Raw genomic sequence first — 72,089 nt, 5'->3', positions numbered from 1 at the left:
GTGCAGCTATAAACTCCTTCAGCGTATATGTTGCTTTAATTGTGAATTGGATTTCAACTCAATTATTTTGAGCCACTACAATTTATACTTTCAAACCATCTCATTATTCACAATCCATTAATGTGTACATTACAATTAAATTCAGTGGAATTACCTTATATCCCTTACAGTGGAATCACCTACATCACACTCACTCCATCAAGTCTATTTAGCTGCCGATTTATAACGCAGCACATCGTTGTGTGTGAATGCGGCCAATAATCCCATTAATCAATCAACACTTGTGGTGGGCCACATTGGTCCCCTCAGCTGCCCGTTGGTATCGGCACACCTCTCCAGCACGGGCTAGCTACACTAGCGGATTTATTGGTCCATATCATCACTGATTCCATTATCTCATCGGGAGCTTTTGTTCTCAGTTTAGTGCAGTGACACGTGCCACCTAGTGCTCAATAGCGGTAGTGCAATCACTTGATATTCCATTAGTGGCATCTCTCATATAATATCTATTTCCTACTCAGGCCAAGGTATGTGAGTTTGGGGGTCACTCACACATACCGTTTGCACCAATGGACTTTTAACATTTAATTTAATGCATACCTAATAAAGCTACTTATTTTATTTACTATTTAGTTTAGACCACATCTTTCTCTTTCCCTTCCCTTTAATACTTGTGTATGCAAATTACAGTTACCTATATATCTGTTCCCCATTCATAACCCACACCTTTCTCTCAAGAAGACTCGACTCCGAGGGTTTGGATAAAGTGTCCACAGCAGCCATTTTATTAATAAATAAATATAAAAGTTAGTTAACTCAATTAACCATAATTAAATAATATCCATATTATTTATTAACAAAAACAATAATAAATCAATAATGCACGAACCATAAATTATAACCCAAACACGTCAGACACCACTGACAAACAAACATTAACACATAGACTAGGAGAAGTCCTTGGAGCTATTGTGATACCCAGGAAAATTGCTGTTTATTTACGGTCATTCTACTGTTGCTTTAGTATGCAGGTTTTAATGTGCTTTATTCTGTAATCATGGTTGGTACTGAATTCACTTCCCTATATGACTCAGCAGAAACATAAATGGGCTGTTTCACCTTAAGATGCATTCTCCAGAAAGAGGGGAGGGGTGTAGCTAGCTGGGACACAGGAACGAACCTCACAGATTGCAGCAGTGTGCAGCAGAGGAGTGCAGCAGTGTGGAGCAGAGGAGTGCAGCAGTGTGGAGCAGAGGACTGCAGCAGTGTGGAGCAGAGGAGTGCAGCCGTGTGGAGCAGAGGAGTGCAGCAGTGTGGAGCAGGAGTGCGGCCGTGTGGAGCAGAGGAGTGCAGCCGTGTGGAGCAGAGGAGTGCAGCAGTGTGGAGCAGAGGAGTGCAGCAGTGTGGAGCAGAGGAGTGCAGAAGTGAGGAGAAGTGTGCAGCAGCGTGCAGGCAGAGGAGAGCAGACAAGTCGGTGTCTGAAGTTGCATTCAGTGAGATGCTGCAGCAGCCATGTGGAACTGAGAGGAATTCTGTGAGAGGATCAGCAGCAGCCATGTGTAAGTGAAAGGAGTGCAGGTCAGTGTGTGTTGCATGTGGTACAGAAGCCAGACAAGGAGCTTGGACACTACTGAGAGTGCCTAGAGCAAAGCAAGGAGCTTGCACACAGCCTAGAATCCCCAAGGGACACCAGTCCTCTGTGATAGTGCAACTGGATTGGGACAGTCAGCAGCGCACCTTCCAGCACAGTATAGGTTAGAAAGAAGAGCAGAACTCAGAGCACACTTGGAGGAATTACAGAGTCAGGGAGGTAAAGCAGGTACCACCATTTGCAATACCCTGTGATATGTTTATACTACTTAAAGACATTGCCTCTGTAACAATAGTAACCACCAAGCATATTGTGCCCAGTAAAACTACTGTGAAAGTTTATTGAACCCTGTCTCTTGGAACATCCTTATTTCGGGGTACACCACATAACATCCCAGGGGACAGAGAACAGTGTATCCCACAAGCACCACTTATTTCACTGGTTCTGCGGCCCGAGGAGCAGGAGAGAGAAAGTGCGCCACCGTGACCAAAATGCGTGAATACCAACTTCAGCTCAGAGAGCCCCGCCCACCGCCACTCGCCGCCCGCGTTACCACACATAGTGATGTATTCTGCAGATTATTACACCACTGACCTCTCTGGAGAGCTGCAGAACATTGCTCTGTCCTCTCTACCTCCTGACAGATACATAGTTATGTATTCTGCAGATTATTACACCACTGACCTCTCTGGAGATTTGCAGAACATTGCTCCCCTACCTCCTGACAGATACATAGTGATATATTCTGCAGATTATTACACCACTGACCTCTCTGGAGATCTGCAGAACATTGCTCTATCCTCTCTACCTCCTGACAGATACATAGTGCTATATTCTGCAGATTATTACACCACTGACCCCTCCGGAGATCTGCAGAACATTGCTCCTCTACCTCCTGACAGATACATAGTGATATATTCTGCAGATTACACCACTGACCTCTCTGGAGATCTGCAGAACATTCCTCTCTCCTCTCTACCTCCTGCCAGATATATAGTGATATATTCTTCAGATTATTACACCACTGACCTCTCTGGAGATCTGCAGAACATCGCTCCTCTACCTCCTGACAGATATATAGTGATATATTCTGCAGATTATTACACCAATGACCTCTCTGGAGATCTGCAGAACATTGCTCCTCTACCTCCTGACAGATACACAGTGATATATTCTGCAGATTATTACACCACTGACCTCTCTAGAGATCTGCAGAACATTGCTCCTCTACCTCCTGACAGATACATAGTGATATATTCTGCAGATTACACCACTGACCTCTCTGGAGATCTGCAGAACATTGCTCCTCTACCTCCTGACAGATACATAGTGCTATATTCTGCAGATTATTACACCACTGACCTCTCTGGAGAGCTGCAGAACATTGCTCCTCTACCTCCTGACAGATACATAGTGCTATATTCTGAAGATTATTACACCACTGACCTCTCTAGAGATCTGCAGAACATTGCTCCCCTACCTCCTGACAGATACATAGTGATATATTCTGCAGATTATTACACCACTGACCTCTCTAGAGATCTGAAGAACATTGCTCCTCTACCTCCTGACAGATATATAGTGATATATTCTGCAGATTATTACACCACTGACCTCTCTGGAGATCTGCAGAACATTGCTCCTCTACCTCCTGACAGATACATAGTGCTATATTCTGCAGATTATTACACCACTGACCTCTCTAGAGATCTGCAGAACATTGCTCCCCTACCTCCTGACAGATAAATAGTGATATATTCTGAAGATTATTACACCACTGACCTCTCTGGAGATCTGCAGAACATTATTCCTCTACCGCCTGACAGATAAATAGTGATATATTCTGAAGATTATTACACCACTGACCTCTCTGGAGATCTGCAGAACATTGCTCTGTCCTCTCTACCTGTTGATAGATACATAGTGATATATTCTGCAGATTATTACACCACTGACCTCTCTAGAGATCTGCAGAACATTGCACCTCTACCTCCTGACAGATACATAGTGATATATTCTGCAGATTACACCACTGACCTCTCTGGAGATCTGCAGAACATTGCTCTCTCCTCTCTACCTCCTGACAGATACATAGTGATATATTCTGCAGATTATTACACCACTGACCTCTCTGGAGATCTGCAGAACATTGCTCCTCTACCTCCTGACAGATACACAGTGATATATTCTGCAGATTATTACACCACTGACCTCTCTAGAGATCTGCAGAACATTGCTCCTCTACCTCCTAACAGATACATAGTGATATATTCTGCAGATTATTACACCACTGACCTCTCTAGAGATCTGCAGAACATTGCTCTGTCCTCTCTACCTCCTGACAGATACATAGTGATATATTCTGCAGATTATTACACCACTGACCTCTCTGGAGATCTGCAGAACATTGCTCTGTCCTCTCTACCTCCTGACAGATACATAGTGATATATTCTGCAGATTATTACACCACTGACCTCTCTGGAGAGCTGCAGAACATTGCGCTGTCCTCTCTACCTCCTGACAGATACATAGTGATATATTCTGCAGATTATTACACCACTGACCTCTCTGGAGATCTGCAGAACATTGCTATGTCCTCTCTACCTCCTGACAGATACATAGTGATATATTCTGCAGATTATTACACCAATGACCTCTCTGGAGATCTGCAGAACATTGCTCCCCTACCTCCTGACAGATACATAGTGATATATTCTGCAGATTATTACACCACTGACCTCTCTAGCGATCTGCAGAACATTGCTCTGTCCTCTCTACCTCCTGACAGATACATAGTGATATATTCTGCAGATTATTACACCACTGACCTCTCTGGAGATCTGCAGAACATTGCTCCACTACCTCCTGACAGATACATAGTGATATATTCTGCAGATTATTACACCACTGACCTCTCTGGAGATCTGCAGAACATTGCTCTGTCCTCTCTACCTCCTGACAGATACATAGTGATATATTCTGCAGATTATTACACCACTGACCTCTCTGGAGAGCTGCAGAACATTGCGCTGTCCTCTCTACCTCCTGACAGATACATAGTGATATATTCTGCAGATTATTACACCACTGACCTCTCTGGAGATCTGCAGAACATTGCTATGTCCTCTCTACCTCCTGACAGATACATAGTGATATATTCTGCAGATTATTACACCAATGACCTCTCTGGAGATCTGCAGAACATTGCTCCTCTACAACCTGACAGATACATTGTGATATATTCTGCAGATTATTACACCACTGACCTCTCTGGAGATCTGCAGAACATTGCTCTGTCCTCTCTACCTCCTGACAGATACATAGTGATATATTCTGCAGATTATTACACCACTGACCTCTCTGGAGATCTGCAGAACATTGCTCTGTCCTCTCTACCTCCTGACAGATACATAGTGATATATTCTGCAGATTATTACACCACTGACCTCTCTGGAGAGCTGCAGAACATTGCGCTGTCCTCTCTACCTCCTGACAGATACATAGTGATATATTCTGCAGATTATTACACCACTGACCTCTCTGGAGATCTGCAGAACATTGCTATGTCCTCTCTACCTCCTGACAGATACATAGTGATATATTCTGCAGATTATTACACCAATGACCTCTCTGGAGATCTGCAGAACATTGCTCCCCTACCTCCTGACAGATACATAGTGATATATTCTGCAGATTATTACACCACTGACCTCTCTAGCGATCTGCAGAACATTGCTCTGTCCTCTCTACCTCCTGACAGATACATAGTGATATATTCTGCAGATTATTACACCACTGACCTCTCTGGAGATCTGCAGAACATTGCTCCACTACCTCCTGACAGATACATAGTGATATATTCTGCAGATTATTACACCACTGACCTCTCTGGAGATCTGCAGAACATTGCTCTGTCCTCTCTACCTCCTGACAGATACATAGTGATATATTCTGCAGATTATTACACCACTGACCTCTCTGGAGAGCTGCAGAACATTGCGCTGTCCTCTCTACCTCCTGACAGATACATAGTGATATATTCTGCAGATTATTACACCACTGACCTCTCTGGAGATCTGCAGAACATTGCTATGTCCTCTCTACCTCCTGACAGATACATAGTGATATATTCTGCAGATTATTACACCAATGACCTCTCTGGAGATCTGCAGAACATTGCTCCTCTACAACCTGACAGATACATTGTGATATATTCTGCAGATTATTACACCACTGACCTCTCTGGAGATCTGCAGAACATTGCTCTGTCCTCTCTACCTCCTGACAGATACATAGTGATATATTCTGCAGATTATTACACCACTGACATCTCTGGAGATCTGCAGAACATTGCTCCTCTACCTCCTGACAGATACATAGTGATATATTCTGCAGATTATTAAACCACTGACATCTCTGGAGATCTGCAGAACATTGCTCCCCTACCTACTGACAGATACATAGTGATATATTCTGCAGATTATGACACCACTGACCTCTCTAGAGATCTGCAGAACATTGCTCCTCTACCTCCTGACAGATACACAGTGATATATTCTGCAGATTATTATACCACTGACCTCTCTAGAGATCTGCAGAACATCGCTCCTCTACCTCCTGACAGATACACAGTGATATATTCTGCAGATTATTACACCACTGACCTCTCTAGAGATCTGCAGAACATTGCTCCTCTACCTCCTGACAGATACATAGTGATATATTCTGCGTATTATTACACCACTGACCTCTCTAGAGATCTGCAGAACATTGCTCCTCTACCTCCTGACAGATACATAGTGATATATTCTGCGGATTATTACACCACTGACCTCTCTAGAGATCTGCAGAACATTGCTCTGTACTCTCTACCTGTTAATAGATACATAGTGATATATTCTGCAGATTATTACACAACTGACTTCTCTAGGGATCTGCAGAACATTGCTCCTCTACCTCCTGACAGATACACAGTGATATATTCTGCAGATTATTACACCACTGACCTCTCTAGAGATCTGCAGAACATTGCTCCTCTACCTCCTGACAGATAAATAGTGATATATTCTGCAGATTATTACACCACTGACCTCTCTGGAGATCTGCAGAACATTGTTCTGTCCTCTCTACCTGTTAATAGATACACAGTGATATATTCTGCAGATTATTACACAACTGACTTCTCTAGGGATCTGCAGAACATTGCTCCTCTACCTCCTGACAGATACACAGTGATATATTCTGCAGATTATTACACCACTGACCTCTCTAGAGATCTGCAGAACATTGCTCTGTCCTCTCTACCTGTTAATAGATACATAGTGATATATTCTGCAGATTATTACACAACTGACTTCTCTAGGGATCTGCAGAACATTGCTCCTCTACCTCCTGACAGATACACAGTGATATATTCTGCAGATTATTACACCAATGACCTTTCTGGAGATCTGCAGAATGTTGCTCTGTCCTCTCTACCTGCTGATAGATACTTATTGATATATTCTGCAGATTATTACACCTATGACTTTTCCACACCCTTATGATCCCTGTAGATAAAAGGCTCCCTGGATAAATTCCCCAATATATATGTAACACCTTCAGAGAAAACATTGTGTATAGAGGATGCTGCAGTTAATGTCAAGCAGGGACTCACATCAACAGACATTAGCACCTCTTCTTCTGAAGTGCAGTGGACTACATGTCCCAGCAACACTTGCTTATCTATACCCCTGCAGCCTAGGAGAGGAGCAGGAGAGGGGAGCACTGATTGGCTGAGCAGGGTCTTGTGGGACAAGGCTGGGCAGGGAGGAGAGACAGTGGCCATTTTTGGGAGAGACACATAGTCAGGAGATAGGGAGACTGTGAGTGCATTGCAGAGAGTAGAGAGTCCTGCACTGGGGCACACAGCTCAGAGACCCAGAGACAGTCCTGACAGCCCAGCAGCTCACTGTATGAGAGGAAGAAATGCTGCAGCAGCATCCCCTCTGCAAAACAGCCTGATTCCAGGGAGGTTCCCTGCTCTGCAGCACTGGAGGATTTTGCCTGCCACTCCATTGTCTTCCACGCGTCTGAACGCTGCGGCCCCGAGCTGGATCCCGGGGAAATATCATCTTTGCTGCAAGAAGTAGTGAGTACACATTGCTGGAACTTATTGTGCTGATATTGAGGACTTAGTGAGAGAACTGTTCTTGAGAGGAATTCCAGTAATTAAGTGCACCAACGGTTACAGAAAAGCGCGCCAACGTCCGCGGCAACAGGGCCCCAACGTTTGGACTGTGTTCATTGCATTACTGCAGCCATTAGTAACATTATAATGTGACAGTAACAGTAAGTGCGTGCCGGCTATTGCCAGCAGTATAAGTGCGTGCCGGCTATCACCAGCAGTATAAGCGCGTGCCGGCTATCACCAGCAGTATAATCGCGTGCCGGCTATCACCAGCGGTATAAGCGCGTGCCGGCTATCACCAGCAGTATAAGCGCGTGTCGGCTATCGCCAGCGGTATAAGCGTGTGACGGCTATCACCAGCAGTATAAGCGAATGCCGGCTATCACCAGCAGTATAAGCGCGTGCCGGCTATCACCAGCAGCATAAGCGCGTGCCGGCTATCACCAGCAGTATAAGCGCGTGCCGGCTATCACCAGCAGTATAAGCGCGTGCCGGCTATCACCAGCAGTATAAGCGCGTGCCCAAGGGCGTAGCTAAAGGCTCATGGGCCCCGATGCAAAAATTCTTACTGGGCCCCCCCCCCCCCGCAAACTTCTCATGGCCGACGGTCCGCAACTTTCAGCTGCATCGCTGGGTCTCCTAAGTGACCCAACAATGCAGCACTAGCAGCCGGGGGCGTCACTAAGGCTGGGTTCACACACCCTATTTACGGACGTAATTCGGGCGTTTTAGCATTGAATTACCTCCGAAAATGCGGCTCAAAAGCGTTGGCAAACATCTGCCCATTCATTTGAATGGGTCTTACGATGTTCTGTGCAGACGGTCATTTTTTTTTACGCGCCGCTGTCAAAAGGCGGCGCGTAAAAAAGACGCCCGCGTCAAAGACTTGCCTGTCACTTCTTCATATGTAAATGGATCCGTTTTCCATGGACTCCATAGAAAAACAGCTCCAATTACGTCCGTAATGGACGCAGCGAAAGACGCCTGCACATGCCATTACGGCTGAAATTATGGTGCTGTTTTCTCCTGAAAACAGCACCGTAATTTCAGCCGTAACAGATGCTGCCGTGTGAACATACCCTCAGGGCTTAAAATGTCAGGGAAATGGCCCCAATACATATGTGTCCGCCGAAAAAAAAGTGTGTATATGAGACAGCATAGCATATCTATAGCACTACGACCCTATAAACTATGGATAGGATTAGATACAGTGGCTCAGCAGACAGTATCACAAATAATAGGATTAGATACAGTGGCTCAGACGGCAGTATCACACATGATAGGATTAGATACAGTGGCTCAGAAGGCAGTATCACACATGATAGGATTAGATACAGTGGCCCAGCAGACAGTATCACACATGATAGGATTAGATACAGTGGCTCAGCAGACAGTACCACACATGATAGGATTAGATACAGTGGCTCAGAAGGCAGTATCACACATGATCGGATTAGATATAGGGCCCAGCAGACAGTATCACACAAGATACGATTAGATACAGGGCCCAGCAGACAGTATCACACATGATTGGATTAGATACACAGCTCAGCAGACAGTATCACACATGATTGGATTAGATACAGGGCCCAGCTCGCTGACATTGTGTTTCCAGCGCTGGACCCAGGATAGGTAAGAATAATAATTTTGCTTTATGTGTTACTGATTATTTTTGTGTGTTTGTGTTTTTTTTACAGGTTCGGTTGTTGGACTTCGGATTCGAGGACTTCAATGACGGCGTTTTTTTTATTATCAATAAAATGGTTAATGAGGGTTGTTTTTTTATTTCAATAAAATATTTTTTCTATGTGCTTGTATCTTTTTAAACTTTATTATCACCACCTTAGTAATGGCCGCTGGCTGATTGACAACCTCCATTACTAAGGCGAGGCTTAATGTTAGCAGGTGCAGAGGCTACACTAACCCTCATTATTACCCCGGTACCCACCACCACCAGGAGTACTGGGAAGAGCCGGGTACGAACCAGTACCCGACCATCTGTAGTGACGGGCAGGCACCGGGGTGGCCGCAGGTTGGTAGTATTAGGCTGGGGTAGGCCAAAAACAGTGGCCCTTCCCACCCTTGTAATGCTGCCTGCTGCTGCTGTGTTGTATCTGGCTGGTTATGAAAATTGGGGGGGACCCCACATCGTTCTTTCCAATTATTTTTTATTTTTATTTTTTTTAAATGACGTGGGGTCCCCCCCATTTTTCATAACCAGCCAGATACAATAAAGCAGCAGCAGCCTAGCATCACCAGGGTAGGAAGGGCCACTGTTTTTGGCCTTTCCCCTCCTGATACTACCAGCCTGCGGCCGCCCCAGTGGCCGACCATCACTACAGATGGTCAGGTACTGGATCGTACCCGGCTCTTCCCAGCACCCCTGGTGGTGGTGGGTACCGGGGTAATAAAGGGGGTTAGTGTTAGCCTCTGCATCGGCTAACACTAAGCCGCGCTTTAGCAATGGATGCTGTCAATCAGCCGGCGGCCATTACTAAGGCGGTAGTATAGTTTAAAAAAAAACACAAAGACAGAAAAAATATTTTATTGAAATAAAAAAAAAAACCCACACAGCCCTCATTAACCATTTTATTGATAATAAAAAAAAAAGCTGTCATCGAAGTAGTCCTGGAATCCGACGTAGTCCAACGACCGAACCTGTAAGAAAACACACAAGAAAAACGATTAGTAACACGTGTTAGGCTTAGATACAGGGCCCATGTGTGATACTGTCTGTGGGACCCTGTATCTAAGCCTACCACAACGTAGGCTTAGATACAGGGTCCAGCAGACAGTAATCTTATACAGTATAAGATTACTGTGTGCTGGGGCCCTGTATCTAAACCTACAGTGTGGTAGGCTTAGATACAGGGCCCATAAGACAGGATCACACATGGGCCATGTATCTAAGCCTACCATGTGATTGGCTTATATACAGGGCAAATCAGACAGGATCACACATGGGCCATGTATCTAAGCCTACCATGTGATTGGCTTAGATACAGGGCCCAGCAGACAGGATCACACAATCTGTGATCCTGTCTCATGGGCCCCCTAAGCCTGCTACATCGTAGGCTTAGGGGTTGTGCAGTCCCTAAACATTGATGGCCTATCCTCAGGATAGGCCATCAATAGCTGATGTGTCTCCCGGGACCCGCCAATCAGCTGTTTTGAAGGGGCCGCAGCACTCGTACGAGAGCTGCTTCCCCTTCATTTCACTACTCGCCCACACTGTGAATCGCCAACACGGATTCACAGTGTGACCGGAATGAAGTGACAGGAATGAAGGGGAGCAGCTCTCGTACGAGTGCTGCGGCCCCTTCAAAACAGCTGATTGGCGGGTCCCGGGAGTCGGACCCCGCCAGTCAAGGCTAACCTTACCTTCCTCTTCGGCCGCGGCGGGAGTTCTGTCGTCTCAATGCTGTGCTCTGCGCACAGCGCTTGACGTCAGGACCTCCGCTGCGATCCGGAACCAGGAAGGTAAGTAAAGTATGTTACTATAGTAACGGGGGCCCGCGGCCCGAGTTACTATAGTAACTTTTTATTGATGTGGTGCGGGGGGCCATGGGCCCCCCTGGCTTCGGGGCCCGGTCGCAATTGCGACTCCAATAGCTACTCCAGTTGCGACTCCAATAGCTACTCCAATTGCGACTCCAATAGCTACTCCAGTGCGCGTGCCGGCTATCACCAGCAGTATAAGCGCGTGCCGGCTATCACCAGCAGTATAAGTGTGGGTGAGTGATCATTATCCTGTGTGGGTCACTGATATACTGTATATGTTTGGTGAAGACAGTATCCTAACCATTTGTTATCCCCATAACCAGAGGCGTAGCTATGTTCTCCAGCACCCGGAGCAAAGATTCAGTTTGGCGCCCCCCCACCAACCTCTTTCCCGACATCTCCTTCCCCCTCGCCGTGTTTGTTTTCTCTACCAATCGCGAGTATAAAAACATTTGTACATTTTACAAGCAATATGGTTCTATACACAACACCAGAACCAAGCTCACTACATATATAAAACACCAGCACAAATACAGCTCAATTTAGTGCAACCCCTGCCGTATAGGTGTGTACGGCGTAAAACTACAGCTCCCAGCATGGCCCAAACAATGATAAGGATATGCTGGGAGATGCCGTTTCACAAAAAATAAATCCTATCATAATCATCTCACTGCAGATCATACAGCGACTACAGTACTGATTAGAGGCAGAATAAACACTTACATTAAGTGACTCACCGGTGACATCTCAGATTCTAGTTCTTTTTCTCCATCCGGTCCAGACCTCTATGATGACTTCTCCCGATCACAGCCCATTTCTGCAGTTTGCCGCTCACATGTCTTCAGCTTCTCACTTTTCCAACATTTCTGCACCTATAAATAAATATAAAGTTATCATTATACCACACACTACGCCCCTAAATATAATAGCGCCATACACTGCACCTCTAATTATAATAGCACCATACACCGTGTCACACACACACACACACACACACTGTGCCCCCTGTAGATAGTGCCTGCCATAGAGCCCCCTGTAGATAGTGCCTGCCATAGAGCCCCTGTAGATAGTGCCCCCATATAGACAACCCCTGTATATAGTGTCCCACAAATAACTCCCCCTATAGAGCTCTACAGATAGCCCACCCCTGTAAATAGCCCCCTGTAGATATAGCCCACCCCGGTATATAGTACTCTACAGATAGCCCAACCATGTAAGTAGCCCCCCCCCCCCTGTAGATATAGCCCACCCCTGTATATAGTGCTCCACATATAGTCCACCCCTGTATATAGTGTTTCACAGATAGCCCCCCTTGTACATATAGTCCACCCTTGTATATAGTGCTCCACTAGATAGTCCACCCCTGTATATAGTGCTCCACAGATAGCCCACCCTTGTATATAGTATATACAGGGGTGGGCTATCTGTGGAGCACTATATACAGGGGTGTGTTTTCTGTGGACCACTATAGGGGGAGCTATTTGTGGGATACTATATACAGGGGTGGGCTATATCTACAGGGGGACTATATACAGGGGTGGGCTATATCTACACGGGGACTATATCTACAGGGGTGGGCTATCTACAGGGGGACCATATCTACAGGGGGACCATATCTACAGGGGGACCATATCTACAGGGGGACCATATCTACAGGGGGACCATATCTACAGGGCTGGGCTATACACAGGGGTGGGCTATACACAGGGGTGGGCTATATCTACAGGGGTGGGCTATATCTACAGGGGTGGGCTATATCTACAGGGGGACTATATCTACAGGGGGACTATATCTACAGGGGTGGGCTATCTACAGGGGGACCATATCTACAGGGGGACCATATCTACAGGGGGACTATATCTACAGGGGTGGGCTATCTAGAGGGGGACCATATCTACAGGGGGACCATATCTACAGGGGGACCATATCTACAGGGCTGGGCTATATCTACAGGGGTGGGCTATATCTACAGGGTTGGGCTATATCTACAGGGGGACTATATCTACAGGGGTGGGCTATCTACAGGGGAACATATCTACAGGGCTGGGCTATATCTACAGGGGTGGGCTATATCTACAGGGGTGGGCTATATCTAAAGGGGTGGGCTATATCTACAGGGGTGGGCTATATCTACAGGGGGCTATATACTATATAGCCCCCCTGTAGCTATAGCCCACCCCTGTATATGGTGCTCCATAGATAGTCCACCCCAGTATATAGCCCCCCTGTAGATATAGTCCCCCTGTATATAGCCCACCCCCTGTAGATATAGTCCACCTGTATATAGCCCATCCCCTGTAGATATGGTCCCCCTGTAGATAGCCCACCCCAGTATATAGCCCCCCTGTAGATATAGCCCACCCCCTGTAGATATAGCCCCCCTGTAGATATAGTCCCCCTGTAGATATAGTCCCCCTGTAGATATAGTCCCCCTGCAGATACAGACACACACGTCTATTACAGTTAAAAAAAAATAAAAAATATTCAAACTCACCTTATTCCCGCTCCCACGCTATCCGGCAGCCAGGGGGTTGAACACAGCATCTATGAAAGGCGCTGATTGGCTGGGAAGGATGACTTTCTCTGTCAGTCAGTCAGCGTCTTTCATCGACGGAAGCTTCACTGGTACAAAAGGTACCAGTTGCTTCATTCGTGGAAAGGCGCTGAATGGCCGGGCACGGAACGTGCCCGGTCATTCATTGTTTCTAATTGTACCTGTGTCCTTGCGACACAGGTACAATTATAGTGCAGGAGGAGGTGGCGCTGGCGCCCCCCTCTGAGCTGCGCCCGGGGCACGTGCCCCGCCTGCCCCCCCCCTAGCTACGCCCCTGCCCATAACATTTCTGGGAATATTGATATGTGTTGTACCAGCCAGGCCTGGCATATAGCCCATGCCCACCACTAGGGGGTCAATCACACAGAACTGTAACTGTTATGTCATTTGTGCTTTATTTCTTTATTTGCATCATTCTTATTTAGATCGCCCTTGTTTACCTTTCCCTAAATAAAACGGTTGAGTAGTTTCACCATAACCGCTTGTGAGTGTGTACTGAGCAAATGTGGGGGTTTCCCGCGTCGACCCCTGGCAGAAGAGGAAGACCCTCCTGCTTTCGTATAGAGCTCCTAGCAAGATTTGGGTGGGAACTACAATACACCCTGCCTACAGAGGTCGGCCCAAAGGGGTGTTACACATATATTGTAATTGACAGATTTTGACATGATATTGATCACTTTTTAGCCCAACGTTTAGTTGATCTGTCCCAATCTCCACAGTAAAGTGTCCATAGGTCTCCACTAGACCGACAGGGGTAAAAATAAAGTGTCCTTTTTTCCTAAGTCAGGCTGGTATACGTTATTCCATACAACGGAATCCCTCAAGAAATGTACAATGCGTGGTATATGTTTTTAAGCATGGAAGACTATGGGTGACGTATACCACTATATAGTATACGTCACAGGCCTCCGTTTCATGTATACATCATAGGATTTACAATAGATTTTCATGACATGTATATGTTAAATTGATCCGTCGATGGGAGTCAGATGCCTGTGACAGATGCCTAACCGTGTCATCCCTCACCTATAGGCTATTATGGCATCCGTTTAACGTATATGTCTTAAAAGGTGTCATGAGAGATAATGACGCATACATTTAACGTACGCTATTGTAGTCTATGCTTGGCAGATGCCACTGTTTAGTATCGGTCACTGTCTATGTTTAACGTATATGTCGGGAGCTGTTCCTGACATATACATTAAGTGGAGGCTAAAAACGTGATGTGATGGGGACTTATAGACTTTTCTAGACTGATATTCGTTGGAAACACAGTAAAATGTGACTTCTCGTGATCTAGTCCCCTGCAGGCCGTCTTCATCTCCGATAAAGGAGTTTCTAAGTACATTCTTTTCTCTGACAATTAGCTGAAACAAAATAAAACATAATACTGTCCTCACTGTATGTCTTATATTCCCTGTATACAGTCCTCACTATATGTACTATATTCCCAGTATACTGTCCTCACTATATGTTTTATATTCCCTGTATACTGTCCTCACTGTATGTCTTATATTCCCTGTATACAGTCCTCACTATATGTACTATATTCCCAGTATACTGTCCTCACTATGTTTTATATTCCCTGTATATTGTCCTCACTATATGTACTAAATTCCCAGTATCCTGTCCTCACTGTATCTCCTATATTCCCTGTATACTGTCCTCACTACATGTACTATATTCCCAGTATCCTGTCCTCACTATATGTCTTATATTCCCTGTATACTGTCCTCACTACATGTACTATATTCCCAGTATACTTTCCTCACTGTATCTCCTATATTCCCTGTATACTGTCCTCACTATATGTACTATATTCCCAGTATCCTATCCTCACTGTATTTCCTATATTCACTGTATACTGTATTCACTATATGTATTTTTGCCATGTATACTGTCCTCACTATACGTACTAAATTCCCACTATCCTGTCCCCACTGTATGTCCTATATTTCCAGTATATTGTTATTACTGTATGTACTATATTCTCTGTATATTCTCCTCACTGTATATAGTATAATCTCTGTATATTATCCTTACTGTATGTTCTATATTCCCAGTATACTGTCCTCCCTGGATGTCCTATATTCCCTGTATACTTTCCTCACACTATGTACTTTTTTCCCAGTATACTGTCCTCACTGTATGTATTATATTCCCTGTATACTGTCCTCACTATATGTATTATATTCCCTGTATACTGTCCTCACTATATGTATTATATTCCCAGTATACTGTCCTCCCTGGATGTCCTATATTCCTTGTATACTTTCCTCACGCTATGTACTTTTCTCCCAGTATACTGTCCTCACTATATGTATTATATTCCCAGTATACTGTCCTCACTATATGTAGTAAATTCGCAGTATCCTGTCCCCACTGTATGTCCTATATTCCCTCTATACTGTCCTCACTACATGTACTATATTCCCAGTATACTTTCCTCACAGTATGTCCTATATTTTCTGTATACTGTCTGCACTGTATGTCCTATATTCCCTGTATACTGTCCGCACTGTATGTCCTATATTCCCTGTATACTGTCCTCATTATATGTACTAAATTCCCAGTATCCTGCCATTACTGTATGTCCTATATTCCCTGTATGCTGTCCTCACTGTATGTCCTATATTCCCTGTATGCTGTCCTTACTGTATGTACTATATTCTCTTTATATTGTATTCTCTGTATGCCTTATATTGCCTGTATTCTGTCCTCACTACATGTACTATATTCCCAGTATACTGTCCTCACTATATGTACTAAATTCCCAGTATACTTTCCTCAAGTATGTCCTATATTTTCTGTATACTATCCTCACTGTATGTCATATATTCCCAGTATTCTGTCCTCACTGTATGTCCTATATTCCCTGTATACTAGGCTCATTGTATGTCCTATATTCCCTGTATGCTGTCCTTACTGTATGTACTATATACTCTGTATATTATATTCTCTGTATGTCCTATATTCCCAGTATACTGTCCTCACTATATGTACTATATTTCCGGTATACTGTCCTCACTATATGTACTATATGCCCTGTATACTGTCCTTACTTTATGTCCTATATACTTTGTATATGGCCCCCACTGTATGTCCTATATTCCCTGTATACTGTCCTCACGCTATGTACTTTTTCCCAGTATACTGTCCTCACTGTATGTCTTATATTCCCTGTATACTGTCCTCACTATATGTACCATATTCTCTGTATACTGTCCTCACTGTATGTCCTATATTCCCAGTATACTGTCCTCACTATATGTACTATATTTCCGGTATACTGTCCTCACTATATGTACTATATGGCCTGTATACTGTCCTTACTGTATGTCCTATATACTTTGTATATGGCCCCCACTGTATTTCCTATATTCCCTGTATACTGTCCTCACGCTATGTACTTTTTCCCAGTATACTGTCCTCACTGTATGTCTTATATTCTCCGTATATTGTCCTCACTGTATGTCTTATATTCCCTGTATTCTGTCCTCACTGTATGTCCTATATTCCCTGTATACTGTCCTCACTACATGTACTATATTCCCAGTATACTTTCCTCACAGTATGTCCTACATTTTCTGTATACTATCCTCACTGTATGTCCTATATTCCCAGTATACTGTCCTCACTGTATGTCCTATATTCCCTGTATACTAGGCTCATTGTATGTCCTATATTCCCAGCATACTGTCCTCACTGTATGTCATATATTCCCTGTATACTAGGCAAATTGTATGTCCTATATTCCATGTATATTGTCCTCACTGTATGTTCTATATTCCCTGTATACTGTCCTCACTGTATGTCCTTAATACTGTCCTCACTATATGTATCATACTCCCAGTATACTTTCCTCACAGTATGTCCTACATTTTCTGTATACTATCCTCACTGTATGTTCTATATTCCCAGTATACTGTCCTCACTGTATGTCCTATATTCCCTGTATACTAGGCTCATTGTATGTCCTATATTCCCAGCATACTGTCCTCACTGTATGTCATATATTCCCTGTATACTAGGCAAATTGTATGTCCTATATTCCATGTATATTGTCCTCACTGTATGTTCTATATTCCCTGTATACTGTCCTCACTGTATGTCCTTAATACTGTCCTCACTATATGTATCATACTCCCAGTATACTTTCCTCACAGTATGTCCTACATTTTCTGTATACTATCCTCACTGTATGTTCTATATTCCCTGTATATAGTCCTCACTATATGTACTATATTCCCAGTATACGTCCTCACTGTATGTCCTATATTCCCAGTATACTGTCCTCACTGTATGTCCTATATTTCCTGTATACTAGGCTCATTGTATGTCCTATATTCCATGTATATTGTCCTCATTTAATGTCCTATATGCCTTGTATACTGTCCTCACTGTATGTCTTATATTCCCTGTATACTAGCCTCATCGTATGTCCTATATTCCCTGTATACTGTTCTCACTGTCTGTCCTACATTCCCTGTATACAGTCCTCACTATATGTACTATATTCCCTGTATACTGTTCTCACTGTCTGTCCTACATTCCCTGTATACAGTCCTCACTATATGTACTATATTCCCTGTATACTGTCCTCACTGTATGTACTATATTCCCTGTATACTGTCCTCACTGTATGTCCTATATTCCCTGTATACTGTTCTCACTGTCTGTCCTACATTCCCTGTATACAGTCCTCACTATATGTACTATATTCCCTGTATACTGTCCTCACTGTATGTCCTATATTCCCTGTATACTAGCCTCATTGTATGTCCTATATTCCCTGTATACTGTTCTCACTGTCTATCCGAGGGGTCTCAAACTCGGCCGGGTAAGTGGGCCGCATATAGAAAAAATGGGAAGTTGACGGGCCGCATTACTTTCAAATTTGATACAATACAAAATTGTCAATCAATTAGTTATTTGATCTACTATAACACTATATTACTATCATAATAATACTACATTATTATAATAATACTACATTACTATAATAATAATACTACATTACTATAATAATAATACTACATTACTATAATAATACTACATTACTATAATAATACCGCTAGGTTTAAAAAAAAATTATATTTCTCCACGTGCTTATTTCAACAATTCACTTTTCCAGTTTGTGTCGCTAAATGCAGTCCGGCGGCTCAGTTGGCAGCGTTTGGCAGACACATGTCAAGATTGGGCAGTCCCTTTTTAGACCGTGCCACAGTGCCCTCTGTAGATAATGCCACAGTGCCCTCTGTAGATAATGCCATAGTGCCCTCTGTAGATAATGCCACAGTGCCCTCTGTAGATAATTCCACAGTGCCCTCTGTAGATAATGCCACAGTGCCCTCTGTAGATAATGCCACAGTGCCCTCTGTAGATAATGCCACAGTGCCCTCTGTAGATAATGCCACAGGGCCCTCTGTAGATAATGCCACAGTGCCCTCTGTAGATAATGCCACAGTGCCCTCTGTAGATAATGCCACAGTGCCCTCTGTAGATAACGCCACTGTGCCGTCTGTAGATAACGCCACTGTGCCGTCTGTAGATAACGCCACTGTGCCGTCTGTAGATAACGCCACAGTGCCCTCTGTAGATAACGCCACAGTGCCCTCTGTAGATAACGCCACAGTGCCCTCTGTAGATAACGCCACAGTGCCCTCTGTAGATAACGCCACAGTGCCCTCTGTAGATAACGCCACAGTGCCCTCTGTAGATAATGCCACAGTGCCGTCTGTAGACAATGCCACAGTGCCGTCTGTAGATACTGGACAGCGATGTCAGAGGCTTCCCCAGAGTCCCGGAGCAGAGCCTATACTAGCGTTTTGCCCGGGACTCCAGCTCTGGGGAAGCCCCAGACATACTAGCGCTCTGCCCGGGACTCTGCATATATGGACAGCGATGTCAGGGAATTCCGCAGAGTCCCGGAGCAGAGGCTATACTAGCGCTCTGCGTGGGACTCTGGCTCTGGGGAAGCCCCAGACATCGCTGTCCATATGTGGACATCGATGTCAGGGAATTCCAGAGAATCCCGGAGCAGAGCCTGCACTAGCGGCTCTGTGTCCCACGGGCCGCAGGTGACAGCGTCAGGGGCCACATGCGGGCCGCTTGCTTGAAACCCCTGCTTTAGAGGGTAATTTATTTATTTTTTAACTTTGTGTACATAAAAATAAACTTTGTTTTACATCCCCTTAGGGGACTTGACCCAGCAATCATTGCATCGCTTGCATGATACTATTGCACTACTAATGTACTGAAGTATATCGTGATCCCTGCCGGAGGCAAGTCTTAATAGGAGTGCAGAGATGGCAGACCTGGGGCCCCTCATTAGGGCCCCAGGTTGCCATGCCAATCATCGGCAGCCTGCGATCACGCCGTTGAGTTGGGCGATGGACTATTAGAGGGGGTCACCCCTCTTCTTAACACCTCAGATGCCACAGTCGCTATTGTGAGCCCAGAGCTAAGCAAAGCTGGACAGAGGGCGGTCATGATGGTTCTGGGCCTGCAAGGGGTCAAGTAGAGGGGTATTGTGATCATAGGGAATATATATATATATATATATATATATATATATATATAGGTAGTAGGCAAGGAAGCCATTTTATGGCTTGAAAAAGTTTGTGAGGAGAAGGTGTGTGCAGCCAGTGTCAGGGTAGCCATCAGTTTTTGTGTCAGTTTAGGGCCTAGACTATAGATGGAGGGCATAGAGCAGTTGCTGAAGAGGATTAGGGTACAGGCAGTGGAGAAGGGGCTAGGGTGGGTGCAGGAGCAGTTAGGGGCCCTTGTGGGTGTCCCCCCAGGGCTCTGCGTTCCAGGCCGCCTGAGCGCCTCAGCCCTACATCGCCGGTTCCACGGCGCAGACGGAGTGTGACCCCCCCCCCCTTACCTGCTGTGGAGGTTCCGGAGGCCGGGAGCAGTGGCGTGGACGGTCCGAGGCCGGTGGGAGAGTTGGCGGCAGTTTCCGGTGTGCGGGTGAGGGCAGCAGGTAGGAGCGGTCGGGCCCCTGGCATCCAGAGCAGCGTGCGGTGGGCAGTCGGCCTGTGTGACCGCAGTCAAATGAAGAGGTCGATAGAGCAACATGGGCCCGGTCGGCAAGAAAGGCTTCCTTCATTGGCGGTTCAGCAGACGGAGGCGTCTTCTTATGGCTCCAGCGCGGCAAGCTCACCTGGAGAGCCCGCCTGGAGCTCGTCCAGGGGACCCGAGGCAGGTCAGGATGGTGCGGCTGCAGGGGTGAGTGTTCATGGCGCTCCCGTGGTGCCATCTGCTGGATGGGAGGCATGAGACAGTATTACACCAGAGGTGTAGCTAGGTTCTCCAGTACCCGGGGCAAAGATTCAGTTTGGCGCCCCCCCCCCCAACCTCTTTCCCGACATCTCCTTCCCCCTCGCAATGTTTGTTTTCTCTACTAGCCGACGTGTCATTTATTTTCCACATTTCTTTTTATGTAACTCGAGCATAAAAAACATTTGTACATTTTACAAGCAATATAGTTCTATACACAACACCAGAATAGTGCTCAGTACATAAATACAGCCCCAGAACCAAGCTCAGTACATATATAAAGCACCAGCACAAATACAGCTCAATTTAGTGCAACCCCTGACGTATAGGTTCACACTAAATTGTTTCCAGCTCCCAGCATGGTCCGAACAATGGTAAAGATATGCTGGGAGATGCTGTTTCATTTAAAAAAAAATCACACCACCCATCATCTCGCTGCAAATCATACAGTGACTACAGTGCTGATTAGAGGCAGAATGAACATTTACATTAAGTGACTCACCGGTGACGTCTCAGATTCTAGATCTTTTTCTCCATCCGGTCCAGACCTCTATGATGACTTCTCCCGGTCACAACCCATTTCTGCAGTTTGCTTCTCAGATGTCTTCAGCTTCTCACTTTTCCTACATTTCTACACCTATAAACAAAGATAAAGTTCTCATTATACCACACACTACGCCCCTAAATATAATAGCGCCATACACTGCACCTCTAATTATAATAGCACCATACACCATGTCCCACACACACACACTGTGCCCCCTGTAGATGGTGCCTGCCATAGAGCACCCTGTAGATAGTGCCCCCCATAGAGCCCCCTGTAGATAGTGCCCCCATATAGCTCACCTCTGTATAGTGTCCCACATATAGCTCCCCCTATAGTGCTCTACAGATAGCCCACCCCTGTATATAGTGCTCCACGTATAGCCCAACCCTGTATATAGCCCCCCTGTAGATATAGCCCACCCCTGTATATAGTGCTCCACAGATAGCCCCCTGTAGATATAGCCCCCTGTAGATATAGCCCACCCTGTATATAGTGCTCCACAGATAGCCCACACCAGTATATAGCCCCCCCTGTAGATAAATCCACACCCGTAGATAATGCCACACACTTTTTTATTACGATAAAATAACAAACTATTCAAACTCACCTTAATCCCGTTCCCACGCCGTCCGGCAGCAATGGAGACCTGCTCTCTTCTGCGCAGGTCTCCTGGGGTTGAACGCTTCTCTGCCAATCAGCGCCTTTCAACGATGCAAGCGGCACAAAGTATCGAGCCGCTTCACTTGTAGAAAGGCGCTGGCTGAATGGCCGGCAGTGGTGGATTAGGAAAACCATAGGCCATGGGCTGTTCCACAAACTTGGGCCCCCCTTCCCTACCGCCGCTCTGCCGTGTCTATAGTGAACACCACATTTTTGTGTGAGCATTGACAAATGGTTGTTACGATTCCCCTTGTTAAAGGGCTGTGTCCCTACATACTGACAGTCTCCAACCATCGCTGACAGTATCACACGGTGTAGGGACACCTCCTTCTGACAATGGGAATGGTAACACGCATTTGTCTATTAGCTCTGGGTACACAGAAATATGTAGAATACAAGAATTACCTGCAACAGACATGTCAGGAGAGGAGATCCCCTATAGATCCAGTGACGTCTTCTCTGATGGGTGCCGTTTTCTTTTCTTCTCCATCTGGCACAGACCGTTATGGCGACTTCTCCTGATTAGACATCTTTGCCCATCACTTCTGCAGCCATTTCCAGCCCCTATAGAAACACACAAATTTAGACACCAAGGCCCAGGACCATACATTAAAGGGGTGGTGCGGGCACAGACCGTTTTTTATACTGATGACCTATCCACGTGCCTGGACAACCCCTTTTACTCATACTAATAAAATTGGACCACAGACTAGATTATAGAATACCTACAGACCCCAGACCTTGTCAGCTATTGCAGTCCCCAGACCAGACCCCCTAAACAAATACAGACCCCCATCACAAGCACCCTGAATAAATACAGACCTCAGACCGGACCCCTAAATACGGACACCAGACCTGACCCCCTACACTAATAATAACCCCAGACCTGACTCCCTTAATACAGACCTCAGACCAGACCCCCTAAACTAATACAGACCCCTAAATAAAAACCCCAAAACTAATACAGACCCCTAAATACAGACCCCATAAACAAATACAGATCACACCCCCAAATACAGACCCCCTAAATACCGACACAGACCTCAAACTAAAACAGACCCCCTAAATACCGACCCCAGATCACTTAAACTAACACAGACCCCTAAATATACAGACCCTAAATCCCTTAATCTGATACAGACCCCAGACCAGAACCCCTAAATACAGACCCCTTAAACTAATAGACACCAAACCTCCTAAATACAGTCCCCAAACCAGGCCCCCTAAATACAGACCCCACACCAGCCCCCCTAAATACAGACCCCACACCAGCCCCCCTAAATACAGACCCCACACCAGACCCCTAAATACAGTCCCCACACCAGACCCCTAAATACAGTCCCATTAAACAAATCAATCCCCTTATACTTACATAGTCAATCTTCTCTGTGGAGTCGCTGTTGCTGCTGAAGTCCTGCGGTCATGTGACCAGCAGGTCTCTAAGCAATAGTAAGAACTTCAGAGATGAGGTCATGTGACCAGCAGGTCTCTAAGCAATAGTAAGAACTTCAGAGATGAGGTCATGTGACCAGCAGGTCTCTAAGCAATAGTAGGAACTTCAGAGATGAGGTCATGTGACCAGCAGGTCTCTAAGCAATAGTAAGAACTTCAGAGATGAGGTCATGTGACCAGCAGGTCTCTAAGCAATAGTAAGAACTTCAGAGATGAGGTCATGTGACCAGCAGGTCTCTAAGCAATAGTAAGAACTTCAGAGATGAGGTCATGTGACCAGCAGGTCTCTAAGCAATAGTAAGAACTTCAGAGATGAGGTCATGTGACCTTATGTCTAAAGGTCCTTTTGCAGGACATACACAATGCAGTTTCATCGCGTTTTTTTGCAGCGATTTGCGGCAAAATCGCGTCAAAACTACAATGTACCATGCTAATCCGCCATTGATGGCCGGGCACATGCCCCCCCCCTGCCATCCCCAGCTACGCTCCTTATTACACCCTGTAGTAAAAAAAACGCTTTGTGAAAAAAAAAGCTCATGTCACTTCTTGAGTCCTTTTTGGAGCCGTTTTTCATTGTGTCAATAAAAAAGCAGCTTAAAAAAAAAACGCATCAAAAACTTTTGCTTAAGAAGCAGCTGAAAATCAGAGGCCGTTTTCCCTTAAAAACATCCGCATTTTACAGCCGATTTTACTTTAGCGTGTGAACATACCGTCAGCGTAAACACTGTTGATTTTCGAAAACTGATTTAATTGCGTATTATAGTAACCGCAGAGTGGATGAAATTTGAACAAATATGCTGAGAAACCGTTTCATAAATTGACCTGCGGTGCGTTTTTTTAATCCGCATCCTGTCACTTTATGCTGCGGAATCGCTGCTCTTCTCTTTCAGCTTTTTTCCATTGAATTTAATGGGGGATAAAACGCGCAACAAATAGGCAAATGTTGTGATTTTTGCAATGGAAAAGCTGTGATTCCGCCTGCAAAAATCACGAATCCGAAAAAAGTGTTTATTTTTCTAGCAGTATTTCCGCAGTGGAGATTCCAAACGAAAAACTGCACCACAATTCTGTGCAGTTTTTCTGGTGAAATTCCCTGCGGCTCCCATGGCGGATACGCTGTGTACTTTTAGGCAGCGTATCCCCCCTGTGTGCCCTTACCCTATACGTTACATAACTCCACTATTCAGGAGGGGAGGCCTCGCAGCAATTCATTAGTAATGTGAGAGGCCAATGTGGTTACTGTTGTGATACCGCCATAAATAGGGAAACCGCCGCTTATCTTCTATCAATCACATTATCTCCCCCGTCCAGTATGATGAAGACACTAACAGAACATTAAAACGTGGATATTGGGCGAATCTTTATCTTTACAATTAACTCGCTGACAGGAATAAAAAGACTTAAAGTGCTGCCGTTTCAAAGAAACCAAATCACCCCATAAGGCCCCATGCACATGACCGTATTTTTGTCCACCCGTAAATACTGGCATAAATACGGGTCCTTGGTCACACGTATTCGACCCGTATTCCACCCGTATTTACGGGCACGTTTTTGGCTGCAAAATTGCACTGCACTAATCGGCAGCCCCTTCTCTCTATCAGTGCAGGATAGAGAGAAGGGACTACCCTTTCCGTAATAAAAGTAAAAGAAATTCATACTTACCCGGCCGTTGTCTTGGTGACGCGTCCCTTTCTTGACATCCAGTCCGACCTCCCTGGATGACGCGGCAGTCCATGTGACCACTGCAGCCAGTGATTGGCCTGTGATTGGCTGCAGCGGTTACATGGGCTGTAACGTCATCCCAGGAGGCCGGACTGGAGGAAGAAGCAGGGAGTTCTGGGTAAGTATGAACGTCTTTTTTTTTTTTTTTTACAGCTTTATCTATATTGTGATCGGTAGCAACTGTCCAGGGTGCTGAAACAGTTACTGCCGATCGTTTAACTCTTTCAGCACCCTGGACAGTGACTACTTACTGACGTCGCCTAGCAACGCTCCCGTAATTACGGGTGCACACACGTAGTCACCCGTAATTACGGGAGCCCCATAGACTTCTATTGGCTGCCCGTGCCGTAATTACGGCCTGAAATAGGACATGTTCTATCTTTTTCAACAGCACGGGCACCTTCCCGTAAGCATACGGGGAGGTACCCGTGACCAATAGAAGTCTATGGGCCCGTAATTACGGGAGTTTTTACGGTTATGTGCATGGGGCCTAAATCTGTAATGTCAATATTTTTCTGTTTGAGACGGAATAAATCATTTCCTTTCCATACACATTTATGTGTGTGTGTGTGTGTGTGTGTGTGTGTGTGTGTGTGTGTGTGTGTGTGTATATATATATATATATATAAAAGCAGAGGATTGGAGCAGCACTGTGAACAAATGCCTGACTAGGCTGGTGCAAAGCTTCAAAAATAAAGGCGTGACCTCTCCTTATGTGTTAGATATCCAAAAAAGAGAACGTGAAGCAGCACTCAAATAAAGTGACTTGAAAATGCCTTCATAGAGGAGATGAAACGTTGTGGTTCCATGTTGGATGAATAAATTCACTTTATTTGAGTGCTGCTTCACGTTCTCTATTTTGGATATATATATATAAAATGTATAACATATAACCGCTTGTTGCTTTATTAAAACAAACACAAAAACTGTCATTGGTTTGGTCCGAGCCTACCCTTGTAGTTTACCTAGTGGTACAAACCAGTTGGCAGCTTCTGATTGGACGCTTTGAATGATCCCATCCTCAGAGCTTCTCTGCACCAGCCGTCTCCATGGAACTGCAGGTGTCAGTTGGTGTCAGTTGAGCGGATAATAGACAGTGAGAGACTTGAGATCTGTGTAAGAGACGATGTTTAGGGACGGTCTTAGGTGTGTGTGACCTGTACGAGTGCACGGGGCGCTGCACCCTCCCAGCATGTAGGGGGCAACACTGGGCTCTGCCCCTATTCTGTCCTCTCCTCCTCGTTACACACACGGAGGAAACAAGAGCCGAGGAGCAAGAGCAGAGGAGGAAGCTCCGTCACAGCCCGTCCTGCAAGAAACCTGTGATCCTGTCAGCAAGAAGAGATGTAAGTGTCTATGTGTGTGTATGTCTCTGTGTTCGTGTGTGTATATGTTCCAGTATGTGTGTGTGTGTATATATGTCTCTATGTTAGTGTGTATATATGTGTGCCTCTGTGTGTATATATGTGTGGGTATAGTTATCAGAGCGATATCTGTGGTGTTACATAGGACTGCAGGTGACATCTACTACATTATCTGCACAGTGTATATATGGGTATGTGTATGTGTGTGTGTGTGTGTTTGTGTTTGTATATATGTTCCTGTGTGTGTGTGTGTCTGTGTGTGTGTATATATTCCAGAATGTGTATATATATATATTTGCCTGTTTGTCTAAATATGTCCCTCTATGTATGTGCAGTATATATGTTCCAGTATGTGTCTATATATGTGGTTAACTTTTGGTTTGTGGAGGGCGGCAATAGAGAATCCCGCACAGGGCGCCCTCCAACCTAAGGCCGGCCCTGACGGTATTTATATATAAGTGAGCGCAAATATGGCAGCTAAGAGCTTTTATAATGTGACATCTAGTCATGAAATCCATGAAATCTGGACAGAACCGGAGGAAAGTCTCTCAGCTTATGTGAAGCAGTAAATGACTCTACAACTTGTAATGTTTATACAAGGACCTTCCCAAGAAACGTTCCTCATCCTCTGTTGTAATATTATAGAATGAGCGGACCTGACGTTCTATCTGGTAATGATTGTTACTTCACGGTCCAGTCACTAGTACAGCTGTAAGGAAGGCGAGGACTACAGGCAGGAGAAGAACACAGAGACATAAGACACTAAGGTGGGGGGGGGGGTCATTCATCAACTCTTCTACGCCAGGCGTAGAAAAGTCGCAAAAGGGATTAAAAGTCGCATTTTTGATGCAAATTGCAATTTTTGCCCTTTTTTTGCGCCACTTTCCACACTTTTGTAGAAATGGGGCGTGGTCGAGGGGAAAGGGGCGTGGTCACCGAGCCAACAAATTTATTATGATTCTCCCAGAAAAGTGGCATAAATTATAGTGGAAATCTACGCCAGCTCCTCGCTAACGTATATTTCACTCCATGGGGCATAGCAAGGTAGAGGCCCGCGCTGGACCTCGCAGATCTGGCACAGTTTAGAATTTTCTGTAAAAGCAGAATGAGCCATTACAGAAGAGAGAAAGCAGAATACATTGGGACCCTAAAGAGGTCAGGAGCTTTAAATTGTTTGGGGTTTCCGGAAAAAATCATCTTCTGTGCGTGAATATAACCTTAAAGAACCAGTTCCTGTTCAACCCCTTAACTGCTTCCCGCAAAATGTTGTGTCAGATATGTCATAGTGCGAGGGGTGATGTATGGAGCGCTCACGCGCTGTGCGTGCACCATACGCTGCGGCTGTCAGCTGTGTATTACAGATGACATCCGGGACTAACGGCCAGCAACAGTGATCGCGCTGATTTCTGGCTGTTTAACCCCTCAAATGCTGTGGTCAATCACGACGGCATCTGAGGTGTTAAAAAGAGGGGGTGGCCCCTTCTGACAGCTCGTCACCCCCACCCGCAATGAGATCGCATGGTCACTATGGTTGTCATGGCAGCCCAGGGCCTAATGAAGGCCCCCAAGACTGCCTTCACTCTGCCTCTCCTAAGCCCTGCATGTGGCAGGGCTTAAAGTGTAGCTAAATGTTTAAGAAACTTCTGACATGTCATAGTGACATGTCAGAGGTTTTGATTGGTGGGGGTCCGAGCACTGAGACCCCCACTAATCGCTAGAATGAAGCAGCTGAAGTTCTCGTGTGAGCGCTCAGCCGCTTCGTGTCTGTTCGGCTTTTTCTGGAAACCAATGTATCGTAGAAAGTCTAAGAGCCCGTACCGAGCGCTTCAGCTTCGTACTTTTAGCGATAGGTGGGGTCTCAGTGCTTGGACCTCCACCAATCAAAACTTCTGACATGTCACTATGACTTGTCAGAAGTTTGTTAAACGTTTAGCTGCACTTTAACAGAAGCCTGTGGAAATGACAATATACTGCAATACATTAGTATTGCAGTGTATTGTACCAGCGATCTAACAATCGCTGCTTCATGTCCCCTAGCAAAAAAAAGGGAAATATAGTTTTTAGTAAGGAAAAAAGAACAAATTAAAAGTAAAAAAAAACACCTTTTCCCAGTTTTCCTCTAAAGTAATGTAAAAAATAAAAAAAAGTTAACAAAATTGGTATAGCTGTTTCTGAACTATTAAAATATAGCGTTATTTAACGCGCATGGTGAACCCAAAAATATTTAAAAGCCCAAAATTGCTGTTTTTTGGTCAACTTAGCTCTTAAAAAAAATGTAATAAAAAGTGATCAAAAAATTGCATGTACCAAAAAATGGTACCTATAAAAACTAGAGCTCGTCCCACAAAAAATACGCATCACACCGCTCAATCCATGAAAAAATAAAAACCGTATGGCTCTTAGAATGTGGCTACACCAATAAAAAAATTTACCAAAAAGTTTTTTTTCTTTGAAAGTAGTATAATTTAAGAAAACCTATATAAATTGGTATCTCCGCAATCGTATTGAGCCACAGCATGTAGTTACGTTTTCATGTCAACGAAACCCAAAAAGCCATGAAGGGATCGCAGTTTTTTCCAATTTCAGCACGCAAATAATTTTTTTTCCGTTTACCAGTGCATTGTATGGTACTTTAGATGCTACTAATAGAAACTACGACGCCTCCCGTAAAAAATAAGCCCTCAAACTCTATTAAAATGGCTTCGGCCTGAAGAGGTTATACAAGCCATTTTTCATTTGTCTCTCACCTTCCTAGAGTCATAACTTTTTTATTTTTACATCAATGGAGTGGTGTGTGAGGATTATTTTTTTGCGAGAGGAGTTGTAGTTTTTTGGGCACCATTTAAAGTACCATGTAATGGTTGAATTTGAGAAAACTGAGCTTCCTCCATGTTTTTTTGGGTTTAGTTTTTACTGTACACACTTACCTTCTCTTAAGGTAAAAGTAGATTTAACATCTACTTTTACCATAAAGAGGCTCTGTCACCAGATTTTGCAACCCCTATCTGCTATTGCAGCAGATCGGCGCTGCAATGTAGATAACAGTAACGTTTTATTTTTTTTTAAAAACGAGCATTTTTGGCCAAGTTATGACCATTTTTGTATTTATGCAAATGAGGCTTTCTAAAGTCCAACTGGGCGTGTATTATGTGTGTACATCGGGGCGTGTATTGTGTGTGTTACATCGGGGCGTTTTTACTTCTTTTACTAGCTGGGCGTTCTGACGAGAAGTATCATCCACTTCTCTTCACAACGCCCAGCTTCTGGCAGTGCAGACACAGCGTGTTCTCCAGAGATCACGCAGTGACGTCACTCACTTCCTGCCCCAGGTCCTGCATCGTGTCGGACGAGCGAGGACACATCGGCACCAGAGGCTACAGTTGATTCTGCAGCAGCATCGGCGTTTGCAGAATCAACTGTAGCCTCTGGTGCCGACACGATGCAGGACCTGGGGCAGGAAGTGAGTGACGTCACAGCGTGATCTCTCGAGAACACGCTGTGTCTGCACTGCCAGAAGCTGGGTGGTAACGAAGAGAAGTGGATGGTGCTGATTCGTCAGCATCATACTCTCGCATTCCTAACGCCCAGCTAGTAAAAGTAGTAAACACGCCCCGATGTAACACACATAATACACGCCCAGTTGTACTTTTACTGTAAACACGCCCAGTTGTACTTTTACTTTAAACACGCCCAGTTGGACTTTTGCAAGCCTCATTTGCATAAATACAAAAATGGTCATAACTTGGCCAAAAATGCTCGTTTTTAAAAAATAAAACGTTACTGTAATCTACATTGCAGCGCCGATCTGCTGCAATATGAGATAGGGGTTGCAAAATCTGGTGACAGAGCCTCTTTAAAGGGGTTGTCCGAGATACCAAAATTTTTTCAAAAACTGTGTCATACATTACCCCTTATACAGACAACCTAAATAAAGCATTATTTTAAAAAAAATTCTACTTGGCACATTTCTGCTTTGAGTTTAGCACAGCTTGTTTACATGCAGTTCAGCTCTGGTTTGTTGACCTTTCCTTGTGAGGAAACTTTTTTCCCGTGCACGTGTAGTGTCCCACAGGAGCACTACTATGAAAACTATGTTTGTCTTCATGTGTTGTGTTATGCTGCCATCTACAGGTTCAGAAATGTTATGACATTGTGTTTCAGCCTATGCGGAGTGGTTTTCTATAATGTAACAGAAGCTGGGAGGAGTTAATTAGGGAGTGGTTAGAGTGAGTGAGGGCGGTGGTGAGCTAGGAGTGGATGCAGCAGGAAGCACAGTGAAGGTGCTCCTGAGTTCAGCCATTTTCGGATTACAGAGAAAGACAGGCCTAAAGAGATTTATTGGAATAACAGCTCAAGGAGCCAGAAGAGTCCAGAAAGAGAGACTGTGAGTAGAGAGATAATAGCACTCCTGCATTTAGCATTGGGCTACACTGATTGAGCTGAATTTGGATGACATATTTGTATTGTACAAGCTCCATCTTGAAAAGTAAAAGTGTGCTGCAAGCTCTCCTGATTAACTGCCACCACCGTCTCCTGTCTTCTATTTGCACTCTACACCAAGGGCACCCCAAATAACACCAGACAGGAGTCAGCCACCAAGGGAGTGCCCCGGGGGAAACAACAGTCATCATCATCATCTTGTGCAACCCCCTCATCACTGTGTGTGTGTCCCTGGGAGGTGGGAAGGCCTGCAAGGCAAAATACCACCGTGACACAAGACAGAGAGCCCAGTATCCACCATTTTGGGTTCCTGCATTCCCCGCCACCCACGGGCCACCACATATAATTTTGGCGTCACGAACAGGATATCTATGGCCTCTGTGCCTTATGAACTAAGTCAGCGCTGATGCGCCACAGCCGGAGCCAGATTATCGCAGCCGGAGCAGAGTTACAGACATTTCGCTACAGCCGGAATAAAAGTTTCCCGCCAAGTCGCCGCCATATTGGAAGTGGCAAGGAGCTGCGCAACAGAACCCGCGAAAACAGCGGAGCAGCTAAGAGAAAGCTGGTGAGTGCCTGAATAGGCCAGTAAATGAGATTTAAAGTAAAAAGTGGCAGTTAACAGTGTAGAGACACCGGAAAAGATATCCGGAGAAGAGGCTTAGTGCATAGCCTGAAATGGAACACCCGTTGCTAGGGGTTACTGTAGGACTTATTGCAGAAAATGTCTGACGACGGAGATAACGGCTCTCCAAGCCCCAGTGGGTCACCTCCAACAGCGCAAGTGATGCCACTCACTATGCCCTATTACTTTGGAGCACCATGGCTTCCTCGCTACAAAGGCGAAGTTCATTCCCTGAGGGAATTCAAAGAGAAGATGCTGTCCATGTTCCGTTTGTATCCTGTCTCAACAGACCAGAGGGTTGAGATATTGATAGGACAACTAGAGGGCGTAGCATTAAGAGAAGTGAAATCCTGGCCCAGAACAGAGAAAAAAACAGTGGAACAGATACTGGACCGATTGCGTGCCACATTTGAAGTAAGGACTGTGGCAGAGCTCAAGATGAGATTCTTTGGAAAGAAGCAGCAGCCCGGTGAGTCATTGAGAGACTTTGCTTTATCCCTGCAGGAGGCCCAGCGGGCAATTATGCAAGTAGAACCCTTAGAGGCTGCAGAGGCTGACAAGGCCTTAAGGGAGCAGTTTGTTGAAGGAGCTGCATCTGAAGCTCTTAAAAGTCAGCTCAGAATGTTGGCCTCCCAGAACCCAAGCTGTATCTTCTTGGACTTTAAAGAGTTCGCAATTAGAATCCTGGGGACTGAAGCCGCAGCGGTTCAAGCCAAAGTTTTCCCCTATTCCATAGAGACTCCTACGGAGTCGCAAGTAGATCATCCTACAGCAGCGGGAAGTCAAGTTGCACTAGCTCAGTGTGCTCACATGCAAGCTCAAGATCCAGTTGGTGAACTGAGGGACCAAATTGCTGTCCTCACCAAGAGCCTCAGTAAAATGTGCCAGAAAATGGAAGATATGGAGCAACGCCAGAAAGAAAGCCGCCGCTACTCCAGTAACAGGTTCAGTAACCGATCAGAAGGGGGAAGTTACCGGAATTGGGGTAGACGCTCTTCTGACAGATTTGATACCACCGGAAGACCCATTTGTCGTAGGTGTCAAAGAGCTGGCCATATTGAAAGAGAATGTCGTCAGTTAAACGACAATCCCCCGAGGCAGAGGACCGCCCCTCGGGAGGAAAACCAATAGGTCCCACAACACCAGAATGGATTCCCCGGTACATTGGGCAGTGTCCAGTGATTACGATCCACCTAAATGGGATCCCACTGTCGGCCTTACTGGACACTGGCTCTCAAGTCACCACTCTGCAGAGAAGTTGGTTTGAGAAGTACTGGGACCTCGACCAGCTGATACAACCCCCAGACACGTGGCTTAACATTGTAGCCAGTAATGGACAATCGATACCCCATCGGGGCTACTGGGAACCCACGATCCAGATGGGAGAAACTGAACTGCCCCAGCAAGGCGTAATTGTAGTGAACGTCTGGGATGATGACTTTCCACCAGTGGTGCTGGGCATGAATGTTCTTAGGAATTGCTATGAAGAGATGCTAGATGCCCTACACCGAGCACTTTCTACAGTCCCTGTCTCCAATCAAAATGCAATTCAGCATGCTATCCGTCTCTTGAATGCCCAACAGAGGTTCACGAATGAAAAGGGTGAGATCTGCCGTGCCCGCATCATGGACTCACAACCAGTGACTCTGGAACCAGAGACGGAAACCATTCTGTGGTGTCGAGCTCGTCCAGGTTTGCAAGGTCAAGATTACCAGGCCCTTGTGGAACCTCTTCTTCTGGAAGATCATCCGACCGTGCTAGCAGCCAGAAGTCTAGTGACTGTTTCTAATGGGAGGGTACCTATTCGCCTCCTGAACATTGGTGATACGGCTGTGGTACTGAGTAAATACCGTCCAGTTGCTAAGCTCTCACAGGTCTTCTTCCAAGATGTCTGGAGCCCTGAGACTACAGTGTTCCAGCAAGCTACCCAGAATCAAGTTACCTCTGAGATGACAACAAAACCCTGGTGGACCGAGATCCATGTTGGCGATGCTAATACTACCGAAGAGGAGATCGAAGGAGCCCTGATGGTGGCCAAAGACAATCAACAAGCCTTCAGTAAACATCCTATGGATTTTGGGAAGGCTACTATCATTGAGCACACCATCCCTACAGGCGTCCATCCACCCATCAAAGAAAGGTACCGTCCCCTTCCACCAGCCATGTACCAGCCAGTGAAGAAAATGATTCGGGAGATGAAGGACGCAGATGTGATTCGGGAGAGCTACAGCCCATGGGCTGCACCCCTAGTCCTGGTGAAAAAGAAGGATGGCAACATTAGATTCTGCGTGGACTACCGCAAAATCAATAATATCACTCACAAGGATGCGTATCCCCTGCCACGCATTGAAGAATCCCTGACTGCTTTGGGGTCTGCTGCCTACTTCTCAACTCTGGATTTGACCAGCGGGTATTGGCAGGTACCTATGGCTCCCGAAGATAGGGAAAAGACTGCTTTCACTACTCCCATGGGGTTGTTCGAGTTTAATTGTATGCCCTTTGGGCTATGCAATGCCCCGGGAACCTTCCAGAGGCTGATGGAACGCTGCCTGGGTCACCAAAACTTCGAGACCGTCCTCTTGTACCTGGACGACGTAATCATCTACTCAAAGACTTATGAGGAACACCTACAGCACCTGGCAGAAGTCCTCAAAACCCTCATCAAATATGGCCTGAAAGTGAAACCCTCCAAGTGTCATCTCCTGAAGCCGGAAGTCCATTACTTAGGCCATGTCGTGAGTGCAGAAGGAGTGGTTCCTGATCCAGGCAAAGTAGCAGCAGTAAAGAGCTGGCCAGCCCCTACCACAGTCAAGGAGGTGAGAAGTTTCTTGGGATTTGCAGGGTATTATAGACGGTTCATCCCACACTTTGCCCAGATTGCAGAACCCCTCCAGGGATTGTTAAGAGGTCACTCCAAGGAAGCTATGAAGAGAAGGATCCCGATTGAGTGGGCTGAAGCCCATGAAGCCGCTTTCCAGAAGCTGAAGCAGCTGTTAACCGAACCACCTATCCTGGGATATCCTGACTACAACCAACCCTTTAGGCTGTATACTGATGCCAGCCAGAAGGGATTGGGGGCCGTCCTGTCGCAGGTACAGGACCAGAAAGAGAGAGTCATCGCTTATGCCAGCAGAGGTCTTCGAGGCGCTGAACGGAACGACCAGAATTATAGTTCCTTTAAGCTGGAATTCCTGGCCCTTGTGTGGGCAGTGACCGAAAAATTTAAAGATTACCTGGCTGCAACACCCTTCATCGTCTTCACGGATAATAATCCGCTGGCCCACTTGGATACAGCGCGACTGGGAGCTCTTGAACAGCGATGGGCATCCAGACTGGCGAATTATCAGTTTGTGATCAAGTACCGGACTGGTGCGTCCAACGTGAATGCCGATGCCTTATCCCGTTTGCCTGTGGGTGAAGAACTGGTCCGATGTAATGATGAATGGGAAGAGGTAGAGATGCCTACATTCTATGCCCAGTTTGCAACCCAGAATTCGGTGATCGCTCAGAGGAAGCGAAACGAACATCCGCAACCAAATGTTCCTGACTGCTCCCAAGATTCCAGACAGTGGGCTAGATTCCAACGGGAGAGTAGAAACCTACAGGAATTGCAGACTTCCCTTCTTCAGAAGAGGACTCCGGACCGAATACGTAGAGGTCAAGCTGATCAGGAATTAATTTGTCTATGGAGACTGAGGAATCGACTTTTCATGTCCAGAGGTCTACTACAGAGGACTGCCCTGGATCCAGTAACGGGTGAGCGTCTACATCAAATTGTGGTACCCCGGCGAGATTCCAAATCCATCTTGGAAGCCTACCATGACAGATCGGGACACTTTGGGGTTCATAAAACGGAAGATACCATACGCCGACGATTTTACTGGATTGGCATGAGAGACGACATAGAGAAGTGGTGCCGAGAATGTCCCACCTGTGCTCAGAGCCGAGGAGAGCGTCATGACCAGAGAGCCCCACTTCACCCCATCATCAGTCATAGACCGCTGGAACTGGTAGCCATTGACCATGTCAAGTTTGAACCAAGCCGCACTGGGTATACTTATGCTATAACTATAATTGACCACTATACGAAGTTCGTGGTAGCTATGCCAGTGAAAGACCTGACTGCCAAGACCACCGCTGCCATCTTTTGGAAGAATTTCGTACTCCCCTATGGCTGTCCGGACAAGATCCTGACTGATCGTGGTTCCGCATTTGAGTCTCAACTGTTCCACGAGTTGTGTTCCCTCTATGGCTGTCAGAAGCTGAGAACTACCGCTTATCATCCACAAGGTAATGGCTTATGTGAAAAGATGAACCAGACTCTTATTGGGATGTTAAGAACTGTTCCGTCCCAGAAGAGGGCTGATTGGCCGACTCTCCTGCCAGAATTGGTGTACCTGTATAACAACACTGTGCACTGCTCCACAGGGTACACTCCTTACTATCTCCTGTTTGGCCGTCAGGGCAAATTGCCTTCGGACTTGGCCATGGATGTCGAAGTTCCAGATACTATCAACCCCCTGCCAAACACAGAGTGGGTGAGTGATCACCAGCGTCGCCTGGCTGAAGCCAACGAGATTGTGGAAAGACGGATGGAAGATGCTCGTCAAAGGCAACAAGCAGGTTTTGATCAAAAGGCCGAAGCAGAACCCTTCCAAATTGGAGACCGTGTGTGGCTGAAGAACAACCATCGTTCAAGTAAGTTGGACAGCAAGTGGCAGAAAGAACCATACACAATTAAGTCCATCCCGCACCCTGGGACTGATGTCTATGAGATTGTGCGCGAAGGCCGAGATTCCCAAGTCGTCCACCGTAATCGTCTCAAGCTCTGCCTAAAGGAAGAGGTACCAGCAGAACCACAGACAACTGAGAAATCTCCTGCAGCTGAACCGCTACCGCCAACAACTAGTATGTCCCCTCTTGATTGGCTGTTCCAACCTTGGCTGTCTATTTTTGTTCCAAGAACTGTTCTTGATCCCGGCGAAGACCAAGTGACCTCGTCATCCGAGTTCCGGCCTGGTCCAGAGGAATCCAGGGACCCTGAAATTGCTATAGAGGAGCCCCTGAGGAGATCTGATAGAGCTACCCGAGGTAAGATGCCAGCTCGATATCAAGATTGAACTGTTGAATCTGAGACTTTATTTTTGGATTATCCTTCACCAGAGACATTGTATTGTTTGCATCCCAATTGGGTAACAAGCCCTTCATTTTCCCCAGTTCATATGACAAGGACTCTTGGACATTTTCCCTGTTCAGCATTATATCCTCATATTCCTCAGAGACTGTATGGACTCTTAGTTTATTATTGCAATTGTGATTAACCTTTGTTTTAGGTTAACCTGCCGCCTGGAGAGTCGGACGCCGAGGACGGCTTTATTTAAAGAGGGGGTGTATGTAGTGTCCCACAGGAGCACTACTATGAAAACTATGTTTGTCTTCATGTGTTGTGTTATGCTGCCATCTACAGGTTCAGAAATGTTATGACATTGTGTTTCAGCCTATGCGGAGTGGTTTTTCTATAATGTAACAGAAGCTGGGAGGAGTTAATTAGGGAGTGGTTAGAGTGAGTCAGGGCAGTGGTGAGCTAGGAGTGGATGCAGCAGGAAGCACAGTGAAGGTGCTCCTGAGTTCAGCCATTTTCGGATTACAGAGAAAGACAGGCCTAAAGAGATTTATTGGAATAACAGCTCAAGGAGCCAGAAGAGTCCAGAAAGAGAGACTGTGAGTAGAGAGATAATAGCACTCCTGCATTTAGCATTGGGCTACACTGATTGAGCTGAATTTGGATGACATATTTGTATTGTACAAGCTCCATCTTGAAAAGTAAAAGTGTGCTGCAAGCTCTCCTGATTAACTGCCACCACCGTCTCCTGTCTTCTATTTGCACTCTACACCAAGGGCACCCCAAATAACACCAGACAGGAGTCAGCCACCAAGGGAGTGCCCCGGGGGAAACAACAGTCATCATCATCATCTTGTGCAACCCCCTCATCACTGTGTGTGTGTCCCTGGGAGGTGGGAAGGCCTGCAAGGCAAAATACCACCGTGACACAAGACAGAGAGCCCAGTATCCACCATTTTGGGTTCCTGCATTCCCCGCCACCCACGGGCCACCACACACGCTCCTTGCAGGCTGCAATGAGCGTGCACGTACCTTCCAAGAGTTCACGTGAGCTGTCCCTGCTCCTCCCCGCTGACATCCTTCACTGGACTTGTCTTCTTGCTGACATTCTTGAAGGACGGCGACCGTTCTCCCCCCATTATGTTTTCACATTGATGTTTTCTTTCTCTTTTCAGGTCTATAAACCTCTTCGTGTCTCCCTTACCCTCGTCCACCCTCACACTCGTCCACCCTCACACTCGTCCACCCTCACCCTCGTCCACCCTCTTCTATCTCATGTCTCTCTCCACTAAGGCCATGTTCACACAGAGTTTTTTTGCAGGAAGAATATCTGCCTCAAAATTCCGTCTTGAAGTTTGCGGCAGATTTACCTCTCCCTGCACGTTGATTTTTGCGTCATTTTTCCCGGAGTTTTTTGTGCGCTTTTTGCGGCTTTGTTTGCGTTTTTGTTTGCCGCTTTGTTCGGGGCGTTTTTCGCTTAGTTTATCTTGGCGTTTTTTGCTTGTTTGTTTGCGTCTTTTTTTGCGATGTTTTTTGCTGTGTTTTCCGTTGCGTTTATCGTAGCCTTTTTCGCGTCGTTTATCTTTCTTTTTTTGTGTCGTTGTTTGCGGCTATTTTTGCTGCTTTTTTTCGTTGCGTCTTTCGTGGCATTTTCCCAGTTGTTTTTCGCGGCGTTCTTTGCCTCTTTGTTTGCGGCTTTTTTCGCGTCTTTTTCGCAGCGTTTTCCGTGGCGTTTATCGTAGCCTTTTTTGCGTCTTTTTTCGCGTCTTTTTTTGCGTCGTTGTTTGCGTTTTTTTTCTGGGTTTTTCGTTGCGTCTTTCGTGGCGTTTTCCCTGTCGCTTTTTGTGGCGTTCTTTGCCTCTTTGTTTGCGGCTTTTTTCGCGGCTTTATCGTAGCCTTTTTGGCGTTTTTTTTTGCGTCTGTTTTTTGTGGCGTTTTTCGCCCGCGGCAATTGAGCGCCGCGGGCATAAAACAACGGGAAATACGCTTTCTCTGCCTCCCATTGAAGTCAATGGGCGGTCAGAGGCGTAAACGCCCGAAGATAGAGCATGTCGCTTCTTTTTCCCGCAAGGTAGTTTTACTGCTCGCGGGAAAAAGACGCCGACGCCTCCCATTGAAATCAATGGTACGCATTTTCGGGCCGTTTTTGACGTGTTTTGCAACGCTGTTTCCGCTTAAAAAAAACTCGTCAAAATACTCTGTGTGAACTTAGCCTAATGCTGCCTCCGTTATTGTACTTCATGTACCATTCCTCCTCCTGCACTTTGTGTTGTGCGGAGGAGTCATTTTATTACATAGATGACACACTACCCCTCCCCCCACCTGTACCTAGCGCTATTGTAACTTATCGGAGTAGTGGAATCCCACTATGGTCGGGGATTCCGCTCCTGCACGCTTTGCTTGGACATAGACCTAGGCAGAGACATGAAGCAATCCGTTGTGGACCGGAATCATAGTGGCGCTGTCTACCTAAGGGCGGATTTACACGAACGCCATATACGTCCGTGCAACCCGCGTGTTTTTCACACGTGTGGCACGGACCTATGCAAGTCTATGGAGCAGTGCAGACTGTCATTGATTTTTGCGCAGCGTGATTCCGCTGCGTATAACTCACGACATGTTCTATATTCCGGCGTTTTTCGCACATCACGCACCCATTGAAGTCAATGGGCGCGTGAAAACCACGCATTGCCGCACGGAAGCACATCCGTGCGAACTGGCTGTTTTGCACAACAGCTGTCAAAAGGATGAATGTAAACAGAAAAGCACCACGTGCTTTTCTGTTTACAAACATCCAAATGGTGTGTCATAATGATGGCGGCTGCGCAAAAACCCCGAATATGACGCTGCCTCACGGAGCAGGTAAGTGGCTTTTGCGGAGGCAAAATGCCACGTGTTTTGCCTGCGCAAAAACGCCACGTTGGTCTGAATCAGGCCTTCTACACATTTTTAGGCAAGTTAGTTCAGACATTGATGGGAACTCCGCTGCGGACGATAGGCAGCGGTGCAGAAATTTCAGGCCGCAGCATGCACTGTCTGTTGCGGAGAAGTGGAATGGCACAAAGTATTTCAGCCTTTGCAATGCAAAAACCGAAATCAGTGGCAGGTCCGCTGTGTTTTCTGCAACGTCTGAATTACCTGTCAAAACTGCAAATATTGGTGCAGATTCGTTGCGTACTTTCCCCTAAATCTGCAACAACATTTGAAGCATAAAAACTCTGCCACGTCTGAACGTGCCCTAATAATAACAGCCAGCGCTGTGGCCACCACAGTATTAGCGATGGTCAGCTACTGGATGTTACCCAGGTATGCTATTCCCGGTGCCCCTGGTGGCGGAGGGTAACAGGGTCATAGTGATGGTTAGTGTTCGTCCAGCCCCGTCTTATGCCTCATGCACACTTGCGTGTAAGATTGACGCCCGTGAGAAACGCGTATGAATGGGGTCAGTTTGTGTGCGTTCTGCATCCGTGTGCTTAGCAAGTGGCATGCGTTATTCACGCACTCAGAAAGGCCATTTTTGTGTTACAACAAATTGCAGCATAAATCACGCATCAAACACGCTTGTTTGGTTCATGGTTTTCACGCATGCGTCTACTTTAATGTGAGTGTAGGTGCATGATAACGCGCCAATAGAGGACATGCAGTATGTTTCACGCAGCGGACTCTCGCTGCGTGAAAACGGCCCCATTGAAATAAATGGGTCGCGTGTGCTATGCGTGGTTTCGACGATCAGCACACGGACGAGATTCACCCTGGTGTGAATGGGGCCTTAGGCACGATTTACACAAGTGTGAATCACGTCCGTGTGCTGTGCTTTGAAAAAACGCACAACACACGCGACCCATTTATTTCAATGGGGCCGTTGACACATGCGTGACTTTTCACGCAGCGAGAGTCCGCTGCGTGAAACATACTGCATGTCCTCTATTGGTGCGTTATCATGCACCTACACTTACGTTGAAGTCAATGCATGCGTGAAAACCACGCACCGCACACGTGTTTGGTGCGTGATTTACACAGCAATTTGTTGTAAAAAAGAAGAAAAAAATGGGCTGGCTTTGTGAGTGCGTGAATAACACATGACAATCGAAAAGCACACTGATGCATAAGGGCGGATTTACACGAGCGTGTGCGTTTTGCGCACACAAATACGGTGGCGTTTTGCGTGCGCAAAATGCACTTGCCCGCTCCGTGTCATGTTCATACGGATGCGCGGCTGCGGTTTTCGCGCAGCCGCCATCATTATGACACTCCGTTTGGATGTTTGTAAACAGAAAAGCACGCGGTGCTTTTCTGTTTACATTCATTATTTTACTGCTGTTGCGCGAATTACGCGCGTCACACGGAAGTGCTTCCGTGTGCTGCGCCTGATTTTCACGCACCTATTGACTTCAATGGGTGCGTGATGCTCGAAAAACACAGAAATATAGAACATGTCGCGAGTTTTACGCAGCGGACTCACGCTGCGTAAAATTCACGGACTGTCTGCACTGCCCCATAGACTAGCATAGGTCCGTGCCACAAGCGTCAATACCACGCGGGTTGCACGGACGTATAGCACGTTCGTGTTAATCCACCCTAACGCAAACACACGGATGGGATTGACGCAAGTTTTTCATGCATGGAATATACACACGCTAGTGTGCATGAAGCCTTACTAATGGACGCTGTTAGACAGTGGCCATTAATAATGCACTAGTAATACATTTTTAAATAAATGAGATGGACATAGAAAAAATATTGTAATAAAATAACACACACAACACTGGTTAACGATTTTATTAAAAATAAAAAAGGTGTCATTGAAGTAGTCCTTGAACTTGATGTAGTACCAAGGACCCAACCTGTAGAGGGATGCTTAGATACACTGCTCATGTGTGATACTGTTAGACCATGTATCTAAGCCTACCACAAGGTAGCCTTAGTAACATTACCCAAGCAGACAGTGTCACACATGGGCCATGTATCTAAGAATACCACATGTTAGGCTTAGATACAGGGCCCCAAAACACTAATCTTAGGGTATGTTCACACGGCAGCGTCCGTAACGGCCGAAATTAAGGGGCTGTTTTCAGGAGAAAACAGCCCCGTCATTTCAGCCGTAACGGCATGTGCAGACGCTTGAACGCCGCGTCCATTACGGACGTAACTGTAGCTGGTTTTCCATGTAGTCCATGGAAAACGGCTCCATTTACGTCTGAAGAAGTGACATAACACTTCTTTGGCGCGGGCGTCTATTTACGCGCCATCTTTTGACAGCGACGCGTAAATATACGCCTCGTGTGAACAGACAAACGTCAGCCCATTGCTTTCAATGGGCAGATGTTTGCCAACGCCTTCAAGCCGTAATTTCGGACGTAATTCGGGGGTTAATACGCCCGAATTACGTCCGTAAATAGGCCGTGTGAACATACCCTTATACAGGAATAAAAAGAATGTCATCTGGGGTCCTGTATCTAAGCCTACATTGTGTTAGGCTTAGATACAGGCTCCATGTGTGACACTGTTAGTTAGACCCTGTATCTAAGCCTAACAATGTAGGCTTAGATACGGGACCCCAGAAGATCTTATCCAGTTCAGGACCGGGCTATTTTGTGCCTTCAGGACCAGACACCGTTTTGCCCTTTTTAGCACGTGTTAGTTAAATGGCTATAACGTTTTATTTGTTGGGCTAACGACGTTATTTTTGCGACGTTTTTTCCGTAGACAATGGAGGTTTATTTTTTTATCGTTTTTATACCCACCTTTTTGCCATTTTAGAATTTTCATTCATAAATTTTGAAAATAATAGTAAAAAAATAAGCTTTTTTACGTTTCAGCTTATTTTTTTTTTTGGTAATAACATAGTTTTACCCTAAAATAGACCTTTTTTTTGTGATCGTCATTGTCTACTGTAAATTTTAATATATTATATGTCTATATTAGGGTAATTGGGTCAGCGCTAGCGTTACAACAATGATTGGCGGGGGGGAACGGTATTTTTTTGGGGTGGGTATTTTATGTGTATTTATTATTTAATTTTTTTTGTACTTTACTATTTTTTTATTATTATGGTCTGTCCCTCAAAGGTCAAAAAAGACCTTTGGGGAACTTTATATATTTTTTTTCTTTCTTTTACACCATCTTTTCCACTGTAACTGGAGTTGCACAGCAGCCCCAGTTACAGGGGAAATCAGCCCTCTCATAGTGACGATTGTCACTAACTGGGCTGTGCTGGGTCTAGTAAGACCCAGCAGCAGTCTGTCACTAACGGCACCCGGCGATCATGTGACCAGTCACATGATCACCGGGAGGAATAGAGACAGCGCCGCTGCTGCTGCTGTCTCTATTCCTATACACAGCGTTCATTGAAACACCACACACACTAACAATGCCCCCTGTAGATAGTGCCAGTGACAATGCCCCCTGTAGATAGCGCCAGTCACAATGCCCTCTGTAAATAATGACCGTCACAATAACCTCTGTGGATAGCACCAGTCACAATACCCTCTGTAAATAGTGCCAGTCACACTGCCCCCTGTAGATCGCGCCAGTCAAAATGTCCCCTGTAGATATTGCCCAGTGTAAATAGAGTGCCCTGTAGATATTGCCCCAATGCTGCCCACAGAAAAAAAAGCCAGTGCAATAGTAATCAGTTGTATCTGCATCCTAAGGACACGGATACAATTGGGTAAAAAGTCCTGTTTCACCCCGGTTCTCTGAACCAGCTGTAATTTTAACAACCAGTTCGGGAAAACCGGGGCAAACTGGTCCCCCTTCAGCCTCGGGACCTGGGCAAGTGCCCACATTGCCCTCATTGTAATCCGCTCCTGCATATATGGCTCTGACACTTCTCGGCATCCACTATGTATGAGCGGCGCTGAAATGATGACGAGATGGAGGGGAGAAGAAGAGCGGTGAGGTGAGTATGTGTTTTTTTATGTTATGGGAGACGTGGGAGGGATGCTATGGCGCATGGTGTGGTCATTGCTGCACAATTTTACCGCACGGCCCAGCAGAAAAATGCAACACATTTATTAAAATGCTTTTGCCACTTTACGTTCAATTTTTTTTCTATTAAGACTGGTGTATAAAACAGCAGTGTTAATAAATTGCCCCCTTTATGATTAGTATCAGCGACTGGTAAGTATCCGGATAGATTGTAGTTGTAGATCACACGCTGCAGTAACATCTTATTTCATGGATTTCTTACAGACATCGACGTTATATAGAAATCGATAGCATTTACCAGGAATGTATTCTCACACCTCCTTCTTCTTTTCAGGTGTCTATTTCCAAGTTCAGAGAATCAAGATGGTGAATGCTCCACAGGTCGGTTCACACGGAAACCGCAACGGAATCAGCGCCCAAAAAATGCCCCAAATCACTTTCCTGGAGCGGTTTCCGCCTCTGACCCCTCATTGAAATCAATGGGTGGCAGAAAAAAACGCGGAACTGATTAATTTGATTAATTTATAGGACTTTGTGTCTGGCGTTGGAGCCGTTTAGGTATTGTGATTGTCATGGGGCAGTTGGGTAAAGGTATGTTTTTAGTCTTGTGTGAGGCTGATAAAGTGTAACTAAACTTTTAACATATCAAAGTGACATAGCAGAAGTTTTGATCAGTGGGGGTCTCAGCACTGAGACCCCCCCCCCCCCCCCCCCCGACTGCTACAGCGAAGCAGCAGAAGCGCTTGGGTGAGTGCTGTGCCGCATGGTTTCTGATTGGCTTTCCACGGAAAACTGAGTGAGCGTTGTACGGACTAAATGTAAACTCTGAGTCTGTACACCGTTTGCTCAACTTTCCGAGGGAAGACGATCAGAAACAAAGCAGTACATCGCTCACCCTGCCGCTTCTGCTGCTTCATTTTAGCAATAAGTGGGGGTCTCAGTGCTAGGACTCCCACCGATCAAAACTTCTGACATGTCACTATGTTTAGTAACAATTTAAGGCCCCATGCACATGACTGTAAAAAAACAGAACCGCCTGGTTCTATTGGCCGCAGAAACCTTTCCGTATCGCTACGGATAGCTGTCTGTGCCGTAGAACCGTGCCGTGAATTATGGAGCATGTCCTACTTTTCGTTTTTTATGGGCCGTGCTCCCATACTTTGTATGAGAGCACGGGCCGAAACTGTGGCCCGCGGCCATCGGCAGCTGGCCGTGCCCACAATCACAGGCCGTGATTATGGGCACAGCCGTGTGAATGGGGCCGAAATGTTGATAAATTTCCTATAGAAAGTATTATGACTAAGTAAAGTAGCTGTGATAGAAATAATTCATACAGTTCTGGTAATAAAGTGATTTTGAGTTGGATTTCCCCGGTCAGATGCGGTTTGGTTGCTGTTTGCAGAAGAGTTTTCTTCTGGAGTTCTTGTTCTTGGAGGATATTCTTGAGGACATTTGGACGTTCTAACAGTCAGTTGTCTACCTCTGGCCATAGAGTAGTGTTTCATCTCTTACAGACGAATGTGCAGCTTAAAGGGGTTTTTCCATCTTAGACATTTATGGCGGGTCCAGCTCTGATGTATGCCATAAATGTCTAAGATGCGAAGAACTCCTATAAAATGCTCCATTTGTGGCAGGGTAAGGAAGGACACTCTACTTGCCGTCAGATCCACCATTTTAAAGGTAGCGATGAATGGGGTGATAAATGTTGCAGCCAGACGCCCCTTACATCCCGGCTAGTAACAAGATATCATCATTATTTGAGGTGTTCCTGATGTAGAAATCCCTGTGTAATGACAATGACGTTATCGAGCCCAGTATATTTTGTTTGTCAGTATGTTACACAATCTTTCTGGTTATCAGCAGTGTCCATGAAAGTCTCCCCTGAAATAAGGCTCATTTTTGTAGGGTTTGTGTGGGCATGGTTTTAATATTTTTCCTGTGAGTGGCGCAGTTTAGTTGATGCGTCTCCTTTTCTTTTCCTCTCTAGTGATTTGGCCAGAAGTCACAAGTCAGTGTCCGGCTATTTTCACTACTAGTGATATCACTTTGTGTCATAACTTGGCGCATGTGAGGTCTCTATTGAATGTGTAATATTTTTCCTGATGATGATATCAGATATTTGGTGTCCTCTCTAGGCCACACTTAGGCCCATGTTATAAATGAGATGTAAATGTTCCACTGAATAGATTGTAGAATGGTTTTCTGTTATACAGATGTGAAGGAGAGCGCTATTTCTTCTAGACATCTGATCTTTGGTGTGATTGGTGAATAATTTAGGGGCTGTGGTCAGAGACAATTCCATGATACTTGTGGCTTATAGTCAGTGTGGGGTGGTCGGTGTGACCTCTTGGATAGGAAGACTTGAGGTGGGATCTCTAGTTTGGCTCCGCAGAATGTACCCCAGAACGGATTTAATTGCCCCTTAAAAATTATTTGAGCTTTATCAGAAACCAGGCACACTAACATCTCTTTACTGATCCAGTACATCTATAGCATATACCAGGAACGTATTATAGCACCTCTTTCTTTTCTAGATGTCTATAAGTGAAGAGAAGCAAAATATAGAATCCTCCAGTCAGCGGCAATGGAGGAATCAGAGGACTGGTAATTAATATTATTATTAATTACTGATAATTATCAGGCTGGTTTCTAGCTCTGGATTACTCAGAGGTGTAATTCCCAAGTGACGGCTAAGATTTGAACAGCGAAGCTACTGCAGTCCTAGTACTTGTAGCAGACGCTGAAATAGTAAATTAGAATCACTCGGAAACAACCGCCGATTCCCGGGTGCATACCGTCTTCTACAGCGATGTGACTGCGCATGAGCAGTAGCGCACGCTGAAATACAGGTTTAGAATAAGCACTTGGGAACAGTCGCCGGTTCTCGGGTACATACAGTCTTCTACAGCGATGTGACTACGCATGAGCAGTAGCGCACGCTGAAATACAGGTTTAGAATAAGCACTTGGGAACAGTCGCCGGTTCCCGGGTACATACAGTCCTCTATACAGCCATGTGACTGCGCATGAGCAGTAGCGCACGCTGAAATACAGGTTTAGAATAAGCACTTGGGAACAGTCGCCGGTTCCCGGGTACAAACCGTCTTCTACAGCGATGTGACTGCGCATGAGCAGTAGCGCACGCTGAAATACAGGTTTAGAATAAGCGCTTGGGAACAGTCGCCAGTTCCCGGGTACATACCGTCCTCTACAGCCATGTGACTGCGCATGAGCAATAGTGCACGCTGAAATACAGGTTTAGAATAAGCACTTGGGAACAGTCGCCGGTTCCTGGGTACATACCGTCTTCTACAGCGATGTGACTGCGCATGAGCAGTAGTGCACGCTGAAATACAGGTTTAGAATAAGCACTTGGGAACAGTCGCCGGTTCCCGGGTACAAACCGTCTTCTACAGCGATGTGACTGCGCATGAGCAGTAGCGCACGCTGAAATACAGGTTTAGAATAAGCGCTTGGGAACAGTCGCCAGTTCCCGGGTACATACCGTCCTCTACAGCGATGTGACTGCGCATGAGCAGTAGCGCACGCTGAAATACAGGTTTAGAATAAGCGCTTGGGAACAGTCGCCGGTTCCCGGGTACATACAGTCCTCTACAGCCATGTGACTGCGCATGAGCAATAGTGCACGCTGAAATACAGGTTTAGAATAAGCACTTGGGAACAGTCGCCGGTTCCTGGGTACATACCGTCTTCTACAGCGATGTGACTGCGCATGAGCAGTAGTGCACGCTGAAATACAGGTTTATAATAAGCACTTGGGAACAGTCGCCGGTTCCCGGGTACATACAGTCTTCTACAGCGATGTGACTGCGCATGAGCAGTAGCGCACGCTGAAATACAGGTTTAGAATAAGCACTTGGGAACAGTCGCTGGTTCCTGGGTACATACAGTCTTGCTGAAATGCAAGTTTAGTAGAAGCACTCGGGAACAGTTGCCAGTTCCCGAGTGCAGGTGGGGACTTGGGCAGCGCTACTGTTGCACATGCGCAGTTGCAGCTACAGGCTGGTAGTCACACCAAGCACTCGGGAATAATTGGATGTTCCGGAGTGCAAACGAAATAAAGCGTGTTCATGAGAACATTGAAAGCGACCACAAAGCCATACTATGGTCGGGATGTGTCTTTTCCCGACCATAGCCAGAGGAATGGGTTATGGTCGGATCCAAGGGCAACCAGTAACACAACAAAACTTCTGCAACAAAGGCCTTGAGTACATAATGGCATGGCTTTATAAGCATTCACACATGGCAGACCTGGGAGCCTTGTTTAGGCCCCCGGTTGCCATGGCACCTATCAGAAACCTGCGATTGCGCTGATGGTGACATAAGAAGCCCACCGCCATCTGTTTACCCACGTAGATGCCCCACTATTGACCACAGCAACTGAGGGGTAACGTGCCGGGATCTACGCTATTTCCCGCACCATCCAAGTACTGTACATTTACGGTACTTTGTGCTAACTGCATGGCACTGTATATGTATGTCACCCAGTGGTTAAATGACAGAAAGCTGACATCAGTACCTTGAATTTCTAGGTTTTTAGGATTTGCGTCTGTAAGTAAATAAACCGTATGCAACCCCAATGGCAGCCTGTATCTGTGGTGCACGGTTGGGTAAACGTTCTTTTGGCACTTGCCCCCTCCCCACCTAGTGCTGCACATGGAATAATACAAGACGTTTCTGGGCATGTGCAGTAGCCTGGGGCTGCTCTGCTTGTATGTTCCAAGATGATGAAGCAAGCGGGCCTGGGACATTTCACCCATCTGCCCTTAACAACAACCCACCCCCAAATCTGGAACTTCTACAGAGCAGAGAGTAAGCCGGAGGGCATGAATAGCAGAAACAGTGAGGAAAATCCTGACCTAGAATGGATCCAATTGTAGCAAACTATCAGCTGCGAGAAATATCAGGCATGTTCCAGGATATAAACAAGAATATTCCCATTCACTGACCCCAAACAGATATCTTAAAAATGCTGAGGAATTAGTAAGTTGCCGAACTTTTCATTATACGAAATTTAAGCATCTAGTTACATGAAACCGGAAAATCCCTATTATATTGCCATTTTATAGAGATCAGTGGTAAAATAGTGGCCACTCGGGGGCACAAATATGGATAACCAGGCCTGTACCTCTAGTTGTGCCTGTGACAATGCATCACCCCCAACTTATTCTTAAGGACCATGAAGTGTTTGAGCTTCTACATGGACCTAACAAGCGATCTGCTGGAGTCCCTTATCTACACATATTCAGGGCGGAGGTGCCTTGCTGGGGGCTCCACTACATAAATATCCTGCAGACTGTCCGGAAACAAAATGTACTTCTCAGTCGTGTGTATATATGTATGGAGCATGTCCTCACTGTATATACTGTACTCCCTCCTTACTGTCCTCATATATACTGTATATAATGTACTGTTCAGTTATATGTATATATGGGACGTGTCCTCACTATATATACTGTACTCCCTCTTTACTGTCCTCATATATACTGTATATAATGTACTGTTCACTTATATGTATATATGGGACGTGTCCTCACTGTATATACTGTAATCCCTCTTTACTGTCCTCATATATACTGTATATAAAGTACTGTTCAGTTATATGTATATATGGGACGTGTCCTCACTGTATATATTGTACTCCCTCTTTACTGTCCTCATATATACTGTATATAATGTACTGTTCAGTTATATGTATATATGGGACAGGGTCCGCTCTCTAATCAGGATTTTTAAGGTGCTATGGATAAAACATTATCCCCTACTATACCTTTTCCTGTAATATTATAATAAATATTGGATTTCTCTCTTTCTAAACAGACTCCGCTCCCACTGGACAACATGCAGGGCTCCCATGTTACGTCATCGCCATAGAAACTGTTCGGTTTCCAACCATCATAGAACGGACAACTAACCGGCAACTGAAAGCTCCTCCCAATGTATTAATGTCACTTCTGTATGGACAGGTAAGATTTGTCTATCCCCTTCAATGGGTTTTCCCATGAAGGACATTTATGACATCTCCACAGGATATGTTATAAATGTCAGATAGATGGGAGTCCCACCTCTGTGACCGGCGCCTATCTCCAGAACGAGGCCCCCTAAACAGTGGCGGATTAAGTAGGCCATAGGCCCTGGGCTGTTACCCAAACATGGGGCTCCCCTACTCCTCCGCCGCCCTGCCACTACCTTTTTGTGCAAGCATTAACAGATGGATGTTACGATTCCCCTTGTCAAAGGGCTGCGTCCCTACATACTGACAGTATCACACTGTGCAGGGACACATCCTCCTGACAAGGGGAATGGTAACACGCAATTGTCTATCAGTCCTGGACTGCACAAAGATATTTTGTGAAAGACAAGGATTTCCTATAAAAAACATGTCAGGAGAGGAGACAGATTCTCTATAAATCTAGTGACTCACAGAAGGTAAAGTAAAGCACCACACACACAGCCCCCGTAGAAAGCGCCACACACAGCCCCTGTCGATAGCGCCACACACACAGCCCCTGTAGATAGCATCACACACACAGCCCCTGTAGATAGCTTCACACACATCCCCCCTCCCCTTGTATATAGTGCCACACAGCCCCTTCTCCCCTTGTATATAGTGCCACATATCCCCGCTCCCCTTGTATGTAGTGCTACACAGCAATCACCCCCCTGTATATTGCCACATATATTGCCCCGTTCCCGCGACGGACGGTGCGCTGCACTGTCTCCAGGCAGAACGCATGCTCATATCAGCGTGATGCAGTTACGTCATCACAGCGGCCTGCCCAGTGAGTCTTCCCAGCACCTTATAGGCTGCAGTCCTAACTTGGCCTGAAGCCTATATCATTAATTCATATCTGCGTCCTGAGGATGCAGATACAAGTGAATGTGGCTGTCGCTAGTATCGGGGCCCCCTCCAGTGCTAGGCACCAATGGGCTTGAGGGGGCCCGTGCAGCCCAGCCAATAAATGTTATGGGCTTGGCAGCCATGGGCCCCCTGGGAGCCTTGGTCGGCTGCCTGAGCCTTCCTAACGATGATCCGCCTCTGCCCCCAAACCCAGTTATAGCTTTTTGTGCTCATGCTGCTTCCTGGTCACTTCTTGATGACATGGTCGGAAGTTACAGAAACAGCGGTGAGTGCCTCGAATTTCTATCTTATATATATATATATATATTGATGTGCTCAGGACTTCACCCTAGGATCCCCCCTTACTAGTAATAAAGGCCGTGCACCTGCATTTGGGATTTCAGATCCTCGCTGTCTTTTTGGATTATTTATCAGTTTGTTTTCTGTGTTTTTACAGATAGTGCCAGAAACCCAACTATGGATTTTAGAGCCAGAGAACAGTCATGGCTGGTTAAAGATGACTCCACAGCCACAGGTGTTGGCAGTCAGAGAAATATTAGGGAGCCACAGAACTCCTTCAAAAGCCTTGTAAATAAAAGAATGAAAGTTTGGTGGAACCGAGCATTCCTAGCAAATTATCTTCAACGGAACCTTATACCGAGGGGGTTACGCATACAAGTTTTCCCATCATTTCCAACTGAAGATGTGAATTTTCCATCTAAATGGGAGGAGAACTGCAGTGCGTGTTCATTTAAAGTGATGGAGCTTCTTATTGGACTCAATAACACATCATTAGAAAACAGGGATAACGAGCTGGAAAAGATCCAGCAAAAATTAAAAGCAGAGATGTCCAAAGAGGACTTAGAAACATTTAAAACACAATTGGATCAACAATGCCTCGTCTGGAGAAAAGAAATGGAGAGCAGAAAAACTAAGAAATTGATATGTGATAATAATGATTTTCAACAGAAGAAAATATATTGATGGAATCGGAGAGAAAATGGTGAATCACTGAGTCTTTCCTCTTCTATGTGATCTTTGTCATCACAGAGCGGTCACCATGATATGACATTATGTAGTAGCGTGAGGTCTACACGTGACTTACCAAGATACAAAAGAAAACGGAACTAAAATCAGTCGTCCAACAGTAGGAGAAAAATGAATAAGGGATTGGAACAAAATCCAAGACATCACAAGAAGGTAATTAACATTTCTATGCATGAATTATCTATAGGTGACATCACACTGTTGGACAAAGTCTTGACCTTTTCTCCCGCCTCCTGTTTTGATCTTTTCTCAGCAGTAAAAGATCTGCAATTTTTTGCACAATCTTTGATCTTTAAGAAATGGTATTTTAAAGAGGAAGGCGATTTATTTGTCACAGTTGAGGAACGAGAAACATTGCGAATATTTGAGAAACTCTTTCACCAAGGAGGGGGAATATCCCAACTCATGGCTTGGAGGCACTTTACTCTATCATTTTTAGGTAGGGCTAATCTATTAAAAATGGTTGTCTTCCCTAAATTGTTATACTTACTACAATCCTTGCCTATATACTTGAGACCAGTTGACGTTAGGCGGCTGAATACTCTCTTTTGAGGCTACATTTGGAACCAAAAGAGACCAAGAGTGAAGCCTATGCATATTGCAGCAACATCATGAAAATGGAGGGATTAATTTTCCACAGATTCACTTATACAATATGGCAGCTCAACTACGAGTGATTGGAGATTGGATAACCGGCAGCTCCTGCTTTTCTGATTCTACATTGGACCAACAATTTTCAAAACCCATTTCCTTAACATGCCTCTTACACACTCCCTACTCGGCTCTATCACCTGATGAACGGGCTAACCCCCTAGTCATGTCCTCCTGGAAACATGGACCAAGGTCAGGCAACACTTAGGTTTAAACCCTAGATTTTTCCTACTTCTTCCTTGGGTCCATAACTTTGACTTCCAAAATGCCAAACCCCATGTGGTTTTTCGTGGATGGGTTGGGGGGGAGGGGTTGACATGTATTAATCAGATAACTAACATGCTCACTCGTCGTCCATACTCATTTAATGAACTACGTATACAATATGATTTTTTTGGGCCAACACCCATTTTATTACATGCAGGCCTGTAGCTATGCTCACAAGGTCATTAGACACTTACAAGACCAAGACTGGGATGACTTCTTCTGTCACTTAACTCCATTTCATCAATGCCGAAAAAGACTAATCACTACCTATTATAACGTTTTAAGACAGCCATTGGACTACACTAAATCGAGATCAGGCCTATCTTACTGTGTTGACCACTTAGATCAAACAACTCATGACGATGTCCTATCATCTGTAACTATGGCTGCCAAATACCTCCCATCAGATATGTCCTGGGAGATGTCTTTTAAAATAGCCCATAGGGCTGACGTGTCCCCTTATAGGGGCTTTCTCATGGGTAACTCCTCTGACCATTCGTGTTTAAAGTGTGGAGCACCGCAATTACATTGTCTCTGGTTATGCCCAACTATTGTTGACTTTTGGCGAAAGATACAATATTTTGTGTCGAACACCCTGTCCATACCATGCCCCTCAACCCAAAAGTGGGGTCTCTTTGGGATACTGCCACCTTCCATGCTCTTTATCCCGAAACATCACAAACAACTGTTATACTATGTCTCTGCGGCTGCTAGGAAGGCCATTCTCCAGGTTTGGATAAATAATACACCCCCCACACATCGTATTTCCCTAGAAAATATATCTTCTCTTTTCCGAATGGATTGGGTGGAAACCTCCCATCGAAAAGAGCACAAAACTGAAGCCTTTTTTAAGTTGTGGGAGAACTTTATACCTCTCTTACCACTTCATATAAAACAAAAACTGATTGCATGCTTTGTCTCCACAACTTGGTATCTGGAGCATCAGCTGTCTGGTGTGACACCGATCATGATCTGATTCCTTAAATATCTGTATTGAATCGCGGTAACGATGGGGATACACGTGTCCATCCTCTTCCCCCTCCCCCTCTATACTTCCCTTCCCCCTTCTTTATGGTTTATTTAGTGTGTTTCATTTCCTATGAATATTGACACTTTTTCAATTTGTCTTTGGGCTAAAATCTCTAATTCTGTCCTCGCTCCAACTAGGATCATTTGAAGTAATTTATACAAATTGTAGATTATATAATATGCAAAATAATGATATGTGTTCAGAGATGCTATTGCCATGGGAAATATTGTTGAATTGTTGTTCGCTTGTTTGTTATGTTTGGAAAAATAAAAAATACATCAATTAAAAAAAAAACTAAATAAAAAAAAACTCTGCTTGTTGTAGAAGGTTAACATACAATTCTTTATTATCCTTTAGAGCAAAGCTGATCCACATTCTACAAGATGGTATGGATGCCGGAGTCCTCTCCAAGTCCCTAATGGAGGCACTGATTGTGACTGAGCCAACGATACAGACGCCTTTTCTACTACCCAAAATTCATAAGGACCCTCCAGGTAGGCCAATTATATTGTGTACCGGGGGGTTAACTCAGAAGGTGTGCGGATGGGTCGCCCACCATTTCAAACCATTAGTGGAATGTCTACCTTCGTATCTGTGCGACTCCGCAGATTTGTTGTTGAAAATTGAAGAGATTCATTTAGATGACAGACATATTTTGGTAACTTGTGACATTGAGTCACTATATATCGGCATCCAGCATTCGGATGGGTTGCATGCAGTGGCCACCTTTTTGCATATGAGCAATATAGGAAAGACTTTTCAGAGTTGTTGCTAACCCTATCAGACATTGTTCTCAAACACAATTTTTTCACGTTCAATGGGTCCTTCTACCTGCAACTCCAGGGCACGGCAATGGGGGCAGCCTGTGCACCCTCATACGCCAACCTGTTCCTGGGGCTGTGGGAGAGGGACCTATTCCTGCCAGATCATGAGATATCAATGAACCAGCTCCTTTTCTGGGCCCGTTCATTGATGACATCTTCATGATCTGGCAGGGGACTTCGGATGAATTAATAGAATTCATCAGTGTATTTAATTATAATACACGTAACATTAAATTAACATGCAAGTGGAATCACGTTGAGATAGATTTTTTGGACATACTAACTAAAAGGAACCATAATGGTTGTCTCCAGACAGATTTGCATCGTAAAGAGACATCAACAAACTCATTTCTTCACGCCACGTCTTCACATCCCCGCCACACCATCGAAGCTATACCAACTTTTTTTGGACGATTACTGCGTGTTAAGAAAATTTGTTCAACTCATGAAGATTTGAAATTCCGCACGACTGAGTTAAGAAAGAGACTTGCTCAACAGGGCTGCAGCCGCTGCCGCAATGTTAATAAAGCCCATTGACGACCACGTGCACAGCTCCCCCTCGTGCACAGCTATTACAAACTGTAACTAAAAATAAGGAATTTCTCCTAAGGTAAGATTTACGAACACGTATCATTTGGTCAGAAATGAGGGACACCTCAAACACATTTTGGCCGATGCTCCTCAATGATCCAATTCTACAGAAAGTACTACCAAATTATCTTGCTGTTGCACCATGTAGAGCGCGTTCTTTACGTGACGCAATAGTTCACAGTTACCGAACAGTGGAAAAAGCGGGTAAATGTTTTGGAAAGATTGGTCCTAAGTGGGGTTGTAACCCTTGCGGCGACTGTATTAGTTGCCCTAATATTGAACGCTCTCAAGGTTTTGTTGACTCAAGTGGGTTGAAAAATGTTAAGATCACATGGCCAATTACATGTGGCACTACAGGTGTGATCTATCATGCAACTTACCCTTGCCCTAAAATGTATATTGGCATGAGAACCCGAGAATTGCACTTTCGCGTAAGAGAACATGTTAGAGACATTGAAAATGCCAAAACAGTAGAGTATATGGAACAGCTGAAGACGATTCCACAACATTTTCACCTACATCATGCGTGTAACTCTAGACTTGTGAGAGTGAAGGGAATAGATCACATCAATACTGATATGCGAGGACGAGATGTAAAAAGAGGCTTTTGCAATCAGAATGCAGGTGGATATGGAGGCTTAAGACAACACAACCGAGGGGTCTCAATGAGAACATTGGTGTTGCTGCATTTCTCTGACTGCTACCAAAGCTTTTAGTCGGGTATTTTTGATTTTATGTTCTTATTTTGATTTTGATCTACATTTCTTTATTTGTGTATACAGATTAGATATATGGTTTACGCTGCCTGTGTTGACTATGTCAACTGTGCAATTTTCGGGTTGTCATGATCTTCATCCTCAACAATGATTTCCTACTTCTGATGATCTTCACAAACAATAGAAAAGCGGGCTCTGTCTGCAGATCACTGCATATTATATTCTGCACCTTTTGAGGCTTGTTGTATTAGATATATCGACATGTAACTAAAATCTGCTTTGTGCATGGCACTTGTAGTCCATTTTATTTTTTGATGCATAATACACACGTTGTTTTTTTCTTCTTTTTTCATCGCACACGCCTATTCACACTATTTTATTTTTCGTTTTTTATTTCTTTTATTTTGTCACCATACATTTATTACCTTTTCACTCTTTTACTTACACATGTTCTATATAAACAACACTTTATTGTGTTTAATATCATTTCTTACCTGTCACTTACCTACTATGTTCAGGTTGTGTGCACTGGATTATTCCTTTTGGCACGTATATATTGGTCTTTTTTCACACATTATAATTGATAATAATGTTCCACACTTGATTACTCCCTACACGTTGACATTCTTCATCACACATCACTTTGTGTCCATATATTTATATGTATTTGTATGATACATGTGCAATATATCTGTATAACTATCTTGTCTCTCTGTATTTTGGGTTTAGACTTGCAGACATGAAGTGTATCGCTATTGGACTGCCCGTACAGGGTTAATATCCTTCTGAATGCTTTTCATGCCTTCAATCACTGGTTGCATTCTGATTGGTTGTGATTGACCAGCCTCCGATTCGTCACCCATGACACGCTGGGTTGCTGACACACGTGACCGCGTCAGGTGACGCGCTGATGTGTTTCCGCCCCAGTGTCTCGTTGTTGCCGTTTCTGGAGTCCGGCCATGTACTCGACCACATATTGCCACCAATAGTAAACAGTGAGTGCACTGATCTGATTTATGGGCATATATATATATATATATATCACCTGGATATATTTAAGTACCATTGGCTAGCGTTCATTTAAATACTGTGTGTGTACTATCAGCGCCACCCCCTGATGAAGGCATTTAGCGCTGAAACGTGCGTCTGGGTGGGCACTCCCTGTGTTGGTGCTCCTGAACAACCTTATTATGGGTATGTTCTATCCCTCCATACTTGTTTAATAGTTGATTCATTTTTGCTCTTACTTATGCGCTGACTGCTTTTTTGCACTGTATAGTTGTTTATTCCATACCATTTGGTATTTCTATATGACCTACATTACGCAGGTCTGTGCAGCCATGGGGTCTTATCTAATTATTATTTTCTTTGTGAGTCACACAATGAGCTGTCCTTTTCTTCTGTAGAGTCTTGTGGAGTCTTTTTAATTTAATTGTATTGACGTGTAGCTTTTCATTGTTATTCCAATAAAGATTTTTTCCATGTTCCACACTTTTTTTTGGTCGCATCAATTTCTTTGTAGGTTACATATTTGTAGTTTTTTGTCTCAAAATATTTTTCTTGTTTTTTTTTCAGGAGATCTTTATCCCAGTCTTTGAGATTTTAAAGAGTCCTGACAACACGTAGACCCCAGTTAGCAGCTAGAAGATTCCTGCATATACCTAGAAGATGACCACCTTCAACATCTAGAAGACACCAACCAGCACAGAGAAGGAGATCCTGGCTACAAGAAGATTCCTACAAACATCTAGAAGAAGAGACACATTGTAAATACTGGTGTGTCCATCCTAGCAGAAAACCCATGACGTCTGAACAGTGAGGAGAGAACTTATATGTTACTTCTGACTATATGATCGCAGGGTAAAGGAGCAGAAAATGCTGAGAAATATGGAGAGGCTTAGTAATAGTCAGTGCGCAGGATGCTCCATATGTGGTGATAGTCATGAGATGGTCACAGCTAGAGAAATACTCAATTCATTATTCATTTATCAATGATATCATATTAAAACATGTACTGAGACTACTATAGAAAAGAGGCAGGGATATTATCATCATCATCATCATCATCATCATTGGTATTGTTGTTAAGCTGAACGTAGAGAAAAAGTATTCACTGGCCGACCCCCAGATCTATTGTAGAAAGAGTCCTGTTGAGACACTATCATGTAATGGAAGTTGGCACTTGAGTTGTACGCTACTAAAGAAGGAGAAAACATTAGGGTATAATGGTTCCACTACGTATGTGATATGACCTTTCTAGATTCGTTTTCCGCCTCAAAAAACCCTATTGAAATCAATGAGAGACGGAAAAATGCTGTGAACGGCCGCGACCGTTTTTGACGCGTTTTTAAGCGGTTTTAGCCAAAAAAAAAAATGCTTGCGTTTTTTTTTCCTTTGCCTGCAAAAAACTCCACATGAACAGAACCTTAAAAGCAAACAGGCTGGGAGGGTAAAACACTGACTGCATATTAAAAAGGCCAATTTCTCCCGGTTGAGGGCTGCGCTGCAGGAAATAGACTGGGGGCAACTATTGTCAAATAAATCTACAGACACTACATGGGAATGCTTTACATGTACTTTAAGTAATTACACTGTAAAATATAATCTTATAAGTAACAAGTATTAAAAAACCCTAAAATGAAACTAGAAAAAGCTTGCTTCTAATGTTAAAAAGACAATAAATGACAAGATAAGAGGACTTATAAAAAATACAAATCTGAAGGGGCAGCATTAGTCTTTAAAGATCACACACACACGCTACACACATACACACACACACACCTACACACACACACACACACACACACCTACACACCCACACACACACACACACACACACACCCACCCCATACACACCCACCCCATACACACCCCCCCATACACACCCCCCCATACACACACACCCCCCCATACACACACACACCCCCATACACACACACACACCCCCATACACACACACGCTTCCATACACACACACACACACTTCCATACACACACACACCTACATACTTCCATACACACACACACACACACACACACACACACACCTACATACACACACACACATACACACCTACATACTTCCATACACACACACACGACATACACACACACGATATACAGACACATACATACACACACACATACATACTTCCATACACACACACATACATACTTCCATACACACACACATACATACTTCCATACATACACACCCACACACCCCCATACACACACACACACACACACACCTACATACTTCCATACACACACACCTACATACTTCCATACACGCACACACACCTACATACTTCCATACACACAACTACATACTTCCACACACACACCTACATACTTCCACACACACACACACCTACATACTTCCATACACACACGACACACACACACGACATACACACACACACATACATACACACATACATACTTCCATACACACACACACACACACACACACACATACATACTTCCATACACACACATATACATACACACACACACACACACACACACACCCATACACACCCCCATACCCACACACACCCCCATACACACACACACACCTACATACTTCCATACACACACACACACCTACATACTTCCATACACACACGACACACACACACACGACATACACACACACACACACACACACGAGATACACACACACACACATACATACTTCCATACACACACCCATACACACACACCCCCACACACCCACATACACACACACACACACCTACATACTTCCATACACACACACCTACATACTTCCATACACGCACACACCTACATACTTCCATACACACACACACCTACATACTTCCATACACACACGACATACACACACACATACATACTTCCACACACACACACACACACACACACCTACATCCATACACACACGACACACACACACGACATACACACACATACACACACACATACATACTGCCATACACACACACACATACATACTTCCATACACACACACACACACACACATACATACTTCCATACACACATATATACACACACACACCCATACACACCCCCATACACACACACACACACACACACCTACATACTTCCATACACACACACACACACACACCTACATACTTCCATATACACACACACACCTACATACTTCCATACACGCACACACCTACATACTTCCATACACACACACACATACTTCCATACACACACACACACACACACACACACACGTACCTATAAATACATTACACAGAAACATTTACATATATTCAAATTAAGCACATACATATATCCACACTATACAAACACATATATCCACATTACACTCTACACACAAACATATATCGACATTATACACACATGCACATTACACAAATACATTTACACATTACACACGAGGAAACATTATTCACCTGGTATATCCCTGCCGCTCCGGTGGTCTCGCCACTCATTTTAGCTGTCCTGCAGTGATGAAATTTCAGCTTCACGCATGTGACCGCTGCGTCAATGCTGAGGCCAGTGACTGGCTATAGCAATCATGTGTAGGTAGTTATCATGTCATCACTGCATGACAGCAGACACAGGCCTGCTAATCCTCTGAAGCAGAGGTGGATATATTAAGCGAGAGCGCTTTCTGTAAAGAACTTGGTTAGGGGTTTAGGGAGTAAGAGGGTTAGGAGGTTAGCGGGTTAGAGTTGGAGTTAGGGTGTTAGAGGGTAAGGGTTTAGGGCGTTAGGGGTTTAGAGGGTAGATGTTAGGGTTAGAGTGTTAGTGTTAGGGGGTTATAGGGTTAGGTTTAGGGTTACAGCTTTTCCAGAAGCGGAATCCCCAGCCAGAGCATTTTCCGATGCTCTGGCTGAAATTTCCGGCATCTTAAAGTCCCCAACATCGCTGTTTATATATGGACAGTGACATAAAGGTCTTTCTCAAGAGAGGAGTCCTCGACATGACCATTTGCTGCAAAGCGCTTGGTTAGGGGGTTAGGCATTAGGGTTAATGGGTTGGGATTTAGGGGATAGGGTTTTTTCAAGAGAGGAATCCCCGGCCAGAGCATTGCCTTGGATTCTCGCATTACCAAGCCCTTGACGCCACACTCCATATATGAATACTGACGTCAAGTTATTTCTCAAGCCAGGAAGGAGTCCACCGCCAGAGTGCTTGCTGTAAAGCTCTCGGTTAGGGGATAGAGGGTTAGAGTTGGGGTTACGGTGAGGTGGTTTGAGTTAGGGTTGGGGTTATAGTTAGGGGGTTAGGAATAGTGTTAGGGTTAGGGGCTTAGGGTGCTTGGGTTAAGGGGTTTGGGTTCTAGGTTTAGGGGTTAGGATTGGGGGATAGGATTAGGATTTAGAGTTTAGTGGTTAGGGTCAGGAATAGGGTTAGGTTTAGGGTTGGAGTTAGAGTTAGAAAGTTAGGGTAAGAGGGCTAGGTTTAAGGTTAGGAGCAGAATCCCCAGCCATAGTGTTTCCGACGCTCTGGCTGAGGAATCCGGCATCTTATAGCCCCTGCCGTCACTGTCCATTTATGGACATTGACTTCAGGGGCTCATTCTAGGAGTGGAATCCCCGGCAAGAGTTTTGATGACGCTCTGTCAAGGGATTCTCGCATTACAGAGCACTTAACGTTACTCTCCATATATCAACATGGATGCCAAAGTCTTTCTCAAAACAGGAATCCCCGGCCAGAGTACTTGCTGTAAAGTTCTTGGTTAGGGGCTACATTTAGGGATAGGGTTTTAGGGGTTAGGGTTAGAGCTTTTCCAGGAGCGAAATCCCCGGCCAGAGCATTGCTGACGCTCTGGTTGGGGATTCCAGCATCTTAAAGCCCTTAATGTTACTGTACATGTATGGACAGGGACGTCAGGGGCTTCCTCTAGGAGCGTAATCCCCAGCCAGAGTGTTGCCTACGTTGGGGTTATGTTTTAAGTTAGTGGGTTAGGAAGTTAGTGTGTTAGGGGTTGTGGATAGGGGGTTGGGGTTAGGATTAGAGTCAGGGTTAAGGTAAAAGGGTTAAGGGGTTAGGGTGCTAGGGTTAAGGGGTTAGGTTTTGGGGATTAGGGTTTAGAGGATAGTGTTAGAAATAGGGTTAGGGCAAGGGTTGGGGTAGGATTGGGGTTAGGGTTGGGGTTAGGTTTTGGGTTAGCGGGTTAGGAAATTAGAATGTTAGGAGTTGGGGTTAGGAACAGGGTTAGAATCGGTGTAGGGTTGGGGTTAGGGGTTAAGGTTCGAAAAGGGTTAGGAATACGGTGAGGGTAGTGGGTTGGGGTTAGGAATAGGTTTGGGGTTAAGGGATAGGGTTTAGAGGTTAGGGGCTATGGTTGCGGGTTAGGGTTAGGAATATGGTTACGTTTAAATGGGTAGGGTGTTAGGGTTAAGGGGTGGGGGTTAGGGAGTTGGAGTTAGGATGCTAGGGTTAGGGTTTAGAGGTTAGTTGTTAGCGTTAGGAATAGGGTTGGTGTTAGGATTTAGAGGTTAGGGGCTAGGCTTGGGGATTAGGAATATGGTTAGGGTTACAGTGTTAGGGGGTTGGGGTGCAATTTTAAAGGGGTTAGGATAAGGGTTAGGGTTTAGCAGTTAGGGTTGGGGATTAGGGGTAGGAATAGGGTTAGTGGTTAGGGTTAGAAGATCAGGGTTGGGATTTAGGGTAAGAGTTAGGGTAAGAATTATGGGGTTAGGGTGCTAGGGTTAAGTGGTAAGGTTTAGTGGGTTAGGGGATAGGGTTAGTTGTTAGGGTTTAGAGGTTTGTGTGGTTAGGGTTGGGGTGTTAGAGTTTGGGTTAAGGGGTTAGGGGCTATGGTTAGAGTTAAGGGATAGGATTAGGGCTTTTCCTGACGCTCTGGTTAGGGATTCCGGCATCTTAAAGCCCCTAATGTTACTGTTTATATATGGACTGCGACATCAGGGGCTCCCTCTTGGAGAGGAATCCCCGGCCAGAGTGTTGACTACGCTCTGGCCGGGGATGCTCACATTACAAATCCCTTAATGTCACTCTCCATATTTGAACAGGGATGTCAAGGTCTTCCTCAAGACAGTCCCAGGAGTCCCTGGACAGAGCCCTTGCTGTAAAGCGATTTGTGAGGGTGTTAGGGTTGGGGTTAAGAATAGAGTAAGGGGGTAGGGTTTGGGTTAGGGGGTTAGTAAAAGGGTTGGCGTTAGCAGATAGGGTTTAGAGTTCAGGGTCGGGGTTAGGAATATTTTTAAAGGTTAGGGGTTAGAGGTTGGGGTTAGGGTTAGAGTGTTAGGACGTTGGGGTATGGGTTAGGATGTTAGGGCTAAGGGGTTGGGGTTAGGGGATTATGCTTAGGTGATAGGGTTAGGTTTATAGTTAAGATGTTGGGTTAGGGGTAGGGTTAGATGTTAGGGTTTGGCCAAAGGTTTAGGGGGTTAGGAATAAGGTTAGGGTTTAGAGGCTAGTGGTTGGGGGTTAGGATTAGTGGTTTAGGGTTAGCGTTTGGATTGGAATTCAGGATGGAATTCGGGTTAGGAGTTAGGGCTCCTCCAGGAGCGAAATCCCCAGCCAGAGCCATAATGGGTTAGGAATAGGGTTAGGATGTTAGCGTTTGGGGTTAGGGTTAGGAATAGGGTTAGAGTGAAAGGATGGGGTTGAATTTAGGGAGTTAGGGGCTAGGGTTTAGAGATTAGGTTTGGGGGGTTTGGAATAGGGTTGGGGTATGGAATGAGGCGAAGGGGTTAGAGTGTTAGGGTTTAGGAATAGGGTAGGGGGTTAGGGCTAGGGGTTATGAAAAGGTTAAGGTGAGGGGTTAAGGAGTTAGAGTTAGGGTTTTTAGGTTAGGAGTGAGGGTTAGGAATAGGGTGAGGGTATGTGGTTAGGGGGTAGGCTTTTGGATAGGGGGTTGGGGTAGGGTTATAAATTAGAGTTGGGGGTTAGAGTTAGGAATAAGTTTGAGGTAAAAGGGTTAGGGGGTTGAGGGCTAGGGTGCTAGGGTTAGGGTTTGGGGATTAGGGGGTAGGGTTTGTGTTAGAGTTTAGAGGTTAGGGTTTAGGAATAGGGTGAGAGTGTTATGGTTGGGCTTAGGTTTAGGGGGTTATGGTTTTAGGGCGAAGGTTAGGGGGTAGGGTTACAGGGTTGCGGTTAGGGTTTGCAGGTTAGGGTTAGAAAGTTAAGGAGTTAACGTTATGTGTTAGGGTTTGTATTAGGGGGGGTTAGTATTAGTGGATAGGGTTGGAGTGAAGGTGTTGGGGTTGGGGTTAGGGGGATAAATTTGGGTTAGTGTTAGGGGAATAGGGTTTGGGTGATTGGCTTAAGGAGTTAGGGGTTGAGGTTAGGCAATAGGGTTGGGGTTAAGGTTAAGAATAGGGTTAGAGGCTTAGGGTAAAAAATAGGGTTAGACTTAGGGGGTTAGGTGGCTAGGGTTAAGGGGTTAGGGGTTTTAGTTATGGGATTAGGGTTAGAGTGTTAGGGTTTTTGGTTTAGGGGGTTGGGGGTGTTAGGTTTAGGGGGTTAGGAATAGTGTGAGGGTAAGTGGTTAGGTGTAGTTTTGGTTTTAGGAATAGGGTCTGAGTTAGGGAATAGGCTTTAGGGGTTAGGGTTGGAGGTTAGGAATAGGGTTAAGGCTAAAGGGTTAGGGGGTTGGAGTTTGCATTAACGGGTTAGAGTTAGGGGATACGGTTAGGGGGTTTGGAATAGGGTTAGTAAAGTTTAGGGGTTAGGGATGGGGGTTAGGGTTGTAGTTAGGGGATTTAGGATTAGAGTTTGGGTTAGAACTAGGGGTAGGGTTAGTGGGTTAGGGCTTTTCCGAGAGCAAGATTCCCGGCCAGAGCCATAATTGGTTAGGAATAGGGGTTGGGGTTAGTATTATGGGCTTAGGAATAGGGTGAGGGGTTAGGGTTGAGGTAAGTGCTGTAGTGAGGGGCTAGGGTTAGAGTTTAGATTTTGGGATTAAGAATTGTGTTATGATTTTGAGGGGGGTAAATGTTGAGGTTAGGCGTTTAGGTTAGGGAGTTAGTGTTTTGATGTTAGGGTTGAGGGTTAGGATTAGGTTTGGGGTTATCAATAAGGTGAGAGAAAGTCATTAGTGGGTAGGGTTTTGGCTAAGGTTTTGGGATTAGGTATAGAATTAGGCGACATGGTAACGGGTAAGGGTTGGGGGTTAGAGTTAGTAATAGAGTTAAAGGGTTAGGGTGCTAGGGTTAAGGGGTTGGAGTTAGAGTTTAATTGTTTAGGGGTTTGAGTTAGGATTAGGGGTTAGGGTATAGAGGTTAGTGGATTAGGAGTATTAATAGAGTTAACGGTTAAAGTATTAGGGTTGGGGTGTTGGGGGTTAGGTTTAGTTCTTAGGGTTAGGGGGGGCTAGGGTTTGGGTTAAAGTTAGGGGATAGGGTTGGGGGTTAGGAATAAAGTTGGAAGGTTAAGGTTAGGTTAGAGGGTTAGGATTTAGGGTGAGTTAGAATTAGGGTGATAGGGTTTGGGGGTTAGCATTAGGGGCTAGGGTTAGAGTTAGGGATTTTCCAGAAGCGAAATCTCTGGCCAGGGCGTTGCTGATGCTTTGGTTGGAGATTCCGGCATCTTAAAGCCCCTAATGTTACTTGTTTTTTATGTGGACAGTAACCTCAGGGGCTCCCTCTAGGAGCGGAATCCCTAGCCAGAGTGTTGCCTACCCTCTAGCCGGGTATTCTCGCATTACAAATCCCTTCATGTAACTCTCTATCAATGAACAGTGATGTCAAGGTCTTTCTCAAGACAGGAGTACCTGGCCAGAGCGCATGCTGTAAAGCGCTTGGGTGAGTGGATTAGGGTTGGGTTCTTAGGGTTGGGGTTAGGAGTTTAGGGTTAGAATTATGGATACGGTTAGTGGGTTAGGGAATTAGGGGTTATGGTTAGGGCTTTTCCAGGAGTGAAATCCCTGGCCAGAGCCATAATGGCTTAGGAATAGGGTTAAGGTGTTAGGGGTTGGAGTTAGGATTCGGGGGTTCTAATACGGTTAGGTTGATGGGGTAGGGTTGGGGTAAGTGTGGTTAGGGAGTTAGGGGCTAGGCTTTAGAGGTTAGGTTGAGGGTTAGGAATAGGGTTTGGGTTACGAATGGGGTGAGGGGGTTAGAGTATTAGGGGTTAGTAATAGGGTAGGGGGTAAGGGCTAGGGGTTATGAATTGGGTTAAGGTAAGGGTGATGGTGTAGGGTTGGGTTAAGTGTTGGCGTTAGGCGGTTAGGGTTAGGGAGTTAGGGTTTTGAGGTTAGAGTTGGGTTTAGGAATAGGGTGAAGGTTAGTGGTTAGGGGGTAGGGTAGTGGATAGGGGGTTAGGGGTAGGGATTAGGAATAGAGTCAGGGGTTAGGGTTTAGAGGTTAGGGGGTAGAGTTAGGAATAGGGTTAAGGTTAAAGTGTTAGGTTTAGGGGGTTGGGTTTAGGGTGCTAGGGTTAAGTTGTTTGGGGATTAGGGGATAGGGTTTGTGTTAGGGTTTAGAGGTTAGTGGTTAGAAATAGTGTTAGGGAGAGAGTGTTAGGGTTGGATTTAGGTGTCAGGGGGTTGGTGTTAGGGATTAAGAATAGGGTTAGGGGGGTATGGTTGGGGTTAGGATTTAGATATCAAGGGTTAAGGTTGGGGGTTAGGAATTGGGTTAGGAATAGTTTGAGTGTAGGGGGTGGGGGTTAGGAATGGGGTTGTGGTTAAGGGATAGGGTTTAGAGGATATGGGCTAGTGTTGGGGGTTAGGAATAGGGTTAGGGAGTTAGAGGTTGGGGCTAGGGTTAGAGTGGTAGGGGGTTGGGGTGCTATTTTAAAGGGGTTTGGGTTAGGCGGTTAGGATTAGGGGTTAGTTGTTAGGGTTGGGGTTGAGGGTAGGAATAGGGTTAGGCTGGGGGTTAGGGTAAGTTGTTAAGGGGCCATATATGAGGTTGGAGTTGGGATAGGGATTATAGTAAGGGGATACGGATATGGAATAAGTTTAGAGGTTAATGGTTAGGGTAGGGTTGGGGTTAGGAGTTTAGGGTTAGAGATTGGTTTCGAATTAGGGATACGGTCAGTGGGTTAGGGAATGAGGGGTTAAGGCTTTTCCAGGAGTTAGGGTGTTAGGGGTTTGGATTAATGAGTTCAGAATAGGGTTAGGTTGATGGGGTAATGTTGTGGTAAGTGTTGTGGTTAGGGAGTTACGGGCTATGGTTTAGAAGTTAGGTTGAGGGTTTAGGAATAGTGCTAGGGTTGGAGTTAGGAATGGAGTGAGGGGGTTAGAGTGTTAGGGGTTAGTAATAGGTTAACTAGGGGTTATGAATAGGGTTAAGATGAGGGTGATGGTGTAGGGTTGGGGTAAGGGTTGGAGTTAGGCGGTTAGGTTTAGGGAGTTAGAGTTTTGAGGTTAGGGTTGGGGGTTAGGAATAGGGGTAGGGTTGGGGTTAGGATTTAGATATCGGATAATGGTTGGGGGTTAGGAATTGTGTTAGGCGGTTAGGAATAGTGTGAGTGTAGGGGGTGGGGGTTAGGAATGGGGTTGTGGTTAAGAGATATGGTTTAGAGGATAGGGGCTAGTGTTGGGGGTTAGGAATAGGGTTAGGGAGTTAGAGGTTGGGGCTAGGGATAGAATGGTAGGGGTTTGGGGATAGGTTGCTATTTTACAGGGGTTTGGGTTAGGGGGTTAGAAGTTAGTGGTTAGGGTGGGGGTTGAGGTTAGTTGTTAGGGGGCCATATATGTAAGGGGGTTAGGAGATAGGGATTAGAGTAAGGGGATAGGTTAGGTTTAAGTTTAGAGGTTAGTGGTTATGGTTGTGGTTAGGGTTGGGTTGTTAGGGTTGGAGTTAGGAGTTTAGGGTTAGAGATTGCGTTAAAATTAGGGATAAGGTCAGTGGGTTAGGGAATTAGGGGTTAGGGCTTTTCCAGGAGTGAAATCCTTGGTCATAGCCATAATGGTTTAGGAATAGGGTTAGGGTGTTAATGGTTGGGATTAGGATTAGGGGGTTCAGAATAGGGTTAGGTTGAGGGGGTAGGGTTTGGGTAAGTGTTGTGATCAGGGAGTTAGGGGCTAGGGTTTAGAGGTTAGGTTGAGGGGTTAGGAATAGTGTTAGGGTTGGAGTTAGGAATGGGGTGAGTGGGTTAGAGTATTAGGGGTTAGTAATAGGGTAGGGGTACGGGCTAGGGGTTATGAATATGGTTAAGGTGACGGTGTAGGGTTGGGGTAAAGGTTGGAGTTAGGCGGTTAGGGAGTTAGAGTTAGGGTTTTGAGGTTAGGGTTAGGAATAGGTTTAGGGTTTGGGTTAGAAATAGGGTGAAGGTTAGGGGGTAGGGTAGTAAATAGGGGGTTGGCGTTAGGATTAGGGGTTAGGAATAGAGTCAGGGCATAGGTTTAGGATTTAGAGGTTAGAGGGTAGAATTATTAATAGGGTTAAGTTTAAAGGGTTAGGTTTAGGGGGTTGAGAGTTGGGTTTGGGGCGCTAGGGTTAAGGGGTTAGGGTTTGTAGATTAGGGGATAGGTGGTTTGTGTTAGGGTTTCGAGGTTAGTGGTTAGAAATAGGGTTAGGGGAAAGGGTGAGAGTGTTGGGGTTAGGTGTTAGGGTATTGGGATTAGGGGGTTAAGAATAGGGTTAGTGAGGGGGGTAGGATTGGGGTTAGGATTTAGAGATCAGGGGTTAAGGTTGGGGGTTGGGAATTGGGTTAGGGGGTTAGGAATAGTCTGAGGGTAGGGGGTTGGGATTAGAGGGTTAGGAATGGGGTTGTGGATAAGCGATAGGGTTTATAGGATACGGGCTAGTGTTGGGAGTTAGGAATAGGGTTAGGGAGTTACAGTTTGTGGCTAGGGTTAGGGTGTTGGGTTGGGGCTAGGGTGCTATTTTAAAGGGGTATTGGTTAGCGGGTTAGGATTAGGTGTTGGGGTTCAGAGGTTAGTGGCAAGGGTTGGGGGTTAAGGGTAGGGTTAGGGTGGGGGTTAGGGTTAGTTGTTAGGGGGCTATATATGTACAGTAACGTCAGGTGCTCCCTCTAGAAGCGAAATCCCCGGCCAAAGATTTGTCAATGCTCTGGCCGGGGAATCTCGCATTACAAAGCCCTTCTCACATCACTCTCCATATATGAACATTGACGTCAAGGTCTTTCTCAAGACAGGTGTCCCCGGCGAGAGCGTTTTCTGTAAAGAACTTGGTTAGTGTTAGGGTTAGAGGGTTTGGGTTAGGGGTTTAGGAGTTGGGGTTAAAGGGGTTGGAGTTAAGGTTAGGGACTCAGGAGTAAGAGGGTTAGGAGTTTAGGGTTGTAGTTAGGGGGTTAGAGGGTGAGGGTTTAGGTGGTTAGAGATTTAAGGGGTTAGAGGGTAGAGATTATGGGTTAGAGGGTTAGTGTTAGGGGGTTATAGGGTTAGTGGTTGAGTTTAGGGTTACAGCTTTACCAGTAGCGGAATCCCCAGCCAGAGCATTTCCGACGCTCTGGCTGAGAATTCCGGCATCTTAAATTCCCCAATATCACTGTTTATATATGGACAATGATGTCAGGGGCTTGCATTACAAGGCACTTACCGTCACACTCCATATATGAAGAGTGACAACAAGGTCTTTCTCAAGACAGGAGTCCTTGACCTGAGCGTTTGCTGTAAAGTTCTTGGTTAGCGTTTTAGGGGGTTAGGCATTAGGGTTAGGCTTTTAGGGGTTAGGGATAGAGCTTTTCCAGGAGAGAAATCCCTGGCCAGAGCATTGCTGACGCTCTATTTGGGGATTCCGGCATCTTAAAGCCCCTAACGTTACTGTACATGTATGGACAGTGACTTCAGGGGCTTCCTCTAGGAGCGTAATCCCGAGCCAGAGTGTTGCCTACCTTCTGGCCGGGGATTTTCGCATTAATAATCCCTTCATGTCACTCTCCATATGTGAACAGTGATGTCAATGTCTTTGTCAATACAGGAGTACCTGGCCAGAGCGCTTGCTGTAAAGCGCTTGGGTGAGGGGGTTGGGGTTAGGAATATGGTTGGCGTTAGGGGATAGGGATTAGAGGTTAGGGTTGCGGGTTAGGAATAGGGTTAAGGTTACAGTGTTAGGGTTAGAGGTTTAGGGGGTTGGGTTAGGGAGTTAGGGTTGAGGGGTTTGGGTTAGGGGATTAGGGGATAGGGTTAGAGTCTAGAGGTTAGGGTTCGGGGTTAGAAATAGGGTAAGGGTTAGAGTATTCTGGTTATGTTTAGGGCGTTGGGGTTAGGGGTAGGGTTGAGGTTAGGTGTTAGGGAGTTAGGGGGTTAAGGTTTGGGTTATTGTTAGAATAAGGGGATACAGTTAGGAATAGATTTAGGGTTTAGAGGTTAGTGATTAGGGTTGGGGGTTAGAGTTGGGTTGTTAGTGTTGGGGTTATGGATTTAGGGTTAGGGATAGGGTGAGGGGGTAGGGTTAGGGTAAGAGTTGGGGTTAGGGGCTAGGGTATAGAGATTAGGGTTAGGGATATTGTTATGGTTGTAGGGTTGGGGTTAGAAATGGGGTCAAGGGGTTCGAGTGTTAGGGAAGAGTGTTAGTTAGTTAGTGTTAGTTAGAGTGTTACGTTAAGAATAGGGTAGGGGGTTTTGTATAGGGTTAAGCTGAGGGGGTGGGGTTGGGGTTAGGCTGTTAGAGAGTTAGGGTTTTGAGGTTAGGGTTGGGGGTTTTGGTTAGGAATAGGGTCAGGATTGGGATTAGGAATAGGGTGAGGGTAAGTGGTTAGGAGATAGGGTTGTGGATAGGGGGTTCTGGTTAGGATTAGGGGTTAAGAATATAGTCAGGGGATAGGATTATGGTTAAGAGGTTAGGGGTTAGAGTTAAGAAAAGGGTTAAGGTAAAAGGGATAGGGGGTTAAGGGGTTGGGGTTAGGGTGATAAGGTTAAGGGGTTAGGTTTTTGTGATTAGGGTTTGGGGTTTGTGTTAGTGTTTTGAATGAGGGAGTAGAGTTGGGGTTAGGGTTTAGAGGTTAGGGGTTAAGTTTGGAAAAGGGTTAGGAATTGGGTGAGGGTAGGGGGTTGGGGTTAGGTGCTGCCGCAGTGTCCTCTGTAGGTGCTGCCACAGTGCCCTCTGTAGGTAGTGCCACAGTGCCCTCAGTAGGTGCTGCCACAGTGCCCTCTGTAGGTGCTGCCACAGTGCCCTATGTAGGTGCTGCCACAGTGCCCTCTGTAGGTGCTGCCACAGTGCCCTCTGTAGGTGCTGCCACAGTGCCCTCTGTAGGTGCTGCCACAGTGATGTCAGGGGCTTGCCCAGAGCTGGAGTCCCGGAGCAGAGCCGCTTTTGGCACTCTGCCTGGGATTCCAGCTCTGCTCCTGACATCACTGTCCATATATGGACAGATGTCAGGGGCAACGCAGGTTGGCGTTAGCGGTTAGGTTTGAGGGTTATGAAGAATTCGGGATAGGGTTTAGGGAGTAAGGGGTTAGGGCTATTCCAGGAGCGAAATCCCCAGCCAGAGCCATAATGGGTTAGGAATAGGGTTAGGGTGTTAGCGTTTGAGGTTAGGATTAGAAGGTTAGGAATAGGGTTAGGTGAAAGGGTAGGGTTGGGTTTAGGGAGTTATGGGCTTATTTTCAAAGGTTAACTTTGGGGGGTTTGGAATAGTGTTAGGGTTGGGGTTAGGAATGAGAAGGGGTTAGAGTGTTAAGGTTTAGGAATAGGGGATGGGGTTAGGGATAAGGGTTATGAATAGGGTTAAGGTGAGGGGTTAGGGTTGGGTAAGGGTTGGGGTTAGAGTTAGGGTTTTGTGGTTAGGATTGGGGGTTAGGAATAGGGTGAGGGTAAATGGTTAGGGGGTAGGGTTTGGGATAGGGGGTTGGGGTTAGGGATAGGGTTTATAGGTTAGGGTTGGGGGTTAGAGTTAGGAATATGTTTAAGGTCAAAGGGTTAGGGGTTTGAGGGTTAGGGTGCTAGGGTTAAGAGGTTAGGGTTTGGGGATTAGGGGAAAGGGGTTGTGTTAGAGTTTAGGAGTTAGGAAAATGGTTAGAGTGAGAGTGTTATGGTTAGGCTTAGGGGGTAGGTTTTTAGGGAGAAAGTTAGGGGGTAGGGTTGGAGTTAGGGGGTTGCGGTTAGGGTTAGTAGGTTAGGTTTAGAAAGTTAGGGAGTTAACATTATGGGTTAGGGTTTGGGTTAGTATTAGGGATTAGTATTGGGGTGAAGGTGTTAGGGGTTGGGGTTAGGGGGATACGTTTGGTTAGGGGGTTAGGGTGTGGGTGATTTGCTTATGGAGTTAGGG

General features: G+C 45.4%; 2 long non-coding RNA genes across 2 annotated transcripts; both read left to right on the top strand.

The window, feature by feature from the left end:
* The first annotated feature begins 44,296 nt into the window (after positions 1–44,296).
* On the top strand, positions 44,297–51,744 carry LOC142699137 (uncharacterized). The gene is made up of 3 exons (XR_012866018.1): positions 44,297–44,343; positions 49,803–49,948; positions 51,281–51,744. It is a non-coding gene; the product is annotated as an uncharacterized LOC142699137 (long non-coding RNA).
* A 2,448-nt stretch (positions 51,745–54,192) lies between these two features.
* LOC142699136 (uncharacterized) lies at positions 54,193–58,504 on the top strand. The gene is made up of 3 exons (XR_012866017.1): positions 54,193–54,312; positions 54,955–55,252; positions 57,525–58,504. It is a non-coding gene; the product is annotated as an uncharacterized LOC142699136 (long non-coding RNA).
* The last annotated feature ends 13,585 nt before the right edge of the window (positions 58,505–72,089 follow it).

This window comes from Rhinoderma darwinii, unplaced genomic scaffold (genome assembly GCF_050947455.1).
Source record: "Rhinoderma darwinii isolate aRhiDar2 unplaced genomic scaffold, aRhiDar2.hap1 Scaffold_133, whole genome shotgun sequence".
NCBI classification, from domain to species: domain Eukaryota; kingdom Metazoa; phylum Chordata; class Amphibia; order Anura; family Rhinodermatidae; genus Rhinoderma; species Rhinoderma darwinii.
Note: the sequence above shows the minus strand (reverse complement) of the source record. Positions and strands in the feature narration are given on the sequence as shown.